Here is a 70,431-nt window from a genome sequence, read left to right on the forward strand (position 1 = left end):
TTAACTGATCACGAAGAGCGCTTTCATTCCCCCACCAAACAGCCATCATTTCAAAGGACCCCCTGGAGGAAACGGCGAGGCAGCCCTGCCGGGAGGACGGAGGTAACGGGGCTGATGAACTGTCCCCGCCACAGGCACCTCCCTCCAGAGCGGCCCGCTGGAAGCCAGAACCGCTGCCCAGCAGAAGCCGAGGGCGAGGCGGCGGCCTGCCAGATGCCCACCGCCGTGGTGGGCTGGTTACACCGCGCAAATGACAAAGCAGCACGTTGGCGGAAAGCGGAGGGGTTCTGTGGACCGTCTGATGGCTCCACATCAGGCAGGAAATGCGTCTTGCGGCTGGCAGTTTTGATGTCTTTATTTTGGATTTCTGGTCTCCTAGATGCAACCTGAAAGATCTCTGTGTTGTGTCAGAAATGCGTCGAGCTCCGTGAGTGCCCTGCTCCATTGTCTCAGAGCCCCCCTGCCTGAAAGCTGCCGAGGAGCCGGGCGGGCGGCTGTGGCTGCGGCTTCGCTGAAGGGGTGAGACCGCCCGGCCCCGCCGCACCCAGCACGGGCAGAGCCAGCCAGGCCTGCACGGCTGTGTCCCCCACACCTCTGCCTGCCCCACACAGCGGGGGGGCCCGCCCAGGCCACACCGTGGTCCTGGCACCATGATTCATGGCCTTTCACTCTCAGTGTCCTGAGATGATCAATTACAGGGTCACCCCCACGTGGATAAACGTGTGAGGTTACAGTCCCTTGTTGACACGCAGTCAGCAGTGTGTGTGGGTGCTCAGATCCAGGGGCGGGTTTGTTCATAACTCTGGGCCCCCTGCACACGCACAGAGACACACGTGCGTACACACAGATGCACGCACACACACGCATACATGCTTACACACACGCATACACACAGACACACATGCACACATGCATGCATACACACAATCACACAGATACATGCAGACACACACACACATGCAGACAGACACACATATACACACATTTGTACATACATACACACAGATACACATGCAGACACACACACACTCACACATATACACACATACACATGTACACACAAACTCATGTACATACATAGACACATGCTCACATATACATGCACACCCACACGCATATGTACATATACACACAGACACACACACACATACTCGTAGGTTCGAGCCACAACTGAACCGCATGCCCAGGATCTGAGTTCTCACTAGGAATTGCACTGCCTGCTCTGGTGTGGATTGGAACTTCCCGCAAGTGGATGGCAGGGTGTGTGTCTGTGGGAGAAGTGAGGGGCCTGGTGGGGTGACACAGACAAACTAGGGGAGCAGAGAGGAAAGAAGGGAGGGACAAAGAAGCAGCGACCGAGCCCGCGCCCTGCAGAGCTGAGAACACAGAGGATGCTTCGTTTGCAGCAAGAGGGAAAGTAGCTCTGCGGAGACTCCTGGACCACTCACACTTCTGACAGCAGCCAGATTCGGCCTGCACATCCAGAAGGTCCCAAAGTCCCGAAGTCAGGCGCGGGGGGAGGCAGGCGGCGCCTGATAAGGAAGAGCAGTGCGTTCCGGGAGCTCAGAGGCACGCGGGGCACCGGGAGCGGCTTACCAAGTCCTGGGGTGAGGGCGAGGGTCGGCCTGAGGGGCACGTGCCAGAGAACCGGTGGTTCGGTCCAGAGGTGTTTTTTTCCCTGCCGTCTGGCTGGGGGAGGGGGACAGCCTCCGTGTCTGGGGCCCGGGCCGCAGGGGATGGCAGGCAGGGGCTGGGGACCAGGGTGGGGCCCTCGGCGGGCAGTCTCTGACTGCTGCCAGGTACCACCCTCAGGCAGCAGCCCGCTGCGTCCCCCTTACCACCCCGCCCCCACAGATGTGGGTGGCCTGGGGGAGGGGGCTGCCCACCAGGATTCCCGGGCCACCCAAGGAGAGGGTTGTGCCTGAAGCCAGCCAGTCTTCTAGGGACCACGTGGAAGGTCGAGAGCCAATCAGGTTCCCAGGCAGGGCAGGTACCGGCCATCACAGCCACAACCAAGCTCCCGCTGCCCCTGGGCCGCCAGCTGGAAGGCAGCTGTGGGCAGCAGTGGGCCTCAGCCAGGGTGCCGTCAGCCCTGGGGTTGCAGTCCTTACAGATAAAGTGCCTTAGAGCTGTCAGCAGCCGCAGCCGGGCCACGGCAAGGCCAAATTGCCAGCAGGCAGGCCTGGCCCCTCCTAGTCCGGAATTCCCTTGCTCCCAATCGGCACTCGATTTTGCCCCTCGAGACCCCAGAGCAGCCCCGGAGGAGCCGGAAGGGAGACTCAGTTCCCGGGCTCCATGTCAGCCGCACCCCCTCCTCCCCAGACACCCGGACACCCAGCCCGTGAGGGCCCGAGACTCACAGGTCGCCCCTGGCCATGGCCCTGGGCCGGCTCGTCAGCCTGAGTCCAGCCTCTGGCTTTGAGTGTGTGTGTGTCACGGGGTCGGGGAATGAGAGTGACTCGGGAAAGCGCCGTAAATGAAGGAGAAAATGAAAGAGCAGCAAGTTTTTATTTATGGGTTAAAATATGTGTTCGCCTCTCGCCCACCAGCGTGGCTAAGATTAAAGCCTGGGAGGATGTGGGCACTGCTCACGGGAGTGTGAAATTCCCCTGTGGAAAGCGGCTCGGGTCTCCAGGGCTGGACACAGTGCCCGCGGGGTGGCCCAGCTGCCCCCCTTCTAGTGCACACGCAGACGAGCCCCACTGCAGCAGCCCGGAGCTCGAACCCGCCACAGTCCTCCCCACCCTGAGCGCCGGAGGGTGTACATCGGAGCATCACACAGCCCTGCGGACCCACAGCGGGAGCCAGCAGACGGGTCCCGCCTTGAGGGGACAGGGGGCGCCGCCCGAGTCCGCCCACACAGAGCTCCACGCCGGCTGAAGGGCCCCAGGATGTGGGGGCCAGGGGAGCGGCTGCCTGTGAAAAAGTGGGGTTCCAGCCGAGGAGGGGCCCTGGGCCACCAGTATCATGTTACTTCTTGACGAGGGCGGGGGTGGCAGAGGCGTGTTCAGTGTTGATCATGCCCTGGGCTCAGGGCTGATGCCTGACCCTTCTCTGCGCGTTTTCCATAATGATTTCAGAAGCTCTATCTAAAAACATATTCACGCATAAATGGCATCAGGAAAGCCATGGGCTGGCTGTGGGGGACCAAGGCCAGGTCCACGTCACACTTGTTGGGGAGCCATGGCAACCTGCCTGCCTCTCTGCAAAATGAGGGCTACGGAAGCTTTGCAAGCGCGAGACGGCTTCGGAGAGTCCGTGGCTCCTCATCCAGCACAAAGGCACCATGTTTCTGCACGCAGATTCTCCGGGCTTCCGACCTCTCTGACGCCCACCCAGGGGCTCCCAGAGGAGCCCACAGACTCCGGGCTCAGGAGCTGGGCACCAGGCGGCTGCCAGGTGGGAGGTGGGGAAGCAGGTTCCGGAGCTGATGGACCCGGGGCAGCATCGGGCTCCTCCGCTTGCTCGCTGGGGGCTCTTGGGTGAGTGACTGATGTTCAGTTCCCAGTTTCCTCACCTACGTAAATGGGGTAAATAAAGCTCACGGAGAGAACAGGAGGCTTTGGGGAGATAAGCCCCCGCCGCCCCGCCCGGAGCACAGAGCCATCCCGCAGGAAGAATATGCCATAAATGTCAGCGGCTGTTACGAGGTGGCCTGGAAGCCTCCTTCAGCCCTGACATTCCAGGATCTATTATCTACCAAGAATTCCACCCCATCCCAGGACAGCGTAACACGAGTCTGCGTGAGTCCTCCCGTCAAGGTCGGATTTCCGCTGCAGAGATGTGGTCTGGGCCCCCTCCATCTCTGGAAACCCACGTCAGCTCGCCAACGAGATGCCACATGTGCCCGGCACAGCGTCACCGGCCTCCTGCGTGCAGAGAAATTTCCAGAAGGACAGCCGCTCCAGCCCAGAAACCGCTGGACAGCCCCACGTGGTCCCGGGCTGCCTGACTCTGGTTTTATAGGCATCAACCTTGGGCCAGAAGACTGTGTGGAGCCGCCCCCGGAGTCTGCGTGCTGCAGTTGGGAAACGCATGCCTGGGATTCCCGGGGAGCCGGGAAGGATGCTCACCCCCGGCTCTTCCCCGCCTGGCTTATCTCCTCTCGTGCCAATAAAAAAGAAATATTTGCAGCAATAATAAAATGGGCCCAAGGATTAACTATGTTTCTCCCTTCGATGTTAGGAAAATGTTTGCCTGCCAGGGGAGCAGCCCGGGGTTTAGGAGACTCCTGGATGGAGACACGGGGCTGAGCAGAGAGAGGACGCCTCTGGGAGAGGCTGGACCCCCAGCAGGCAGGCCTTTGGGGGGAGGGGGGCCAGTGCTGCTGGGCAGACCCAAGTCCGCCTCCATCCTCAAGAGCTACCGTCTGTGTCCCCAGCCCATGGTTTGGGGATGGGCTGGGTGACATCTATTCCAGCTGTCCCAGTGTTGAAAGGGGCCAAAGAAACCTCTGCAGATTTTAATCACAGTTGTCTTCCACCCTAAGAGTAATAGCCGGTCTTAGGCCAGGGCTCCCTCAGTGTTGCTGGAACCTTCTCTGACCTGAGTGAGGAGCCCTTTGTGCCCGTTTTGCAGAAGCCGAGGTGACGGGTCTGGACCACAGCCTGCGTCTGTGAAGGCCGGCGTTGGGATTCGAACCCAGCAGCCGCTGGGCACTCCCTGCTGCTGACATAGCCTTCCCACGGTACAGATGTGGGGCCATTTTCTTCATCCCCACTGGGCAAAAAGCTCATAGCTGACCAGGACGTGCGTCGAAAGCACCGTGGATCCCGACGTAACCACGAGCCAACGCCAGGCAAATCCCAACTGGTCCACAAAATACGCGACCAGTACCCCTTCGAACTGTCACGGTCGTCGGAAACACGGAGAGTTTGAGAAACTGTCCCAGCCCACAGGAGTCTAAGGAGACACGATGACTGTCCCATGGGGTCCTGGATGGGATCCTGGAGCACAAAGAAGACATCGCTGGAGAACGAGGAAAATCGAATTGAAGTATGGACTTTTTTCTTTAACGGCCATACCCGCAGCATATGGAGTTCCGGGCCAGGGACTGAATCGGAGCCGCAGCTTCGACCTGTGGCACAGCGGTGGCAATGCTGGATCCTTTAACCCACTGCGAGGGGCCAGGGGTCGAACCCACACCTCTGCCGTGACCTGAGCCGCTGCAGTTGGATTCTTAACCCACTGCACCACAGCAGGAACTTCCTCGACGTTTAAGTAATAATGCAGTAATAACACCTCATTTGTGGTTCCTTGATTGCAGTAAATGCACTTGTACTAACATGAAATGCTATCAGTAAACGAGTGTGGTGCCTGCAGGAACTCTGTACTGTCGTTGTCATTTTTCCACAAATCTGAAACAGTTCTAAAAACAGTCTATTAAAAAGAGTGAGATGACTGGCTGGCTAGGAGGATGGATGGATGGATAGATGTTTGGATGGATGGACGGAAGGACGGAAGAGAGGAAGGAAGGCAATGTGATAAAGCAAGAATCACAACATGTTGACAATTGGAGACTCTCAGTGATAAATAGCAGGTATCACTATGGGTAAAATTTCTGTATGTTTGAAAAAAAATTTTTTTTTAAATATTTAGGACCACATATGCAGCATATAGAAGTTCCCAGGTTAGGGGTCAAACGGAGCTGTAGCTGCCAGCCTACATACACCCCAACCACAGCAATGCCGGATCCTCGACCCACTGAGTGGGGCCAGGGATCGAACCTGCATCCTCATGGATACGAGTCGGGTTTGTTACCATTGAGACACAATGGGAACTCCCCTAAAAAATTTTTTTTATAATGCAATGATGAGAGAATAACAAGAATCAGAGGCTAAGGGGTGTATGCAAACCTCCCTCTTTGGCTTCTTCATCCCTTTGCTGTCTACACTGCGGATGGTGGGGGTGGGGTGTCCTGGAGCGTGGGCCCCTTTTCCTTCCAAAGTGGATCCAAAATCTAACCGGGCGGCTGTCAAAGTCTGCAAAAGCCAGGGTAAACTGGGGACTGAAGAACGGAGGCGAGGGCCTCTAGTGCATCACTCTTCTCGCCCCGCACAGAGCCGGGCGCTCGGGGGGGGGGGGGGATCCTGGGAGGTCTGTGAGCAGCAGCTTTGGGCCAGGCACCTCCTCGCAGGGAGAATCTCGCAGCCAGGACTAAAGAACGTGCTGGCACTTTGGAAAAGCAGAACAAAGACGGCCGTGCATGTGGTGATAGGCGCAAGGCACCGACAGGAGAGCCTAGGAGCAGGCGTGTTGCTGCTACCGGCGGCCCCGCCTCCTCTTGATTGAGGATGCGTCGCACAAACAACCCAAATGCTTCCAGTCTGTTCCTGGAGGAGAAAGGATATTTGTGGTCACGGAGAAATTTGCCACCCAGTGCTGGCGCTTTGGTGTTCTGTTTCTGCGGTCCCAAGTTATTCATCCGAAATTGGTCTCTGCTAGGAAACAACAAGGAAAAAATTCCATGCTAGAAAATGAGATTTGAAGTGATCTTCTCTCCTGGGGCTGGTCTTTGGGGACATGAGCAGGCAATCAAAGGCGACAAAGAAACTGTACTTGGTGGAAGGAGTGCTTTCGCCTTTACCTTTTCAAGGCCTTTCTGTTCTCCGGACTTGAGGCGCTGGGCTTCCTTCCTATGGAGTGAGGTTGGTCCTCCTGCTGGACCTTGGATGGTGTGCGTTCTGCCCGACCTTGGACACTGGGGCACCTTCCTAAAGGGCTAAGGGCCAGGGGACCCGCAGGGGTGAACCCCAATTCAGGCCGTACTGTGGAACCACCTAGGATCCAGAAACCCCAAGACTCGTCTCCCGGCCTCCCCGCCTTCTCTTTGAGAAAAGATGTTTCCTCCTTCAGCTGGCTGGGCCATCCCTGGATCAGCTCCTTGGTCCCTGCGGTGGCAGCCTGCTGGTGGAGGGCAGGCCACGGGGACCTGGCCAAGCTCCCCTGCTCGCACGCCCCAGGCCCTCCGTCTGCAGAGTGGGTTGTGGAGCTGGTCAGACCCAGCCCCACCCCATCCCCACACGGACCCTCTGGAGGTCCAGTCCTGGCCCTGCCGTGTGATCCGTGAGGTGGCTTGAATCTCGCTCGGCCTCGGCAGCTTCGTGAACACGGAGGCAGCACGGTAGATAACAGCCCACCCCTGGGATCCTGCACGGAGTGGCGAATGGACCCCTGCAAAGTGCTTGCGTGGTGCTGGACCAGAGCCATTGCTCAGCTGTCCTGGAGACGCTGTTCTGGAGGGTCCAGCCTCCCTCCCCAGAGCCTGGGCCTCACCTGCCTGCGGCGATAAGGTGGCAGAGCTGGGAGTTGAGCTCCTCAGCCGCATCAAGGAGGGGCTGAGCCATTGGCTGATGGACAGCCTCGGCCCAGCGTGGATGTGCCCTGGTCAGCACCCCCCTTCTCCATCCTCCCCACGTTTGGGGGGCGGGGGACTCTGGGCGTCCCGCCTTTCCAGGCCTGTCATTTGGCGTGACACACATGAGGTGGCATTTATCATGATCCACTTAAATGAACTCACTTCACCTTTCAACAGGCTCACGAGGCCACTGGCCAGAGGACAGATCAATATGCCCCCCCGCCTGTCCCCAGAATGTCAAGTGCAGCTCTGTGTCTGTCTGTCTGTCTTTTCTTTTTTTTTTTTTTGTCATTTTACGGCCACACTTGTGGCATATGGAGGTTCCCAGGCTAGGGGTCGAATCGGAGCTGTAGCCGCCGGCCTACACCACAGCCACAGCAACATGGGATCCGAGCAGCATCTGCGATCTACACCACAGCTCACAGCAATGCCGGTTCCTTAACCCAGTGAGCAAGGCCAGGGGTTGAACCTACATCCTCACGGTTCCTAGTTGGGTTCTTTAACCCCTGATCCACGACGGGAGCGCTGCCTTCTTAACAAGCCTTCACAAGCAGCCAGCTTTTCTTATTGTTTCTTTGGGCGACGAGCTTCCCAGGAAAAGGAGGGAGAGTCTGAGCTCACTAGATAAGGCTGTGGAGCTTGCCACGAGGGGTGCCCCAGCCCCCCAGAGCCCTGCTCTGCCCCGAGGCCTGGCTTGTGGATTAATAACCAACTCGCCCAGCGGGTGAGGTGACGAGGTCCTGTGTGGATGCGGGAACCTTCTGGGGGAGGGTCTGTGAGGGTCGGAAGAGCATGTTTCTCGGTCCCTGACCGGCACCACGTGCACCTCGGAGAGCCGCCCGCCTGGGAAGGTGTCTCAGCACCCATCGCCCTTCTGTTTGCAGGACACTGGGACCTGGAGACAGAGCCAAAGGCCTGAGACAGCAGAGGCATCAGAGACCACTATTGGTTGGGATGCCTGGAACTAATCAACCCTGATGCCGTTTATTCTTCACGCATCCACACATTCAGTTATTAAGTCACTCGACAAACAGCCGTGGCATCTCCTCTGGGTCAGGCTTTGTTCTGAAGTAATGGTGCTGAAATATCCCTGCACCCCAAAGCCTAGACCAGTCAGTGCTTGGCGTCTGGTAGGGATACAGTTTTGAGGAGTGGATGGATGTGTGGGTGCATGGATGGATGAATGGATGGACAGACGGACAAGTCAGTGGATGGGTGGATGGATGGGTGGATGGATGGACGGACAAGTCAGTGGATGGGTGGGTGGGTGGGTGGATGGATGGACGGACAAGTCAGTGGATGGGTGGGTGGGTGGGTGGATGGATGGACGGACAAGTCAGTGGATGGGTGGGTGGATGGGTGGATGGATGGACGGACAAGTCAGTGGATGGGTGGGTGGGTGGGTGGATGGATGGACGGACAAGTCAGTGGATGGGTGGGTGGGTGGGTGGATGGATGGACGGACAAGTCAGTGGATGGGCGGGTGGGTGGGTGGGTGGACAGACAAGTCAGTGGATGGGTGGGTGGGTGGGTGGGTGGATGGATGGATGGATGGATGGATGGATGGATGGATGGACGGACAAGTCAGTGGATGGGTGGGTGGGTGGATGGATGGGTGGATGGATGGATGGATGGATGGATGGATGGACAGACAAGTCAGTGGATAGATGGATGGATGGATGGATGGATGGACAGACAAGTCAGTGGATGGGTGGGTGGGTGGGTGGATGGATGGACAGACAAGTCAGTGGATGGATGGATGGACAGACAAGTCAGTGGATGGGTGGGTGGGTGGATAGATGGATGCAGACAAGGGGGGAGGGGGGACAGAAGGCAACATGTGGTTGTGTGACAGGCTCTCACCATTTGGGATTTGGAGGGAGAAGGGACATGGGGGCTAGAGGACCCAGGGAAGGCTTTAAGGGGGACCGAGCCGGGCAGGCAGTGGGCAATGGGCCAGAGCTCTCTGGGCTCTGAGGAAGAGAGAGGGTGGGAGGAGGCCAGCCTCAGAGTCAATCAGCCCCTGGGATCAGGGCCACACCCCCCCTCCCCCCACCTGTGACCTCACAATCATTGTAATAGCTACCATGCGAGCACTGGGCTGGGAGTCTCAGTCCCTTTTCTAGTTTGCTTCTCCTGAGGGAGAACTGTGAGGGAGGCACAGGGGTGACAGTCTCCTGTGATGGATGAACCCAAAGTCAGGACAGCTGCACAGTTGGTCCAGCCTCTCTTGGCTGGACTCAGACATTGGGCTCTGGAGTCAGTGGCCTTGACTGGGAGTGAGGGTGTTGCTGTGTCCAGTGGGTGGAGGCCAGGGAGGCTGCTTAACACCCTGCAAGGCCCCACCCTGTACAGCACCCCGCCCCCTGTGTCCACAGGGCCAAGGTGGAGAAACACAGACCCAGCAGGTCTCAAGTTCCCAGAAACTTACTAAACCCCAACACTTGTCAGAACGGGATTCTCCATCAAGATCCCTAAAAAGCAAAAAATTAAAAAAATGAAAAAATCCCTTGTCTTTTTTCCTAATTCCAGCCCCAGTCTCACACACACGAGTCATTGCAAAGCTGGAGTGGATGCTTGGGAGTGATTGTGGTTCAGACAGGAAAGCGACTTAATTCCCCAGGACGGACCCCGATTTTATGACTGTGTCGCATCTGCACACGACTGCAAATCCTTTCTTACTGCTGTTCAGCGCTGGGGCAGCGATTTCCTTGTTTGCTTTTTTCTCGTTCCCTCCCTGCTGCCCTCAGCCTGAAGCCCGGTGAACTCTGGCGTGGGTTGTAAGAAGGTCTTTATAAAGGGTTGCATGAGATTTTCTTACTCTCTCGGAGTTCCTGAGGATGAGGTATCACGTTACTAATTCCCTTAATTGCATGTCTGGGCTAAAAACAGACTTTCTTAGTTTTCCTAAGAAGTTACATTCTTAATGACATTAAAACACTGTGGTAAATGAATCTAAATGTTAACTGGTGTACTTAAATCATGAATCAGTATATAGAGTGTTTACCTAAACTTGTTTATTCTTCTTGGTCACTCTTGTAGGTTTTGCCAAAACCGAGAGAGCAATAGCGCTGTCAGATTCAGTATCTGGAAATGACTCAAGAATTTGTGTTTTCTTTCGATTTTTAGCCCCAGCCCGAGTGAATGCTGCAATCATGTAGTAATCAAAGAATTAGAGCAAAAGGCTGCAGGCTGATTCATTTCCCTGGATTTTTGCAGAGGATGCGGAGGGCAGCGGCGCTGTAGGGAGAGATGACGTTTTTTCCCTAAGGATGAAAAATTTACCCTTGCATTGTTTGATTCTTTCCAATGCGATTTATAAAACACTAAAAGCAGAGCTAGGGACGTGTGTGAGTTAGAGCCGCAGACAGGGTTAAGGAGCAACCACCAGATGCCAAAGGCCCTTCTAAACTCGCTGTGTCTTTGAGCTCCCAGAACCCTCCCCACAAATCCAGGAAGCAGGGAGCAGTGTCCTTCCCAGATGAGGAAACTAAGGCCCACAAAAGCAAAGTAACTCCCCCAAGATGACAGGCAGCCGGCAGAGGGGCTGGGGTTTCCGCCCCAGCAGGCAGATGCCCACACCTCTGACTTTGTCACCCTTCCTGCCCGAGACGCCAGCTAAGAGGTTCCAAAAGGGGACAAGCTTCTGGGACGAGAAACAGTCCATAGCTGGGACCCGTCTGTGCACATCTCCACCGCTTATAAAGCCCCCTGTGCTGGATACCTTAGCACGATAGCTTCACGACGCGTCCTCTCTCTGAACTGAAAAGGCCCTTTTGGTTTGTGTGTCAGTTTCTCGCTCTCTTCTCTCACTCTTTGTCAGCCACATTTCATGAGTAGATAACTGACTTTTCAAAGTGGTGATGCATTATGAAAACCATCCAACAGACGCTTCAGATCTGTGCATCTGACTCTACATGAATTTTATCTAAAGAAAACCCATAAACAAATACTGAACTCCGGCTGAAAGCACATGCCAAAAATTTTAGGGGAAAGTGCACTGATATTTGCAGGTTACTTTGAAATGCATCAAAAAATATTAAGAGGGGTTGATGAAAAGCCAACTGAATGGATGGATGGATGGATGATGGATGGGTGGATGGGTGGATGGGTGGAGGGAATGCAAAGCAAGTAGAGCAACATGCTAATTGCAGATCCGAGTTGCTGGGTACATGGATGACATATCAATTCTTCAACCTTTGTGCACGTTTGCAAATTTTCATTTAAAATATTGAAAAAAAAACCCAGACAATGAAGATACTTGATAGAAATTCAAAAGTCATGAGTTAAGAGTCCTCTTCCACCTCAGCCTGACCTTCAGCCTTCCGGTTTCCCTGGCACCAGCCATCCCTGTCACCTGTGGTCCCGGCGTGTCCTTCCACAGATGACCTCTGCCTGTGTCCGCACACAGGTTCTTTCTTCTCCATGATGATGGTGGCGGCGATGGTGTAATAACAGCCAGGAGGACACAGCGCGTCCTACGTGGCGAACGCTGTCCTAAATGTTCAGTACCCACTCCTTTGTGACTCTCTCACCAGCCCTGCAGCGTAGGTGCTGCTGCTGTCCCATTTTATAGGTGAGGAGGATGAGCCCAGGGAGGTCAAATAACTTAGTCTAGCGCCTCGGGGGCGGGGGGCAGGTGGCACACGTACACCCCGCTACTCAAACGTCCTCAGCCGTGTGTCCCCGTGGTGTGTCCCAGAGTTCCAGCTGAGGGCTTCAGATAGACATAATTTACTTCATTCAGCCCTATGGACCAGCATCTAGTGTGTCTCCAAGCTTTTGCTACTGCCAACAGTGCTGCAGTACATAGGTTAACCTGGGCGTACTTCTGAGACCCATCTGTGCTCTCACTGTGGAAGAACCCGCCCAAAGTGGAATCGCAGAGTGCGGGGAGAAAAAGCATTTTTAGTTTCCATGGTAATCGCGTCACGTCTTCCCAAAGGGGTTGTACCCAATCCCGCCCCAGCCGGCACTGTGTGTGAGTCCTGACCCCATGTCCAACCTCGGCCCACCCCCCCACAGCTCAGTGCTGCCACCATGGGCGTGGCGCCCCCTGGGGTTGTGCTGTGTACGGCACGCGTGGTCACATGTGGCAGCCCCCAGATACCGGCCAGCCAGTGTCCTTGTGGTTGGAATCTGCAGCCCCTTCAGCGTAGGTAGAGCAGCATCTTATAGACTCAAATCCATTTCTGTTGCCTTTTTTCGATGAGGCCATTTTTCTTCCCCCAAATTGTGGACTCGAGGGGCTGACACACAGGCTTATTCCCCCGTCCCTGTGTTCTCATTGACGATTGATCGGAAAGAAACCATCACTGAAAAAAAATGCATTACTGCCCTGAAGGAACGGGAAGGACCATAAAAGGAGGGGGCGAGAGGGTGATGGAGAAAGAATCGGAAGAGGAGAGTGGTGACGGCGCGGGCGTCCCGGGCCAGATCACCCACTTGAACCTCCTTACGGTCAAACCCTGTCATGACATTTTCCGAAAGACGGAGAGAGGGAAAATGCTGGAAGTGGGGGAGGGCCATGCACTGGGCGTATGAGTTTGAGCCTGTGCGTATAATTTAGACTCCGACGTAGAAAATCCAGAGGGAAAAAAGAATAAGGAAGACAGAGCACGGAACGCGAGCACCCTGGGTGGAAGGCAGCCCCCAGGGGACATTGCAAGGGGTCTCCCAGGGGGTGTCGGGGTCTTTGCAGAGCCATCCTCAGCGTCTAGAACATTCAGCTCCTGGGCGCATGGGTGTTTTCAGGGAGGAAATGGCGCAGTTCTCGCGTGCCCGCTGAGTCATCTGCTGGTATTTACGGACAAGCGCGGCCCAGCCGTCTTTTTCTGATCTAACTCGTGTGGAACGTAACTCAGAAGGGCAGCGCCGCGTGTCGCCTTGTGAAATCGGCCCCTCGTCCCTGCTGCGTGGCAGCCTCGGGGTTCTTGGGGGGACCCTCGGGCAGCTCCTGAACGCGCCTCATCAGGGAAGGATGGTTCCCAGGTCTGGGAGAGGAAAGGCCAGCCCCGCTTTTGTTTTTGTTTCCCTAAACTGTGATGAAATTGCAAACTTACATCCTGAGACGAAAATTAAATGGAGGGAAGTCTGCCGTCGTGGGTGGTCTTGCTTGGGCCGCGGGAGGGAGGGGTCGGATGGAGCAGGAGAGCGCATTTAGCAGCATTTCCAATAGGGTAATGACAGCGGTAATGACGGCTGTCCTCTCAAAGGCCCACACGGGACAAAAATAAACAAGCGCGCAGGGCCGGCCGAGGGGGCCTGGGCTGGTTCTGAACTTGAGACGCTTCAAAGGGAAGCCAGTTATCAGGCCGTCCAGGCTCCAGGCTCCGCTGCGTCCTGCCCAGAGCTTTTTATCAGCCTTGGCCGAGCACCGCGGCCGCCAGCCGAGCACAGCTGCGGGAGAACATGCTGGACCACGGCGTCGGAGGAGAAGGATGAGTTGAGGCTGCAGCAGATGAAATTGAACAGGATGCACAGAGCCTCCTGCTTTTAGGTTCCAACAGCACCGGCCACGGAAAGCGGCTCTTTTCCAGCAGAAAGTCCAAGGGAGGCAGGAGGCATCCACACCCCTCTGGGCACACAGTGGGTGTCTCAGCCCCAGCGCCCCCCTCCGCAGGAAGGGGGAGTTGTAAGGACAAAATGCACCCAACATTCGGCCAGTAAATCCATTGTGAGTTTCTGCCGTGTGCCAGGCATGGTTCTGGGCACTGGGGATAAAGTGGTGGTGAAACCAGATTTGAAAAGACTCTTGAGCAAATCCAGTCAATGAGAAGTTGTCAAGAGAGCTGATTAAAACCATTGTGGTTTGGACGTGTCCTGTGCCATGACTAAGGTGATGGATACACAAACCTACATGTGTGATAAAAGTGCCCAGAAACGCACACAGGCACCCATGCGCGCACACGACCCCAGTAAACTGGAGAAATCTGAGTCAGAGGGTGGATTGTCTCAGTATGAAGACTCTGCTTGTAACGCTGTACCAGAGTTTTGCAAAATGTTACCATTATTGGGAAAAAACTGGACAAAGAATGTGGAGGCTCTCTGGGGCGATGTTTCTGTTTCACAGCAATCTCCATACAAAGATTCCTTTTTCTTGCTCTTAAGGGCCATTCCTACAGCACATGGAGGGTCCCAGGCTAGGGGTTGAATCCGAGCTACAGCTGCGGGTCAGCACCACAGCCATTACAACATGGGATCTGAGCTGCCTCTTCGACCTACACCACCGTTCACAGCAATGTGGGATCCTCGAGCTCCTGATGGCAGCCAGGGATCGAGCCCGCATCCTCATGGCTACTAGTCAAGTTCATTTCCGCTGAGCCACAATGTGAACTCCATCAATACACATTTTAATTAAAACAAAACTAAGCCCCGCAGCCTCCTGGAGCTTATGTTCTAGGAGGAACTTCCACCCTGGACTCTGAGACCTGAGAGGGTGTCTGCAGAGCCCCCGCGTGTGTCTGCGTGGGTAACGTGCTATCAGGAACAGCCATGGTGGCAGACGCAGGGGCTGCCCAGATGGAAATAAAGTCACTCAAACTGGGTTTTAAATTGAAGAGGTTTTGGAGTTCTTGTCGTGGTTCAGCAGAAGTGAATCCGACGCGCATCCATGAGGATGAAGGTTCGATCCCCGGCCTTGCTCAGTGGGTTAAGGATCCGGCATTGCAAGTGAGCTGTGGTGTAGGTTGCAGATGCAGCTGTGGTGTAGACCAGTGGGTACAGCTCCAATTTGACCCCTAGCCTGGGAACTTCCATATGTGGCAGAAGTGGCCATAAAAAAACCAAACAAATAAACAAAAAAAAAAAAATTGAAGAGGTTTGAATAAAGGCAGTGTTTGCAGGTGTGGACAAGGTCTAAGGAGTTGCAGGGGCTGGGGGACGCATGGAGAGGCGACGGGAACCGAGGTAAGGTGTCCGGGCGCAGAGCCAGTGGGAGCTTCGGTCCTAGTGAGCTGGGTGGTGCAGCGGGAGGGGGTGTGGGACACCCAGCCTCCTTCCCCACGCCCCCTTATCATCCCCAGCTCCCACTGGAAGCAGAGGGTGGGGGCGGGAGAGTGAGGTCCACGCGGGGCAGCCTCCCCCTCCCCCCGGGCCAGAGGGACAGGGGAGAGGGCAGGTGGGGCCTGGGGCAATCGGAGGACAGCAGGGAAATGTCATCCGGGTGAACTCAGGACAAAGCCGACGGCTGAACCTTCGTCCTCCTTACCCTGCACCCCGTCACCTTCTGGGGCGCCGCTGAGGACCCCTGCGCTTCCCGAGGGAAGGGAGGCTTTGGGAAGGGTGTGGCCAGGTAAGGGTCTCCAGGTGCCACCAGAGGGACGAGACGTTGAGCCGAGGCCCCCTGACGCGGGGGCGGGGGACGGAAGGACACCTGGCGATGACGGGGAGCACCAGGGGAGGGACCGGGGACCCTCTCCCCACCCCCAGAGCGCCGTCAGCCCCAGGGCAGCCTGGGAAATGCCGCAGCACCACAGGCGGTGGAGCTTGGGGCGGGTTCAGTCCTTTTCGAGGGGCCCCGGGCTGTGCACGCGGGGCCGCTCCCAGACCACAGGGAGAATCCAGGTCTCTCCCTGATGCCAGGGCCAGAGTTTTCTGTGTTTGGAGCCCTGGGGACCCCACACACCCCCATCCTCGCCCTCCTCACCGCCAAGGGGCGGCCCGTGGAAAAGCTGTCAGAACGTGAAAGGGAGATGAGGTTGAATGAGGCAGGTGTTTTCTAGAGCTGCCACTGGTGATGGTCGCAAATCAGGGGCATGAAGAGCAGAAAGGCACCCTCCGTTCGGAGACCGAGAGCCCTAAATCAAGGTGTGGGCGCGGCCACCTTCTCTGATGCTCTGGGGAGGGTCCTGCCCGCTTCTCCCGCTCCTGGGGGTTCCGGCAGCCTTGGCGCGAAGACACGTCCCTCCAGTCTGCCTCCGTCTTCACAAGCCTCTCCTGTCTCAGCTCTTTCGTCTCTTACAAGGATGCCTGTCGTTGACTTTAAGCACCACCCCCACCCCGCAGGCCGTTTGGATGCCCTCAGCTGGAGATCCTTTGAACTCAGTTACATCCGCGGAGAGAGGAATCAAGATGGCAGAGGAGCAGGACGCAGGGCCCACCTCCTCCGACGGGCGCTTCCACGAGCCGTCGGCGTGGGGAGCAGACCTCACAGGATGCCTTCCTGAATGTGGCAGGAGACCTCCCACTCCCAGAAGTGCAAGAAAGAGAGGTAGGACAAAAGGAGAACAGGAGGGATTGGGAGGGGACCTGTGGCCCCGGAAAGGAGCCTTGAAAGGGGCCAGGTTAATTCCTCAAGGGCATCAGGACGTCACGTCCACCAGGACTGAGGGGGAGCTTCAGAGGCTCTGAGAGGCAGCGCTGGTCTGCGGCAGGCAGAGCGGAGAGAGGCGGGCACCCACAGTCCTGCCTCCGCCCTGCCCTTCGCACATCTGATGGGAGCTTTGGGGTTTGGGGGCTGAGGCTCAAGCTCCAGGACAGACCGGGGGAGATGCGCCGAGACCGCCAGGAGGGGCTCGAGTGGGGCTTACGTGGGAACCCCACAGACCGGGCCGCAAACCCACCGCCTCTGATTGAAATCACACACCTGCTGTCGGGAGCTAACGAGGCTCAGGTTCTTTGTGTCTCAGCAGAGAAGGAATTCCGGGAGAGGCGAAGTGATGGGGAAGGTAGATGTAACGGGAGAGACGGACGTAGAGGACGCGGTCCGTCTCAAAAGACGAGAGCGGCCCGAAATTGGGGTGGTTAATTTTCCGGCCTGAGTAATTTCATGGCCTCAGGAGTGGGAGGGTTATTCCAAATATTTGGGGGAAGGAAGTGGGGTGGGGTTCCAGGACTTGGGCCACCACCCGCTTTTTGGCCTTTTGATATTGGCCTTGGAACTGTCGTGGCGCCTGTGGCGTGTCATTTAGCCGATGTGTTTGTTACAGTGAGTGTGTAATGAGGCTCAGGGGTCCGAGGCAGTCAAGTCTTCCACCGTCTTGGGCTTCATCGGTTCTAACCAGTTTATGTCATGTCCTCAAGGGTGGGTCATTCTTTTGAAGGGCTGCCCCTTCCCTCCTGTCTCAGTACAGGCTGCCACTGGGGTGTGCGCGGAAGAAGCCATAGGAGGGACATTGCCAAGGGCGCGTGAAGGGAGGCAGCATTTCTTGGGAGCCGGACAGCAGGCGCTCCAGTGGCTGGGGTGGGTCTGGCCTTAGCAGCCGTGGGCTTTGGGGGAGTGTGCACACAAGGCCAGGGCCAGAGTCTGGGCTGTTTCCATAGCTCCCACGGTGGGTCTCCTTGCATCACTACCGCCATCCCGGTACCTGACTTCAGTGGATTGGCGCCCAAGGTTCTGTGCTGGTGGCTTTGTGAACATACTGCCTGGGGGACACCAGGGCCAGTTGCCTGCATTCCCACAGTGGAGGTGCGCTGAGGGCAGTGCCAACAAGTGTGTTTGGTGAGCCCACACAGCACGTGGCGGGTGACACTACAGAGCACAGTCCTGGTGTACAGCTCAGAGGCTCCTCTCCCAGCGGGAGGGCTCCTGTCCCACCTAATTCACACTGCAGCTCAGAAACAGATCTGGGGGCTCCTCTGCCAACAACGAGGGAGCAGACCCTGCCCCTGCCAGGGCAGTGACAACCACAGAGCTAATAGAAGGACCCCCCTCGATATCCAGCACAGGCTGTGGTCACCACGGTGTCACTCCCACGCCTGTCAAGGGAAGAACGTCCAGCACACGCTGAGGGAAGAGACAGCAGGTCTCTCTGCTGAAAACAGCCCTCGCACCCAAAATAGTAAACCCACACGGGTGGCACAGGGGTGCTCCCACATAAAAATAGCCCTCCAGGATCACAGTAGGTAATTGTTTCTCCTAAACTCATAGAGTAAGAGAAATGTAACTAAAACGAAGAAGCAGAGGAAGCCCCCCCAATTAAAAGCGCAAGAGAATTCCCCCCAAAGGACAATGCCACAGACCCCTTCAGTGTGAGAGACACCAAGTTCAGAAAGGAGATCATGAAAATATCGAAGGAATTACAGGAATTACGAGGGGCTGTTGATAAAATGCAGATTACCGTAAAAAGCAACTAGAGAATATAAAGAGACATCAAGAACAATTAGTTCATTCACTGAGATGAAAGCTAAGCTAACAGCAATGAAGAGCAGAATGAATGCCGAAAAGCAAATACACGACCTGGAAGAGAGACTCAGGAAGAGCAGCCAGCCAGCCAAAGGGGGGACATGAACGTGCTCTAAGGACCTAGGGGATACTACAAGTGTGCCAGTCTACGCATAACGGGGATCCCGGGAGGAGGAAAAGAGAAGCAGGTTGCAGGTGCGATTGAAGAAGTTATGGCTGAAAACTCTGTCGGCCTAGAGGAGGAAAGCTATGTGCAGATACAGGAAGCAGAGTCTCCAGTGAGAGGAACCTAAACAGACCCACACCAAGACACCCTGTAAGAAAACTGGCAACAGTTAAAGAGGGGATCCTACAGCAGCAAGAGAAAAACAAAGAATTAATGACAAGGGAAGCCCCATGGGGCTCTCTGCTGATTTCCCCACAGCAGGCTCCCGGCCAGAAGGGAGGTGCATGATGCATTCAGCGTCTTTACAGGGAACCATCTGCAACCTAGGATATTCTCCCCCCAATATTATCATTTAGAAAAGAAGGAGAGAGAAAAGCATTTCTCAGACCAGCCAAAAATAAAAGAATACCGCCCTACCAAACCTATCCCCAAAACACTCTATAGAGAAGAGAAACAAAAATCGGTAGGAAAGAGGAAAATCGCACTTGGCGAGTCAATCACTTAAATAAGCCTGCACAGATTAAAACGTTTTGGTTGCTAAAGTATAGTTGCTTCACAACGTTGTATCCGATTCTGCTGTACCGCAACCTGAGCCAGGCATACGTATACATACGTTCTTTTTCTCATATTATCTTCCATCATGTTCTAGCACAAGAGACTGGATATAGTTCCCCGGGCCGTACAAGAGCTCACTGCATGTCCATTCTAAATGTCAGCGTTTGCATCTATTAACCCCAAACTCCCAGTCCATCCCACTCCCTCCCCCGCCTCCCTGGCCGCCACAGGTCTGTTCTCCATGCCTGTGAGTCTGTGTCTGTTCTATAGATAGGTTCATTTTGCCATAGTTCAGATTCCACATATAAATGATATCAGATGGTACGTGTCTTTCTCTTTCTGACCCACTTCACGAAGTACGAGACTCTCTAGTTAGATCCGTGTTGCTGCAAGTGGCACACTTTTGTTCTTTTTTATGGCTGAGTAGTATTCCCTGGCATATATGTACCACATCATCTTAACCCATTCATCTATCAATGGACATTTAGGTTGTTTCCATGTCTGGGCTATTGTGAATTGTGCTGCTATGAACATAGGGGTGCGTATATCTTTTTGAATTGTAGTTTTGTCTGGATATATGCCCAGGAGTAGGCGTTCTGGATCATATGGTAGTTCTGTATTTAGTGCTATATTTTCTAAGGTACCTCCATACCATTTTCCATAGTGGATGTACCAATTTACACTCCCACCAAGAGTGTGGGAGGGTTCCCTTTTCTCCACACCCTCTCCAGCCTTTGTTATTTGTAGACTTATGAGTGGTGACCATTCTGACTGGTATGAGGTGGGACCTCACAGTAGTTTGGATTTGCATTTCTCTAACAATTAGTGATGCTGGGCATTTTTTTTCATGTGCCTATTGGCTGTCCACACGTCTTCTTTGGAGAAACGTCTGTTTAGGTCTTCTGCCCATTTTTCAGTTGGGTTGTTTTTTGTTGTTGTTGAGTTGTATGAGTTGTTTGTATATTTTGGAGATTAAGCCCTTGTCAGTTGCATCATTTGCCAGTAAATAGACTTTTTAAAACATCAAACACTCAAAAGCTGTGATAACCAGGGGCAGAAAGATGAGCTTGCAGGACACCAAAATCATAAAATGGGGCGAGGAGAGTAAGAAAAGGTAGGCTTTTTTTCCCCCGTATGTGCTGGAGCCTGCGTGCCTCCCAGTCTAAAGCAGGTAGATAGAGGAAGGGGTTAACAGACCCCTCGTCCAAAAAAGGTCCCGTCCCCAGGGTCTGAGGACCAGGGTGTGGACGGATCATTGGGGGCCACCTTTCAATCCCCACAGATGGTCACAGGTAACAGGGAAGCTGCGAGAGCAGAAGTGGGTGTGTGGTGGGGGGCGGGGGGCGCAGGGAGAAGAGTCAGGAGGGCACACAGCCCTCAGCCCTCCCACAGCAGCCGTGACTGTGATGGCAGTCAGGCCTTGGGTGAAGCTCAGGCTGCCAGGTCTAGCCCTGCCCTGGCCTCTCCTGTCCCGCTGCAGCTGGTTCGTCACTTGCCAGGCTTCCCGCTGTGGCTGGTTTTGATTCTCGGCCCTGTGTTTATTCATTTGGATTGATTTGCTCGTGTTATATAATCCGAGTGGCACAAGCAGCAATCTGTATTTTACAAGCATCCAGAAAGCCCGCCACGGCTCGGGGTACTTGAGTCAGCAGCCTGGCCTGTGGGCGGGGCGGGCTGATAACGGGGGCCCTTGTTCAACAGTTATGAATTTCAGGATGTTGACAGGCAGGCCCTCCCGACAGGCCCCTGAGGGACACTGCATGGCAGGTACAGGGACCTCACTTTGAGTGGTGATGGCTTAGGGCCAAGCTTTTCCACCTGCTCAGCAGAATCAACAGGAGCAATTAAAAAAAACCAGCAAACAAACGAAGGCTCTGGTGCCCACCCAGACCCAGCAGAGCAGATCAAAATGTCCAGGGGGGCCAGTCTTCAGCCCCCAGGGCTTCTCCTTAAATCGGGAGGCGTTCCCTCCCTCCGGGGCCTCTGCTCCTTGGCAGGCAGGCAGCCGAGTCGCATGGCAAGGGGTCTGCGTGTGCTTGAGCAGCCCCAGCCTTGGGTGGTCATCTGTGACATGGGGACACCCTGGCAGGTCTGACGGTGTCAGCTGTCCTATCGTTCCTTTTAACTGGGCATCCTGGGCCGCTGCAGGGGGACCCCAGATGCTAATGAGAGAACAAGAAGGAACAAACCAAGGCAGAAGTCTGGGCTCCCGCGTGGGCTTCCCGCGAAGAGCCAGGCTCAGCTTGCGCCTGGGCATCAACGGAACAGCCCCTCTCCTGCGCCCGCCCCTACGCCCACCCTCTCCCGCAGCCGCCACGCAGACAGGTGTTTCTTTTCTGTTCCCACCTCTCCTTTTATGGCTCCTCCGATCCTGATCCAGAGACGGCTCTGATTTCATTCAGAGCCAGAAGCACAGCACTGACGCTGGAGGTCAGTGATGGCATGGAGGGACCGTCCATCCCTGGGCACCCCTGGGGTATTTCCTGGGTGCCCACAGTGCTGGGCACCATGAGGAGGTGCAGAAAAGTCACAGGTCTGGATGGAGTCCACCTGCGAGGAGCCAGAGATGTGATGCAGGGGGAGGAGCGTGGTCTGTGTCGTGAGAAGGTGGGGCTTGTGGCCCAGAGTGGGTTGTCCAGGGACCATCGTCTCCTAGGAGCCTGGGCCCCAGCAGGTACACAGCCCTCACTGTGCTTAGTTCGTCACCTGTAACCTGGGCTTGGGGAGGGTGCCTTGCCTTCTAGAGCAGTCGGAGGGTGAAATGAACAGCGATGCGTTAGTTCCATGCTTATATGAGTACAGCCTGCCTGGGTCACCGTCATCGCTGGTCTCCTGCCGCCTCCACTCGGCGGCTGAGGGCCCCTGGGCAGGTGCCTGCCCCTCCCCGAGCTTCAGGGTCTCCATCTGTGAGGTAAAGACGGAGGCGCAGCTGTGTCCTGAGCAGCGCCAGGCGTCTCAGAGAAGCTCAGTCAATACGTTTTCTCTTCCCTGACTTTGCTCGTGATCCAGCAGGGATAGGGCACCCAGGGGAGCCCTCACAGGTCCAGGTGGGTCGGAAGCAGGTTTCAGACCCCAAGGGCTGTGGCATCTCAGAGCGGCATCCCTCTACCCAAGCTCCTTTCCATCCGGGTGCCCCAAACTGAGGCCCGTTTCTTACCATCCCAAGGTGTTACTTTTGGGAAGTTCTCATTCCTCAACTGACACGTGCTCGTTGTGGGGAAATTAAAGAAGGAAAGCAACACCCACCCCATGGCACCAGCCAGTCATAACCAGCTAACATTCTGGTGAGTAGCTGTCCAGATGTTGTTTTTTGAAATGCAGAATGCGCTCACCTTTCTCCCCCGCCCAGACACCCCAGTCCGGCTTCTCCCGCACCCGGCCTCTGACCCACCCTTGTGCGGGTCACCCATTCCCTTGGTGTGACCCATTTCCGTGATCACTTCACTGATGCCTCGGGTCCCTATCATGGGACATTTGGGCTGTTTCACATCTGTCTGCTCTTCCACATAACATGGCAGGGAACGTGCCTGTCGCTAAAACGTGTCACACATCTTGTTTACACACAGGCGGGTTTTTACATTCACTCCCTCCCCAGATATAAAACATCCTGAGGGTATGGACGTAACAAAGCTTAAGGCCAGCCTGCCTGATGGCCACTGTGGTGCCCTCTCCACCCCAGGAAGCCACCGCTTGGGGCAGCTAAGGAGCCACAGAAGCTTCACCCAGGACTTGGTGGAATCTCCAGCCCCATCAAACTAGTGGGGGAGCCTGCCCGAGGGAGTGGGTCTCTCCTGGGCCTCAGCATTGACTGAGCTACACCTGCAGGGCCCAGGAGGGTGACCCCGCCACACCTGGGGACCGAGCTCTGGAGCCGTGGATGGTAGGCCCTGAGATGTGCTATCCCTTTGAGGCACCTGCCATGTCTTGAATAATTCATATGAAAGAGCAGTAAATGTCCCGATAATTTTATCTTAATTGCAGGATGATGTATTTTAGATCTATTGGGTTAAGCTATTTTAAGGAATCAGTTCAACCTGTTCCCTTTTGTATCTGTTTGAACCTGGTCATTAGAAGAATTTAAATTACATAAGCCGTGGGAATTCCCTTTCTCTTGCACATCCGCCTAAACTCCCTCTTGCACAGACGCACAATAATTTATGCTTCTCCAGAAGCATTTGCCCTCCTTGCTTCGTTTCATCTCATGACCTTGTAAGGCAAAAATTCCTCCTGGTCATCTTACAGATAAAAACATACCCTTTGGGGAGTTTCCTTCGTGGCGCAGTGGTTAACAAATCCGACTAGGAACCATGAGGCTGTGGGTTCGATCCCTGGCCTTGCTCAGTGGGTTAAGGATCTGGCGTTGCCGTGAGCTGTGGTGTGGGTCGCAGACGCACTCAGATCCCGAGTTGCTGTGGCTGTGGTGGAGGCCAGCAGCTTCAGCTCCGATTCGACCCCTAGCCTGGGAACCTCCATGTGCTATGGGTGCAGTCCTAAAATGACAAAAAAGGTACCCCTTGGAGAGGTGGAGACTTGCCTGAGATCACAGCAGGTGGGGAAGGGTGTGGTCAGAGGCAGACTCTGGCCACGGTCAGGGAGTGTCCTGTCCTCTCCGTGGTCCACCTGCCTGGTCTCCCATCCTGGACCTGCAGAGGCCATGTCCCAGCCTTGCAGTCCGTGTGAGGCGGAGTCTGGGCTCCCAAGGGCTGTCTGGCTGATGCCATGGCCTGACTACGGGACAGCTGGGGGAAGAGCGGCCCCACGTCCCCCTGCCCCGCAGCCCTCCCTCCTCTCCCTTGGACCCCTCCCTCCACCTCCGCTCCCTCACCTCCCCCTGCTCTGCAGCCCTCCCCTCCCCATCACTGTCCCAGGAGAGCGGGGCTGCATGCGGGGGAGAGGGGACCTGGCACATTGACCTGCAGAGTCCTGCTCCCATTAGGGCGATAGAGACAGGATGATGTCGCGGCAGATGAGGGATGCTGCTGCTTTTGTCCCATAAGTCCCCAGACCTCAGTGCCAGAGGTGGCCCCCCAAAGGCCTTTTCTCAGTAAATTACTGCCTTTCTTTAGTCCCTGAAAGGTTATACCCAGAGCCCACCTGGCTGTGGAGGTGGCCACGTCCACTCCCTCCTGGACAGCTGTCAGCTCGGGACAGAGGCTGCCCCTGGACACACCAGCGTGTCAATTGGAGGTGACATCAGAACCAGCCTCGTTCAGTGTCCCGCCTTTGGGCATTTCTGTGTGCGTTAAAAGCCTCTTTTCCGTCGTAGTTGGTTGTGGCTCTAAGAGTGCATTTCACATGTTTGTAGCTACATAGAGCGGTGAAAGATCATAGATCTCAAATTATGATGAGTTAAGGCATCAGCTTAGGGGGCCCCAAACCCAGGATGCCTCTTACAGTCACCGCCCCCCCCCCATGCCCTGACTTTCTGCCCACTCGTTATAGAGTGCCATGGGGGCCCTGCCCTGGGCTCTCAACAGCCATGTTCTCTAAATGAGGAAATGCCCAGGAGAGGGGGCGTGATGCCTGGAGATGGGGGAGGGGGCCTCGGTCTGCTGGGGGTCTTACATGGAGAGCTGTGGGTGGAACACCTCTCAGCACCGCCGTTCCCCACTGTCCACACTGCAATCATCGTGCAGATCAAGAAGGCAGGACTGCAGCTCTGGAAAGAGAGATTGAGTGGAATATTACTTAGCCATGAAAAGGAAGGACGTGATGATGTGGGCTACACAACGGATAAACCTGGGAAAGTGTATGCGGAGTGAAAGAAGCCAGACACAAAAGGATTCTGTCGTGTAGGATTCCAGTTACATGAATTGTCCAGAATAGACACATGTACCGGGATGGAGAGTGAATTTGTGGTTGTGCAAGGCTGAGGGGAGGGGATCTGGCCTTTCTTCAGGGTGACAGAGATACTCTGGAGTCAGAGGCAATGCGTCCTCAGCATGGGGAACGTGCAAAATGCCGCTGATTTGTACACTTCCAGTGGTTCGTTTTATGGTATGTTCATTTCACCTCAATATTTTTAAAAAAGTCCAAAATGAGCCCAGACAGCCTGGGGCCGTGGGTTAGGTAATTGGCTCTGGAATTGCAGATGTCCTCTGTGAGGTGGAGCAGGAGGGCTCAGTGCCACCCACCAGCCCCTCTTGTGCTGTGTCCCGGATCTTACAGGACAGGCAGGGCTGTGTCATCCAGGCCAGGGAACAGCCAGTAATGGATGAGGTGTCAGGCATGGGGCTGGGCTGGGCTGTGGTGGGGGCGCCAGCGGCTCCACATGCCTCCACCTGCGGGGGGGCAGGGGGCCCTGCAGCCTCCAGAAGCCCTCCCCCAGGACCATTTGCTCTTTAAAGGGGCAGGCTCCTTATCTCGAGCTTCTTTCAACCCGTTCCCACCTTCGAGTCTCATCAGACATCCGCCTGCCCTTTGCTGCTCCCAGTTCCCGGGCCTCCCAGCAAATCCCTGCAGACAGTGGGACTGATAACCGCCCAGAGAGGTGGTCCTGGCCCCCGGGCCCGAGTCCCCCAGAGGGAATGGGTCCAGAATGGGTCCCTGGGTTCTCCATTTGCGGAATATCCGCTGGCTGCTCCCCCGGGGAACTCCTAGCGAGTTCTCGCTCCCTTCCGAGCCCAGGGTCTGAATGAAGGTGGGACGCTGTGAAATCAGGTGTTTTGGACCCAACTGGTGACTAGAACCCCTTGCTCCTTAAATTGGCAACAGCAACCCAAAAGAAACTTCAAGGTCTCAGTGCTCCGTGGTGTCAAAGTCATGTGAGCCAGACGTTTGCACACGCACATGCCGCTGGGAAACAGTGGATGAACCAGAGGGCGTTCCGTGAGCCCCCATCAGCAGCTTAGACCTGTCCACACCCTTTGATCTGTAACTTCCCTTTGGGTAACTTACCGAAGGAAATACACAGGCAGGTTCACAGGGATTTGCGTCTCAGGATCTACCTCCACACCCTGGTTCATAAAGGTGAATGCATTCGGGAACAACCTAGGTGCCCACCAGCAGGGGATGGGTTAAATAAACGCGCGGTGGCCACGAGGTCTACCCCATACCGCGTCCTCATGGCGTGTCTGTCCTGGCTTTTCTCGTCAATGGCAGAAGCACCTTCCTCTCTGGACTTTGCCTTCTTCTCAACAGGATTTGATTTTTTCAATTTTAAACCATATAAGTTCCCAAAGAATATTTAAAGAGATAAAAATGTTTTATGATAAAATAGTGTGGAGAAAAATAAGATCTCAAATTATAAAATTCAGGAGTTCCCGTTGTGGCTCAGTGGTCGACACACCTAACTAGCATCCATGAGGACACGGGTTCGATCCCCGGGCTTGCTCAGTGAGTTAAGGCTCCGGCGTTGCCGTGAGCTGGGGTGTAGACCTGCAGCTCCAGCTCCAATTAGACCCCTAGCCTGGGAACCTCCATATGCCGTGGGTATGGCCCTAAAAAAGTAAAAAATAAAAATAAATAAAATTACATACTTCAGACTTTAGTATAGAGAAAAGGATATAGGGACAAAGAGGAAAGAGCGAGACAGAGACAGACATAAAATACAGCAAAATACAAAAAGCGGTGACTCCCAGGATGGCAGGACTATCGTTCATAAATTATTCCTTAAACATTCCCATTTTTCATAACTTTTCTATAATGAGTGGTTTGTTTTATAGTAAACATGGTGTAGTGCTTAGTTTTCACAAGAAATCCGCGTATGTTTGTTTTTAAGTCCCTGCCCATTGCGAAAGGTGACGGACCATGGGAGGGCCGTACACGGCTCGGATCTCCGCACAAAAGATCCCACGTTCAGATCCGCCGTCCCAGGAGGCAGGTGTGGGCTGTGGAAACTCTCTGGTTTTGTGGGTCGGGAGTCGGGGTTTTAGACCTGGAACCTAGCGGCTGTACTGTGGGTTGGAATGACTCCGGGGAGCCTCCCCTGCGAGTTGGAGGTGAAACACCCACTCATTAATGACCGCTTGCTCCCGGCCCGGGAGGGCAGGCGAGGGGCTGCTTGGTTTGCTTTAGGCCCCAGAACAAGGGAGGGTGTGAAGCTGTTTATTATTTCAAGTCAGCACAATTAGCAGAGACTTCACACTCAGTCCTTAAGACCCACGCCACCCTCCAGAAACCCAGGCTCCTTCAAGTGACACAAACTGTGCTTAAATCTCTTATTAGCGATGCTCTTAACTGCTGAAAGATCACAGGCCATTAAGGGGCAGACAAACCCCAGAGACCCCGGAGGGCAGGCGGCAGCTTCCCGAAGGGCTGGAGATGCAGGGGTGGGAGGGCTGCCCTGGGCATCTGGGAAGGACGCACAGCTTGGCCAGTTGTGCCATGACCCCACTGGACCCCATGTGGGGACACTCGACCAGCATCGCGTTGCCTGAACCTCGCCATACCCTGTAGTGGGGAGCACTCGGCCCATTCTGCAGACTTTTTTCCTTCAGGGCCACACCAGCAGCACATGGAGGTTCCCAGGCTGGGGGCTAAATGGGAGCTACAGCTGCTGGGCTACACCACAGCCATAGCAATGCAGGATCCTTAACCCACGGAGCGAGACCAGAGGTCGAACCCGCGTCCTCAAGGATACTAATCAGGTTCCTTACTACTGAGCTACAACGGGAACTCCTGCAGATTTTTTAAAGGGAGTTCGGAAAGTTTGCATAGCTCTCTGAAAAATCACCGTGCATTCGTGCATCCATTTAAAAACACTAAAGCCATATACACGAGGCACTGTTCTAGGTGCTGGGGCTCCCTCTGCGAACTCGGTAGACAAAGATCGTTGACCTCATGGAAGTTACTTTTCGGCGGGGGGGCGGCGTATAAACTCCAGATACAGTGTCAGGTAGTGCTGAGCAGAAGGCAGAAAGGGACGAGGGTGAGAGGCGGAGGGCGGAGGGCACAGGTTGGGCAGACACGGTCTGTGTCCCGTGCAGCCCGTCACGTTGCTTTTTGCCGCTTCGCACGAGTCCCATGGGTGGGCTGGATCCGTGGCCTTTTCCGGGGGTGACATTGTTCTGTAGCTGTGCCAGGTGTCCCATTAGGATGAGCTGGAGGAAAGTGCAGGGATCCCTCCGCGGGATTTCCTTAAAATTGCTTGTGACTCTGCAGTGACCTCAAAAGTGTCTTTGAGATAAAACAATTACCTTTGACCAAAACCCTGTAATAACCATCGCTCCCATCTCTTGAGCGCCTGGAGAGACGGCACAAGCTGATGGTTAATGGCCCTTCAGGCTGGCAGCCAGGGTTCAAATCTCAGGCTGTTGAAAGCTCCAGGTGTGCCCTGTGTTAAATTTCATGACCCCTCCATGCCTCGGTCTTTGCCTCTGAACAATGGGTTCACAGTGGTGCCTCCTGCTCTGGTTGGCGTGAGGATGTTTATGGGTGAGAGCCCCACTCGTGCTCTTTGCTTTTCATTGTGATGACTCTGTGGAAGGTTCTGGAAGGCTCTGGGCCGGTCTTTAGACGCAGGGAGCTTTGCCTCCTGTAATCCTCCCAGAGCTGAGATTGGCAGGATGGTAAGGCTCAGAGGAGTTGGGGAGGGGGGCTAGGGCAACGTCTCCTGGACCCTTGGAGAACCGGGACAGGGCCCCTGGACCCCAGGGCTGCTGGGAGCTCGGCCCTGCAGAAACCACTGCCCCTGTCTCCGCAGACGCCATCAGGTCTCTGCTGAAGGGGTCGAGGGGGTGGGGGATGACATGTCTTCCCACCGCCTTGTAGAGAAGCCGGAGCTGAGAGTCCTCCCCGTCCTAGGGGTCCTGCTGCTTTCCCAAGCCTGCCCCGCTTGCCTCTCATGTCAGCTCCAGTGTTTGTCCCAGCAAAGAGCAGCTTGGCATTTCGAGAAAAGGCTCTGCTCTTCCCTGAGAACCAGCAGAGCCCAGCTCCTCCCAGTTCAGAAGCCCGGGGCTGGGCCCTGGAACGGGTGCAGGAGGGAGTGGGCAGCAATACCCACGGACACTCCCGCCTAGGGAGAGGGAAGCAGGACAGGAAGGCCACTTGCAGAGACCGGCAGAGCTGGCGGGGCCGCATCTCAGAAAGGCTCCTCAGCAGCAGAGTCGCATCTTGCCGTTCAGCACCACCAGCCTCGCCTCTCGTGTCCGACTGGCAGAGCCTCTACAGATGGGTTCACATCTGGGCTGCGTGCCTCACTTTCCCCATCTGTAAAATGGGCAGAAAAGTAACACCTGCCCTGTAGGGTCATTGCCACGGTGAAATGAATCAAGCCATGCGAGCTTCCCCAGTCAGAACCTGGGTTTCTAGAAACTTTATTTATGTTAACTCTCGTTAATAAGACTTGCAACGTACAAGGAAGGGAGGGACCAACGGCACATCCGGCTCTCTTAGACAAGGACGTGGGATGTAGGTTTCGAGCCATCCAGAGTTGAGGTTTTTTGGAACACGCTTGCATCGTGGTGTGTTAAGGATCCAGTGTTGTCCCTGTGTCCCTGCTGTGGCTCGGATTTGACCCCTGGCCAGGGGACTTCCACATGCAACAAGCACAGTCAAAAAAAATTTTTTTGAGCTTTTTTTTCCAGAAGATTTTAAATTGCTGCCTTTGTTTGGTCTCAGTACATTTACCAAGAAAGCAAGCTGCGCCCTGACAAGAGGGATCCCGGTGGGCATCAGGGTCTTGGCTGGGAAGCTCTTCTGTGCAGCCGTGTTCTCTGTTTGGACAGAGATGCCCAATGCGGGGGTCGGGGGACAGGTTAAGGGGCGGGGGGCTCCTTCGCTTCCCTTCAGAGCAACCTCCCCAGGGGACCTGGCAGCTTGGGCGTCTAGGAGATACGCCCCACACTCGGTGTGTCCTTGTTTCACCAAGACCCAGCCGGACACCTCACCCAGGGTGTCTGGTGGTGAGACCACTCTTGCTTCTGGATGCTGTGGTCCCTGCACTGCAGTAAGCCTGCCGCCCGGACGAGGCGTCTTCAGAGTGTGCGTGTCAAAACCAACCAAACCCCTGAAGCCTCCAGTCTGTGCACTGAAAACTCACACAAAAAGTTTGCATCTAGAAGTTAAGGGGCCCTGAGTCTTTGACTGCACCCTCCTACCTGGGGGCAGGTAAAAAGCGCCAAAGCTGATTCCACGCCCTGCCTGACATCCTCCTGGTCTCTGGGGCCTCTGCGCTGTCAGAGCCCGAGGGAACCAGGAGGGACACTCAGGGTGGCAACCACTGGCGGGGGGGGATGGGCTTGGGATGGGAACAGTGGGAGACGGGGACTCTCCAGCAGAAGTGAGCCAAATGGTGCAAGACCCCTGCCACCTCCCCCAGCCTCCCCCTCGCCCTTATCTTCCCTCCTCAGCTCCCGCCCTCTCTGCCTCCCCCCTCCCCCGTCCATCTGTCACCCCTCCCCCTGCCTCTCCATCCTCTTCCCGCATCCCAGGCGGGCCACACATCCCGCCCTGCCACACCGCCCCCTTCCTGGCCTTCGGTGCAGGCTTTGATGCTCCAGAGGTGTAAGGTTGCTGCAGCCACGGAGGGAATGAGGGCCAGGCTTCCCAGCCGCTCTCCCTGTGAGGCTTTTCTAAAGCAGCACTGCTCCCACGTTGCCTGGAAGCCCCCGCTGGTGTGCGTGAGCACAGGCGGCCACTGCCCGCATGCCTCCCCCCCCACCCCAGGTTTCAGGCCACACTGAGAGCCTCCCTCCCGAGGCGAGTTCCGCTCTGCTCTCCTTCCTGGCTGGACCGGGACTGGGGGAGTTCAGTGCCGTCCTGCTGGGCCGACATCCCCCTGGGCTGGATGCTGGGTATTTGGGGGTCTGCTAAGAAAGGGGGATGATGAAACCCCTCCAGAAGGAAAGGAGGTGATGGGGTGTCCCGGGGAGCCCCTGGCAGCGCTGCCCCATCTGGTGGGCTCTGACATTTGCTGCCCGTGCCGTTGTGTGTGGTTGGTGCTGCGTCCCTGGAGGGGGTCGAGCTGGTGTCTGAAAGCAGCCCGCTCATCTGTCTGTGCTGGGAAAGGGGCGAGAACGTCCCAGCCGGGCCCCGGGGGAATGAGGTTTCTGGAGGGGTCTGCGGGAGGCTTTCGGGAGATAAATCAGACGGGGCCCTTGGTGGTGGTTCCCTGTGCAGTCTGGGCGCCGAGTCAATTGACAATGAAAACAGTACAGTGAATAAAAACACCAACCTGTGTTTTCGAAGCATCTTTCGATTGCTCCTGCTGTGGGCTGAATCGTCTAAGACCACTTTCTTTTTCTTTTGTGGAGTGGAGTTGGCTTACAATGTGTTAGTTTCAGGTGTACAGCAAAGTGAGTCAGTTGTACACACACACGGAAACACGCGATTCTTTTCCCATGTAGGTGACACACAGTCTCGAGTAGGTTAAGGCTGCGGGAAGAAAGGCATTTCAGGACCGCAGCCCTGAGCTCACGCTGTGGCCCCAAGGCACTGAACCCGCTCTCAGGTCTGCTCAGAGCTGAGTCTCAGCCCCTCCATCCTGTAAGGTTCTCTGCAAGCAACAGGGTGGTCCCCGAGAGGTGCCCAGGGCCTCACTGTGGGGACACGTCTTGGCGTTACCAGCTCCCTCCCTTTTCACAGGAGGAGAAAATGTGGCCCAGAAATAAAGACGTGCCGGCGGCCACGGGGACAGATGGCCCGAGGAGAGCGCAGACCGCAGGTCCGAGGGGGCGGACACGTACATGCCTGGCTTTGGGGCGAAAAATACCTACCACGCATCGGGTGTGGGGAAGGGGTGGGCTTTTCTACTCCAAATGATTTTTTTCTTCTGCATGTAGACATCTGGTGTCCTATAAATAAAATGGAAAATGTAAATATTGTAAAACTCATTAGCGAGTGGTTTTAGGTTTGGGGGGAGCACGGGTCAGCTGCTGCCCCACTGCACTGCGGTGGGAAAACACCGCCGCCCCCGGGGAGCCCTCGGCCCCTCAGTCGTCACCCGTGACACCGGGGTGGCCAAGCTGAGCTTCATCTGCCGAATAAACATTGAAACGTGGGTCAGTCGTCTCCTATTTATTATCGTGCATTAACGGTCTTCGGGAGCCACTAAAAACCTTTCTGCTTTCATTTTATACGTGGAGAAAACCATGCTTGGTGAAGGAAGGACATCCTACTTTGTGTTCTGTGCACACCGCTGCCCATGCACTCGGATTAAATCACGGCTCGCGCACCCAGCCTGATGCCTAATATCAGGTTTACAGCGCTCTTCAAAAGGCATTTTCTGTCCGAGACATATTAAACAAGCTCTATTTAATAATGCTTGATCTGACTTCTCCAATTTAAACATTTGCTCTGATCACCAACCATTTGATCCTGGCTTCGTTTTGGGCGGCAGGATAATTTCTCTGGGTTATTTTTCTTTGGTGCGAGGTTGATCCTGGAGGCAGGATAACTCCTCTCAGGTTCTCTCTGTGGCTCTAATTCGTGCTGCGGGTGGACAGGACCAGAGCCATAAAAAGCCTGTACTGAAGGCTGCTTTTATAATGTTTACATTTGCTCGTCCGTCTGGCTGAAGACAGGGGATATTATTTAAAAGACTCCTCCTGGCCCGATAATTATAAGGAGGATTTTTTTTTTAAGTTAGAGCGTCAGAATGTAAAGAAATTCTCAAGCTGGTGATCTTTAGGGGCTGTGCTCTGCCGTCATCTGCTGCCCCGACCGGGGAGTTTTATAGCCATCGCACCCCAAATGGTCATCCGGTGAAAGTCAGGGATTTGAAGACAGTGGGGGGAGAGTTTAATAGCTTCATCTGCTCTGTTTTCACGGGGGGGGCGCCACCCCGATTTCTCCAGATCGTGGGGGGCGTCTCGTGTCGATCTTTGGGTTGTCACTACTCCTGCTGTGCCGTTCTCGCTCGCGTGATATGAAAGCACAAAGCTTGCGCAGGCTTTGTCCTTGCAAGCCGCCTTTGAGAAGAGTCCCCTTGAAGCCGGTAGCCCGGGTCCCCTCACTGGGTGTCGTAAAGCCATTCATAAGGACATAAACCTGACAGCCTCCCCCGGACCAGAGCGGCCCCAGGTCCGTGGCCGTGGGGAGGGAGCCAGCGCCTCCGCCGAGGATCTGGGCGACCTCTGTACGGGGGTGTGCTCGCAGGCCGGGAGGGGTCTTGCCCGAGGGGCCAGTGCCTGGTTTATGGACCGGCCGGCGGGAGGGTGCGCCCCGCCTGGCCCGCGAGGCCTGAAGTGTTTACCTCCGGGGTGATTTACGCTGCCCAGGTGTTCGTTTGGGAAACATCTCAGCTCAGAGCTGACACGGTGATTACCCTGGACTTGCAGACTTTGGCGGTTTTTCTGTTCCTAACAGTCTGGGGACAAAGATATATATATATATATATATTTTTTTTTTTTTTCTTTAAGTACTGGTCCAAAGTGGTTCATGTCCGGTGGTTCCCATGCAGGGGCGGTGGACGCTCTGAGCCCCGCATCCCCACCCTGCCCGGAATGGGGGGGAAACGGCCGCTGGGCGCACCTCTTGTCCCTCTCAGGTCCCCTGTCGGCCACTCCGGCCTTTTGGTCACTGCGGAGACACTGAGCCGGGCTTCCCGCGGCTGTCTGAGCAGCCGGGGCTCGGGTACCACAGGCACATGTCGGGGAGCGGCCCGGGGGTCAGTGCGGATTCGTCCCGCACGGACCGGCCTCTGCCGGGGGCTCGTGTCAGGAGGGGCCGCTTCGCAGATGCTTCCTTGACGTGAGAAGCACCTTCTGTTAGTTATTTCTGCCCACGTTTCCAGGTGCAGGTGCTGGGGTCACTGTTCCGACCTGGGTTGGCCCCGAGTGTCCCTAACACCCCGGCCAGGTAGACGTGTCTCCTCCAAACGCCGAAGTAAAACATGCCCCCAAAATCAAGGTGGGTTTTTCTTTTTTTTGTCAAAAGCACGTATTTTAAATTTTGTCTTATCACACCCATCCCACCCCGATTTTAAAAGAGTGTGGACATTTATTGCACAGCCCATTTTATGCTTGTACCCATCCTATCTCTAGCCATCTTTGATAACTCTGATAAAAAAGAAAATACATGTATTTTTGCCAAAGGGGGACCACATTTATGTGGGAGAGAGGCGAGGATGACGGCAGGGCAGTTGAGAAGGAGTCTTTGTGTTTTCATTTGTGCAAATACCTCTGGTACTGATCCCGAGAGTGAGTGCCGGGCTGACTCTAAGAGCTCATTTCCAAGCAGCCGTTTCTCTCCCCTTGACGAAATGCCTCGGAAAACCATCCTTTGGCCTCCTTACACGATCTGCAGACACAGAGCATTTGGTCACACGCGGGCGGGCGACGAGTCGAGGCGTCGGATCTGGGTTTAGCAAGTGCCCCAATTCCTTCCGCATCTACGCGTTCGGCTAAGGTATTCTTTTCAGCCCGTGATTTGAAGAACTAACAAATTCACTTAAAAAAAGCATGGAAACCTCCCCTGTGTGTACTCCCTTCTCCCGGATTATAAACATGTAAACGTCCCCACCGTAGAAAGAGCTCACTGATTTTGCCCCACCAAACCGGCAGATGTTTTCACGAGCCACGACTGTTTAAATTACCAGCCCTGGGGTGAGGAAAAAACTTGCAGCAATAAAACAAAACCCTTGATTTCCAAGCCTCAGGTTGGAGTCCTCTCAAATGACCACGAACCCCCTTGGAAAACAGTTGTTCCCTGAGACGGCTCACAGCCTCGCATGGAGGACTGCGGAAAAAATAGCCCCCTGATCCAGAGAAAACGACCCAGTGTTTGAAAGCCTTGCGTGTGCTGTTGCTTCTTCGCGGTGTGTGCTGGGAATCACTATTCTGCGTCCGAGTGAGACGCCTCCCCGCACACCCGCTGTGGAGACAGACCCATGAAAATACGTGCATTCATGGTCCCTTTTAACAAGTTGCTGGAGTGAATTCGCAAACACGCTCCATGGTCCCGTCACTGCGTGGAGCCCAGTTTCACTAAACGTCCAGACTGATTTATTTTCAACGCCACTGGAATTGCACCACCCCCCCCCGCCAAAAGCAGGTGACTATTGAACATTTTTTTTTTTAATTCTAAACAAGAGGGATAAAAGCGAATGTCATTCTATGAGGTCTGAACGTTAAAACGTAGCCAGAGTCTGGTAAATGGCTAAACAGATTAGTAGCCTTACTTTTTAACATATAAACATCTGAAACCCGTTTCCTGTTTAAGAAGAAGAGGGAAAAAAAAAAAGTCTAGGTGGTGGATGACCCGGGCACTTTTTTTTTTGATTAACAAATGTGAATTGTACATCATGGTGGAAAAAAAAAAATGGCCCACGCTTGGTGGTCTTTCTACAGTCTGTATACGGGAGAGAGAGAAAAAAATACAAAAATAAACGTTACCTTCTCACTTTCCGGGTGGGCAATGCCATTTCTGCAGCAGCGTCCAGGGCTCTGGCAAATGTTAGGGCTGTCACCGCAGACAGGATCCCCATGGCCCGTGCGCCTCGGTAGAATCCGAAGAAAAACATTCCTTGCATACTTGCTGGCGGGTCCTATCTCCAGGCCTCGGGCTCGGCCCCGCAGGCTCGTGTCACCCAGACCAGCCTCGGGGACGAAGCGCCTCTAACCCCGCGGCTTCCCGGGCCAGCCCAGAGGCAGGGGGAAAACGACCAATTTACTGCCTCAGCCCCCGAGGACACACAGAGTTGATGCTCAGCCTTAAGGACGAAGCACCAGCTGCAGCCTGTTCAGCTGCAAAGAGCTTAGCGGTTCTGACACATTCTGACAAGATACATTTTATAGGGTTTGTGCTAAAATTTGATATTGGAAGTTGGGATTCCAATTTTATGTCTCAGATGATAACAATAGCAGCTGGGACCTTTAAGAAATGTGTGTATTTCTTCCATTTAGAGTTACATAATAAAAACTATTTATGTCAGACCCCTTATAAGGGAAAGATTTCACCCGAATGTCAATACGACATGTAATCGTTTTTATATTCGGATGGAGGGGACCTGTTATCAATGATACAGGTTCGGTTTGGTTTGGACTGTTATCTGGGGGCTTTAACATTTTTAAGTAGGCATTTTCTTGCTTGAATTTTCAAATTTGTGGACGTGCTGCTTTTTGGTATTCTTTCTCTACATTAAAAAAAAACCCTAAGTGCTCAGACATCCTCATTTGTTTTTGGTTTTGTTTTTTCAAGTCTTTCTGATGAAAAGACACGAAGAAGGACACAATGTATGTGGCTTGATTGGATGTTGATAATTTCCAAGCCTGCACTAAAACGAGTCCCTGGCCCTGGATCACGGATGCATCTTTTGTGCTGCGAGGGCTGCTGGGGCTTCGGAGGTGACCGGCCGGCCGGCGCTTTCCTCGTTCTGATGAGCACACAGGGCAGCCGCTGGAAGGAGACACTCTTTCCCAGCAAAGGAGCTGAGGCAGCCCCACTCTCGGCGGCCTCCTCAGCCAGATTTCAGGGGGCTGCAAGCACCCCCAGCCTTCCTCGGGACCTCATGCCGGGGCAGGGGTGGGGGGTGGGGGGGTGGATTCTCCTGCCAAACAGACAAGGATTCCTGCAGAGGCTGGTCCCTTCGAAGTGACCGTGTGGCCGTGCCAGGCAGCTTGTTAGGAAACCCCAGCATCCCTCTTATCTCGTCCGCTCAGACAAAGCGCAGAAGCTGACCGGGATGAGAAGAGCCGTCCAATTAGCAGGGCCAGGAGGTGTCTGTCTGTCCTGCACCCGCTCGCCTCTGTCCCTTCATCCCCTCCCGTTGCTTTGACTTACGGACGGGTGTGACTGCGAGCCAGTGCGAAAAGCCCTTGGGGTGGGAGCAGGAACTGTCATCCAGACACTCTGAGCTCCCAGCCTGTCCCCCCCGCCCCCCCGGGGGTGGGACGAAGGGGCCACAACAACCAAAGGTTGTTGTGCAGAGAACCGCAAAACCCTGCTCCTCAGGCCCTGCGGGGCCCCGACACCCACTGAAACGCCGCCAGCTGCGGCTCCATTTCTTTCGTTATTAAGTCACACCTTGAATGTTACAGCCCCGAAGCAAACCGTTTTTAAAAATAGCTTTCTATTGAGCGTCTTGCTCCTCTCTGTCAGGAAGTTTCTTCAGCCCAAGTGGAAGCCATCTTCCTTTCCTCTGTATGTTTGTCTTTTTCTTTTTCTTTTAGGGCCGCACCCACGGCATATGGAGGTTGCCAGGCTAGGGGTCGAAGCAGAGCTGTAGCCACCAGGCTACACCACAGCCACAGCCACGCCAGATCGGAGCCGTGTCTGCAGCCTCCACCACCGCTCACGGCAACACCGGATCCTTAACCCACGGAGTGAGGCCAGGGATCGAACCCGCATCCTCATGGATGCTGGTGGGGTTTGTTAACTGCTGAGCCACGACCGGAACCCTTCCTCTCCTTTTTAAAAGGAGAGGGTCCCCGAGCATCACCTGATGTCCTGCGCCAGTGTCACCCTCTGATATCAGCTCGCGAAGGCCTCCCCGGCCCAGGTCCATGGCCGTAGTTCATACACTGCTTTTGTGCTGGTTACACGGTGATTGCCAGAGAGAATTCCTGCGCCAGGCAAGGACGTGGAAGAGCCTCTGGAGACAGTGGGAATGTTTGAAGTGGAGTGTGTGGGGCCAGAGGCTTCTGCAGACACCTGCTGCCTGGAAGGACAGCTTTACCGTGTATCGTCTCCCATCTTCTCAGGGACCTTCACAGTGACATGAGGAAGAGAAAGAAGATGGTGACACGTGGCAGGACCAGGAGCCACCGCCAGGCCATCGGCCAGCAGAGCCCAGGTTGCAGGCTCCGTGCTGCCACATCGGGGTCCACCCTCAGCAGTGAAAGCCCAGGTCAGACCCGAGCCTGCCACCTGGGTGTGTGACGTCACCAGCCTGAGCCTCCGTTTGCTCAGCTGTAAAGTGGGCATATGAAGGGTCCCCACCTCGTGGAGCTGTTTCAGGACCGCGCCAGACAGGACAGGGAAAGCACCACGCCATCGCTGGTGCTGTGCCAGGGGCCTCGGCCCCCAGCCCGGTGTCTGGCTGGGTGGCTTCAGGGCTGCAGGACTGGGCTCGGGGGCCCGTCTGAGAACGTGGGCCTCGTTCTCAAATACCAGGATAGCAGAGCTGTCGGCGGGCAGCCACTGTGGTCCCCCCAGCAGCCAAACCTCAGCCAGGTGACCAGGGTCTGTCCCACGGCAGTGCTGGCCGGCAGCGGGTGCCCTGGGGCACAGGCAGGGTGGACACAGCCCCCAGAGGGACCCTGCGGAGGCCCCAGGCCTCGCTGTGGGAGTCACGTGACATGTCATCACGGGACAGAGCGGAGACCCCACAGCTTCCCGCCCGCCCAGCAGGCTCTCCCGGCCCCCGCTGCTCTCTGGTTTCTGTCGCAAATGCTGGGATAACAAACCCTGGGGAGACCCCTCCTTTCCACTCTCTTCAGACTGCAGCGGGCCCTGCCCCTCAAGCCCTCAGCTGTGTTGATGGGCACGCAGAGAGCCACGGGGGCACAGACACCTAACATCCCGAAGCTGGCTCTGCTGGAGGCCGGGGGCTTCCTGACCGCCCCCGAGGCAACACGGGGGTCAGGGGCTTGGGCGTCCAGGAAAGCCGGTTCTAACCCCATTTCTGTCTCCAGCGAACTGTGCTTGGTCAGGCACATGGCTTGCCCTCTCTGCGTCCCAAACTCCCTTTTCATTCGAGGGCAGCAGAGCCGGGCAAAGTGCTGATTTTTAACTCAGACGGAACAACCTGAGTGTATGGAGAGTGGTAATTCTCTGTTTAAAAATGGGCTGCTGTCCCCGCGTGAGCAGGGCCGGGAGAAAGCGCCAGAGGCAGAGCTTGGCGCGGCCGCACGCGGGGGAGGGTCTGCTGCTGGGGACCCTGCACTTGGCTTGCGGGGTGTCCTGCCCCTTTTCTGCGCTGTGGCCCCGGGCAGATGGTCTAGGAATTCTGGACCCATTTCCCCGTCTGTAAACGATGACGCCTGAGTTTTCTTCCTACCTTCTGCCTTTCAATACCGTCGAAAATCTCCCGCCTCGGAGAAAGCGCTTTAACAGAACCACGCTGTCCTCCAAAGCGCTGGGAGATTCTTAAAGGACCCGCACGCGCGGTTAAAACGAGGGCACCGCTGGGCAAGTACAAAAAACTTGGAAAGAAAAATAGAGTGGGTAGAGCGGTAGGATGGTGGATGGTTGCTTCTTCCTTGCTGTGACAGACGCCTCTCATGGGTGTCGTGGATCCGGCTTGCTCCTTCTGTGGAGTTCTCTCTGTGTTGTCGTCGCTTCTATCGTAGAAGCCACCGTCGGCGCCCCTCGGCTCCGCGCCTCTGCGTGGCTCTGACGCCTGGGGACAGTATTCTCGAGGGGCCCACGGTCCCGCTGTTGGTGGGCATGTGCCCTGTTTCACGTTCGTGTTACGCCCGTGTCTCTGTCATAGAAACGTGTTGTCCAAAAGCTTTTGACCGATTTCATTTTTACAATTTCTTTCGGAGAGAGCCACCGTAGTCATGAAACAGAGTCCCAAGCCATCAGCCATGGGTGACTTTTGATAGCTTTTCACGGCACTTAAGAGGCCCCCGAGGGGGTGTGAAGCAGGTGCACCCCCGCAGCCGCCTCCCCCACCCCCCCACCCCATCCTGTGGCAACGCCCCCGGGCCCTCCTCGCCTCAAAGGACCTGCTGAACCTCAGATGTGTCCTTGGAAGTGGACTTTGTGGGAAAGGACTTTTTTTTAATTGTCACGGGTTCTCTGGAGGACAATAGCTTTAGCGTTGAGGGGTTTATTTACAGAGACTCTGGGGAAAACATTTCTGCCAATGAAGGACATGTGTAAAAAAGAGAGAGAGTGAAAAGAGAAACACAGGTTGTCACATCAAATATGAGACGGTCCCGGAAGGGCCTCATCTCCGAAACCCACATGCTGAGCAGTGGAGGGAGGTGGGTGGAGCCGAGCCACAGATGTCACGGCTGCAAGGACCTGGGGACCCAGTTGTTCAGGCCCCTTCTGTGTGACACCTGAGCACATGAGCCCGGGGAGGTGGGGGGGAGGGAGGGAAGGGGGCTCTGGCTGAAGCGCAGGTTCAGGCAAGCAGGTTTGGGTGGGGGTTGAGTTTGCCTGTCATGAACCAGCGCTCAGGGATGCCCAGGTTGCTGGTCCGTGAACCGCTCAGAGCGGCCAGGTTTAGAGCAGAATGACCTGCTTGGTGGAGGCAGCTCCTTGGTTTGGAGCAGCAGTTCTCAACTTGGACCGCACTTGGAATCACAGGGGAGAGTTTAAAAGACCCCAGTGCCTCGAATGCACCCTAGGCTAATGAAGTCAGGATGGGGGGCGGCGGCAGGGGAGCGGGGTAGGTGGGCATCAGGATGTTTGCAAAGCTCCCAAGCGCTGCGATATGCGGCCGGCGCCGAGGACGGCTGGTCCAGACGCAGTCTCCCTGGGGCTGGATAGGAGAGCGAGGAGGGTGGATTAGTGACGTCTGCCAGGAGGGAGCTGGGGTGCCCATCGCGGAGCTGCCACCTGCCATCACGGACCTTTCCTGACGTGGTGCAGCAGCAGAGCTGGGCTTGGGACCCAGAGCTTCTCGCTTGCAGAGTCTGTCATTTATTCAAGGATGACACACAGGCAGAGGTCTCGAGGTACATTCCTCAGGCACCTTGTCCAGGCTCCTGTTACACTGCAGGGTCACGAATGGTCTGATGTTGACCTTCTGGCTCAGCCACAGCAGGGGTCGGGGTGGAGAGTAGGCTGAGCTGAGTGAGCAGGAGATGGGGAGAGGTCAGAGGCTGCCCTGACCCAAAGATGGTGCCTATCTAGACAGGCTGGGAAATGGGGTGCATTCAAGTGAGCCCCACTCTTGGGGGTCCTAGAAGTTCACAAGGCAGGGTTCGGACCCTGATTAATTGCCCACCGGGCAGCCCTAACAGATCCCCGTCAACTGCGGTGTCCAGATCAAGAACAGGATCGAGGGGTTGGATGTTTTTCCAAATGCACTGAGGATAGAAGTCAGAATAGAGCCATCTCTGGGCAGAGTTTAAGCGGAGAAGAGGCAGGGCTTGGGACGGGGTGGGAGGGCAGATGGGTGCTGGAAATATTTCAGCACCACGTGCAAACCCATCAAGCCGAAAATTCAAGATCTGTGGGAGTTCCCTGGTGGCCTAGCAGTTAAGGATTCCACATGGTCACTGCTGTGGGTCAGGTTCAATCCCTGGCCCAGGAACTTCCTCTTGCTGCAGGCACAACCAAGAAAAAAATTTTTTAAGATTTGTTCACTCTCTGTACTTTCCTAGATGTAAGTTAAACATCAAGGGGGAAAAAAAGGAAATTAAAAGCAAGAAAGATAACCCTATGCAACAAACAAAATGGTTTAAAAAATGTAGAAACACAGAACTACAGATTAATAAGAAAATGACCAACAAGCCAATAGAGGGGAAAACAGGGAAATATGACAAAACATCAGAAAAAAAATCAGAGGCGCGTTAACAGAAGATGCCCCAGGGAAGCCAATCACATTGACTATGCTTCTCGTAAAGTATAATCATAGCCTTTAGTTAGTTCTGGGCTGGATTTCCTTGCATCCTTTTTGTGACTTTGCACTGCACTGACGTCAGCTTTCATGCAGGCACGGGGTCGGCCCTGTGCTCTTCTCAGGACCTGTCCCCATCTGTTCGGGGCTGGACTGGGTGTTGAAATTGATCGGGTGATGCCTGAGGACTTTGAGAGACTATTTCTTCTAAGCATTTGAGATCGCAGAAGTTTTAAGCGAGGCGGACCCATGAAGGAGCCAGGATGGATCACGCCAGAGCCTGGACAGGGCTTGCAGACATGGGACAGAAGATAAAATCAATTCTGAACGTAAAGTGGAAGTTGTACTGCACCGTCCCCGTCTTTTCTTCCATGTATCGGATATCAAATCCATCTTCATAAATGAAAAACAAAAACAAAAAAAACAACCCATTTACTGATTTTGGGGAGGAGGGGGCCAGAGAAGGGCCTGTTTTTCCAGGTGAGCCGGGCATAGCTCGCCTCAGGAAGTAGCTTGCAGCGGATGGTAGGGATGCTGAGAAGAAAGGACACTGGTTTCAAAGAAAAGCGAAGGGGTTCGGACACAGCTTATCATAACCCGCCAGATGCTCCAGGGCGGCGTCTATCATCGGAAGGAGAGTAAAGGGACCCATTAGATGTGGGGAGGCATCTGGGAAACGCTCCCTCGAGAAGCAGCTACGGTGACAGGGGCTGGGTGGCCCAGAGAGCCGAAGGCAGACGCCTCAGGGCTCCTCAGAGAAGGGTGGCCAGGTGGTCCCCAAGTTATCACAGGCCCCTGGACGGCCTCGCCTGCCTCTGCCTCTTCTCCCCAAAATGTCTCCCTCAGCAGTAAGATGTGATGTGTAAAACACCCTCCGCAGAGGAAAGGAAGGGCAGAGGAAGACATCCATGCAAATGAGCACCTGCCAGCCCCTTCCCCAAACCCGGCTGGACGAGGAGCTTCAGGAAAGGGAAAGGCGGCTGGGGAGGACCGTCCACGGCGGAAAGAGTGGCCCAGGCCAGATCCGCACCCACTCTGAAGGGGCAGCCATGCCCCAGCGCAGGGGGACCCTGGGGCGCCGCTCACTCTCACAATTGGCATGGAGGAGGCAGATGGACGTTTGCGTCTTACAGGTTTGGGGCCACTTTTAGCTGCGCGCTGAGTCTGTGTCAGGAGGCCCTGTGGCCCCAAGTCCATTGCGGCCAAAACGGAGAAACAGCCTGTGAACACAGGTCCTGGGGGCGGGGGGCGGACTGCGAGCCCAGACCCCCGGGGAGGATCCCGAGAGGGGGAGGCAGCCCCTCCCCCAGGCGGCGCTTACTTGGGGTCACCTGGACGGGAGTAAGTGAAATGAGCAGCACAGCGGCCACCAGGATGGCTGGCACAAGCTGGGCACCGCAGCCCCGCCTCATCCTCTCTGACCGGCTCCTTCCCCCGCTCCCCCCCCCCACCCCGGCTAGTGGGGGGTGCTGCCCAGGACTGAGGATGTCTGCTCCGATTACGCATCCAGAACGGAGGGAGTAACCGCAGGACAGGCTCGGGGACCCGCTCTGGCACAGGACTGAGCTAAAACGCCACGGACCGCAAACCCCCCGGGGGACCCGTAGACCTTAGTGCCACACGGAGTCTCCTGCATTCGGTGTGTGTGTCCAGGCGTCCCCACGTGTCCGATGGCCCCTTCCCCCGGGGCGGTCACCTGGTGGGCGGCTGCCCGTTGCCCTGCGAGCCGGAGTGACCTTCCGCATCTTGTGTCGCCCTCTTCCTTCACGCCCCCACCCCCCCAGAGTGGGGGCCTCACTGATTGTTCAGGCCTGGACTTTTTTTGAGAGCAAGGGGGCATTAATAGTTATGATTCAGTAACAGCCAGGAATCGTCCGTCTAGGGCTCTGGTTGTGGGGTGTTGGCCGTGTGCCCACCGGCCGTCTCTCTCCCTCACAGCCAGCCTAGCAGGTGGCCCTGACTGTGCCTTGTCCCTGAGCCGCTGCACACACAGGTGCCTCTTCACGTCCTTCCCGCTCATCCTGCTACTTGCTGCCACCTTGTGCCCTCCTGGCCTCTTCCCAGCTGAGAGCAGGCCCGGGGGTTGTCCAGGGCACAGCCCTGTCACCTGCTCTGGAAGAGGCATGCGTGGGAGGGAACAGGGTGCAGGGGCAGGGGTCCTGTGGACCAAAGGCCCTGGTGACAAGCGGCACAGAGCATCTGGGAGAACAGACAGGGCTTCCAGAGCTGGTCTGCCCAGCGCTTTGTAAGATCTCTCCAGACGGTGCCCCCCCTGGGCAGACCCAGCCCCGCACCAGCATGAGCAGCTGGGTGGCCACCCGTGGGTGTGGGCGGGAGGGCCAGGTCCGCTGGGCAGCGAGCATACCACACACGGCTCACAGCAGCTTGGAACGTGGGCACAGAAGGCACCAGGACCAGCAGCGCCCTTGCTCTGGGTGAGGGTTCTGCACAGAGCCCCCCTCTCTGCCCCGACCCCCAGTGTGGGCCCTGCTGGTGCCCCACGCGATGGCTGCAGTAGCCAAGCCCCGCCTTTACGGCGGGAGTGGCGGCTCCTCGTGGCCTTATGTCATAGCAGTGCTATTTCCTTTTATTATAAATAGGAATTTCACTCAAAGGGGTGCAGCCTATACCCCTGGCTGCTTTGTACTTTAATCAGAGCTTTCCTGCCGAACATGTTTATCTTCTAGCAAAGAGGTGCTAATTTTATCTTTTGCAAAAGTGGGTATCTGCTTACGTCCCTTCTACCTTCGCGAAAGATAACCCAAAGCGCATTGTGTCATCTAAATACAGCATCCTTGGAGATCAAAGCGTAATGTACACATCTGCCAAGGTTGATGGAGCGGCCATTGGCGGGCTCTTCCGCCCGGCTGTGTGTGCTTCATTGATAGACGCTCTTGGCCGTTTCTATGAAAGAAACTCCCAAGCGCTCTGTCGTGCCAGCTGATTTCGGTGATATTGGGAGGTTTTGAAATCAGACTCCAAAATAGATATGCCCTTCTCACCCCTCTGTGTAAGCCTGCGCCACAGGAAATGGCACACGTTCAAATTTGCGTAATGGAAGCAACGCGGGACTAGATAAGAAGTATGTCCCTTGCAGGGACATTTTCATGTTTAAAATAGAGTCAGAATGATCCATAGCCCAAATCCACCTGAGTGCGTTTGTTTTTTGACTCAAGTCCTTCTGTTCATTCCAGTTGGGTCTTCTTCACTTTCTTGGATGCCAGGCCGTCGTGCATCCCAACACACTCACCCACACGCACCCGAAATAAATGTTCGCAAAACGAGACGTCATCTTACGAGAGGCCCTGCGCTGCTGGGTTTTGTCTGTTGCCATCCAGCTCGACATTTCAGCCTTTGCTTCTCGGGGTGTGTTTCCTGGACCAGCAGCATCGGCATCCCCTGAGTTGGAAACACAGAATGTAGGGCCCCGCCCCAGGGCTGCGCAGTCATCATTTGTGAGAAGCCCACGGTCCAGTCTGTTTCATATTTTGACGCTTTGAGAAAATTAATACCGTGGTTGCAGCTCTCTAAACGGACCCCCCACTCGTCCGTGCTTCATGACCCAGGGTTTAGCCGACCCCTTTTGAGACTCTGGACGCAGGATTCTGAGGGCTTCAGGCAGCTCTGTTGTGGGAAGAAAACCACGTTTGCCTACGACTCTGCTCTTGGGAGGCCTTTCCCCAGGCGCCCTCCGAGGCTCCGGGCCAGGAAGGGCTTGTCCCTTGTCCCCCCACCAATTCTCCCCTGACTGCTGCCTCCTCCACCTTCCCCTGGCAGATCCCCCCCCCCGTCATCTTCCCACACCCCTCAGAGGTCCCCAAAATGCTAGGAGATGAAGGTTTCCCATTCCGTGCGGTTTGCAAGCTCTGTCACAACTCGGAATGCAAGCACCCACCCTCTGGGGTTTGCAAAGGAGGAGCAGCAGCATAGGGGGCAGCCTGACACAGGCAAGGAGCCTGGCCATTTGGTTCCTTTACCTTGTGACCTCCCTGACCTCATTGCTAAGGGCCACCTCGGTGCCCGTTGCACGTGTGGCTCTTTCTTCCCCGCACTGATTTCTCAAAGTGCCACGTCTGGCTTGTCAGGTTTATGGGTCCTTCGCTTTGCGGACATTGTGTCAGTTTGTGGACCAACAAGCTGACTCCTCGTCCTCTTCCCAGTGCTGGCCACGGCCAGTCCTTGCTTTGGGCCTGGTGCGTGGACAAAGAGCAATATCCTGGTATTTTAGTGGCTTTGTTCTGTCCCACGATGCACTTGGCACCTTTTCACGTCTAGCATTTCTGCTCTGCTTTCAGGCGCTGCCTCCGCTTGGAACGTTTCTGCTTCCACGTCCTGTAGGTGAGTGCGTTATCTTTTCCAATCTGATTTTTAAGAGTGAGTTGAATGTTTTGGATATTGGTCGCTTCTGTGTCTTATATTTTGCAAGTGTTGCTTTTTCCCAGTTGGTTTCTTGGGCGTTCGCTTTGTTTATGGTGCTGATTGTTTCACGGACTTTTGACGTGGTTTGCTTTTGCATTTACATTTTTAAGCGAATGCTCTCGATTTTCAAAGTCTTCTAAGTTTATTCCTAATAGTTCTGTGGTTTAAGTTTTTGGCTTTTGCACTTTTGCCAGTTGCCTCGACGCCGTTTGTGGAGGGGTTGGTCCTTTTCACAACGTATTGAAATCCCTTCGTCGCCACGTGATGTGTGTCCCCGCTGCTGGGTCCTCTGTTCTGTGCCACTGATGTCTTTGTTTTATTTCCAGATATTTCGGATTTTTTCATATCCTTTCGTGTTAATAATTGCTAGTTTAGTTTCACTGTGGCCAAAGAATATGCTTTGTATGATTTCAGCCTTTGGAGATGTATTGAGACTGCGGCCATACCATCCTGAACACACCCGATCTCGTGTGAAATGCACTGAACCTTGTTTTATGACCGAGAACAGCCAGGAGAGAAGGACTTTGTGTGAAGGGCCAGAGAGCAAACATTTTAGGGGGTGCAAACCAAGGCATGTCTCAGTTGCATATTCTTTATTGTTTTGTTTAGTTTGGGTTTTGGCAGCCTTCTAAAAATATAAAAACCATGCACAGATCACAGCCTGTGCAGACGCAGGCTGTGAGCCACAGTGGTCTAGGCGGTGGCTGGCTCACCTTGGCTGATGCTCCATGAGCCCAGGAGAGCAGGTGTTTGTGCTGTGTCCTTGGGTAGCGTGTCCTGTCAACATTGCTCAGGTCGGGCTGGTTTACGGCGTCCAGGTCTCCTACACCTGCTGCGATCCGTGGTGTTGGCTTGTTTTACCCACTATTGGAAGAGGAGTGTTGAAACCTCCTGCTGCCTTTGTGCTCTGGAGTCTTTCTCCTGTTCGTGCCATCCGCTTTTGTTTTCTGTATTTTGAGGCTTAAATACTTCATCCCTCAGCCCCCTAAATAATGATTGCATCAAGTCGGTTTGTTGAATGAGTAACTAATGGATGTCTTTGTTCTGGGCAATTCTAACAATAACTTGCTCACATTCTAAGCGGTGAGTTAGCACTCTTTAGTTTGCAGTTCTTCTGGAAGCCAAGAGTGAGGACATTCCGACGGGTCCTCCGTTTTCTCATGTGTACAATGGGAATACTAGGGCTGCTTGGTTGGTTGGGAGGATTAAATGGGATGATTTATGTAGGGCTAAGTAAGAATAGATGCCTGATGCACCTTAGCTGCTGGGGTGAGAGTCAGCATTCCTGTCGGGGCTCTTTCCTATGGTGCTAGAGGCCAATGAGAGGCTTTTGCCGGGCATGTGGCTCTGGTGGACCAAGAAGGATGAGGAGCAAATTGGGGGCAGTAACTGGCCAGACTCCAACCCCATGACCCTGACTCCCACCAGCTCTCCAAATCCTATCCCTCCCACTCCCTCTGAAACCACAAAAGATAAAGCCCACTTGCCCAGTATCCCTTCCTCTGTTCTCCAAAATGTTAAATCCTAGGCTTTGTCGGGAATGTGATTCGTTACGGGATCCACAGTGAAAACAGTGTCCGGGTGGGAGGGACAGGGATGGTGGCATCTTACAGACTTGAGCATGAATGTTGACTTCAGCACTTACTGATTGTATCAGTCATCTCTTGACATAGAGACTGGGTTCTCACACTGCCAACCACAAAACCCCGGGATGATAAAAATAAGTGTTATGTGTTGCTTATGTATCTGCAGTGACCTGGGGGTCAGCCAGGCAGCTCTGCTGATCTTGGGTGGGTTTGCTCACATGTCTGGGCACCTGGGGCTGATCTAGGCTGACCACACCAGGAACAAAGGGGGCATCCATTCAGCTGCACTTGTTTCTCACGTCTAGCAGGCCAGCTCAGGGATGTCCTCGTGGCCTTGGCAAAGATGCAGGGCAGCACGTCCCAGCATGGGAGCCTGTATCAAACCCCTGCCCCCCTCATGGTGGCCAAAGCAAGTCACGTGGTTGAGGCCAACATCCAGGGGTGGAGCCATCACCCTGTCCATAGAGGGAGAGCTCTTCACAGTTACGGGGAAGGTGAACAGATATAGGAAAGGGGGAAGAAGGGGCACCACTGATGCCATCTACCCGCAGGTGTGTGATTTCACAGACCCAGTTTGATCATCTGTGACCAGGGAACTGTTCTCTATCCTACGGCCCTGGCCAGAGGTTTAGGTTAGAGACTGTATCCAAAGCAGGTGGTCTTGTACCCACCACAGAGAAGATGCTCAGTTCAAGGCGTCCCCTCCTTCACTGATGCTCAGTTCAGGGCATCCCCTCCTTCACTGATGCTCAGTTCAGGGCGTCCCCTCCTTTATTGATGATAATGATGGATGGTGGTAACAGGTCTCACATTCCACACCCAAGGGCTGAACTGTCCATAGTCTTCATTTCTAAAGAGAACAGGTGAGTCTAGATTCTGTATTGCTTGCAGTCTGATGCTTCGTCTTTCATCTTTAATAGTACTTTTTTAAAGAGCAAGTGTTTTTAAGTTTTAATGTTACCAGTTTTTTAATGTCTACATTTTCTATCATGTCTAAGAAACCTTTGCCTGCCCCAAGTTTGCGAAGATATCTTTCTTAAGTATTCTTTTAGAAGTTTTATAGTTTTAGCTCCTGCATTTAGATTTTTGGTAAATTTAAAATTGATCTTTGTATATGGCATGAGGTAGGGATTGGAGGGATTGGAGTTCTTTTTTTCTTCTTCTTCTTCTTCTTTTTTTTTTTTCCTAACATGACCATGTTTTTTCTTTACTGGATTGAGGAAATTCCTTTCTAGTTCTTATTGGCTGAGTATTGAATTCTTTTAAATGTGTTTTCTGTACCATATCATGTGTTGAAAAACTAACAAATATGAACTACAGAAACATCTTGGTAATGTGAATTGTGAGTGGAAAGAGGACTCCTTCCTTTTGGTGGGTTTACTAACCTGTAGCTAGAGGTTATGTGACACACAGCCACATTCAAATCCCTCTTCCTCTCCTCCCCAGATAATCACTTTCCCCGCCCCTTACAGCTAGCAGTGAGTGTATGACCCAGTTTGGGCCAATGAGCCACAAGAGAAAGTAGGCTATAAGACTCCCGGATAAGAAGTTTCCTCCTTAGTAAGAGGAGAGAGGTCCTTTGTTCCTCTACTGCCTTTAGGGAAAGTCCTATGAGGATCTGATGCTTAAGAAAACCCCTGCCACCCTGATACTCTGTTAGAAAGGTCAGAAGAATGCCAGAGATGCTGTGTATCACTGGGAAACTCATTCCATCATGAACGGCTGAACCCAGACTTCTTATTTTGTGAGATGATTCATTTCTTTGTTATGTATGCAACATTAGTTGGCATTTTATCACTTATAAACCTCACCCAACCCCTAAAACCCAGTCTAGTCTAGAGTGAACCTTTTTTTAGAGTAAATCCACTATGTAATTTCACCACCCAGTTCTCTCCAAACATGAGAGTTGAAGGAGAGCCTGACCCATAAGGTGCAAGTCATGGGATGGGATGTGCAGAGCCCAGGAGACATGGGCAAGCCTGGAGCTGCAAGTCTGGGTCCTCACACTGCCAGCCTCCCCAGCACCTCTAGGCTTCCTTCAATCTCTTGGCATTCCATGCTCCTCCCCTTGTCGGAGCTGTTCTTCTGCTAGAAATGCTCCCCTCTACCTGCACCCTTCCTTTGGCTGGCTGGCCCTACTCATCCTTGAGGTTACAGTTTAAAGATTACCTCTTCAGGTAGGGACTCTCTCTTAGCACTCTGAATTTTTCTGCATGCTTGTGATCCCGGCTGAAATTAAGTATGTGATTTGCTGTAATCTGTCTCCTCAGCTGACCTATAAGCTCCCTGAGGATGGGGAGCATATCTGCTTGTTGGGGCTCCATTCTCAGCACCTAGTACAGTGCCTGGCATGTCAGAAGTGTTCAGTTCATATCTCTGATTGATTTATTGATGGGTGGATGATGGATGGATGGATGGATGGATGGATGGATGGATGGATGGGTGAATGGGTGGATTATGGATGGACGGGTGGGTGGATTGGTAGATTGATTGAATGGTGCTCCGGCCAACTTGCTGCATGACCTTAATGTTTCTAGGCTGTAGTTTCCTCATCTGTCCTACGAGGAATCCGAACTAGGTGGAATCTGAGTCCTTCCACTGCCAGCTCTTCATCAAATTGAATCCAGATGCTCGGATGTGGCTTTCTTTTTAAAATTGGCCCCCTCCTTATCTACCCATTTACTTTACCACTGCTGGTGACCCTGCAATTGTCCCAGAAGCTCACTCCATACAAGCATCCCATGGCAGCCACCAGAGCCAGTAACCCTGACGACCCCTAAATGCCGGTGCAGTGGTTTCCTGACACAGGAAGGCTGCAGCGTCTGGTGGTTTCTCCAAGATGCCAGGCCTCTAGCTCCCTTGTCCTGTGATGAGGAAGGCAGGGATGTTGGTGGGTTGGCGGTCACTGTCAGAGGAGACGTACCTATATCGGCCTTCATTCTAGCACATCTGTTCATCATCACACACATGTCAGATCAGAAGAGTCTTCTTTTCAGATTAAAGATCTGAACCTGCGCAGTTGCCTGTAGTGCCCATAATGGGCTTTTGTGTCTGCATAGTGGGTGCCACGGGGGCTCAAGCCTGGGCACCTCGTGGTTCAGAGAAAGCTGTGCTGAAAATTGCGAGCATCTCCACTAAGGAAATTTCCAAGATGCCACGTCCGAGCATCGACGAAGCTCAGCTGCTTGACCTGCCAGGAAAGCCACCTCCCAGGGTTACCTTCTGTTAGTCTCGAATGAGTTCCTGGCAGCTGATGGCTTTCCGAACGGATCGACAGTCTCTGCCGCTCCCAACCCCTGCGAAGAGGTCCACGGGGACGATCCAGCTCCTTAGCTTACATTCAGAGCTGCCATTATCCATCCTCTGAACTTGCCCCGTTCATCTCAGGCAAGCTACCCTGGACATGCTGCCTCTCTCTCCCTTGCAAAACCCCACAGCCAGTTCCAGCTCAGCCATCGTCAAGGGATCCTTAGCCCCTGGGAATGTGAGCCACTGTCTGTTCTCTAGCCGCATTCCCAAATTAAAAACAAAGAGAAAATCAGAGAGAGTTCACCTCCCCACATTTCCAGCTCAACAAATACAATCCAGTGATGGGAGACAAAAATCAAACCGCCCAGCATTCCATCTGAATCGGGAATCTGCAGCCCAGATCCTCCTGGGTAACACATGCCTCCCTCACCACATCATTACTCAACCCTGCCATTAGGGAAGGCAAACCGGTACTTACAATCAAAATGAACATAATATGTAACCAGGAGGCAGCTCGCTTCCAGGAACAGCAGCGGAGCCGCCCGCCCCCGCCCCGCCCGCCCGCTCCCTCCATCACCAGCTCTTGTTCTGCGCTCACCCCGACGTTCGGTGACGTCAGGGACCGAACATCGCTTTTCCCTCCTGCGTTGTTCTCCTGCCGCCTGCCGAGAGAGAGAGGCGGTCTCTCCCTCCAGGCTTTTTCCTCTTCTCTGACGCTGCGCTTTGCCTTTCAGATTAGACGCACCCTGCTCTTGGGGGACTGCAGTGGCCGTAAGGGCCCCAGGGCCAAAGAGGTTCTATTTTGCAGGGAAAGCCCACATCTGGGGCTCGGTGCAGGGGAAAAAGGAAACGGGCATCTTCCATTGGGCTTCAGGTCCATCTTCTAGTGGACTGAGGGTAAACAGTCACCAGCCTTGAGGGTAAGGGGCCGTGCGTAGCCTGTCATGATGTGGGCATCCTTTAGCCCAGCCAGCCCACCTCCAGGGATGCCATCAAAGGAAAAGCCAGAGACTACACACGGGATCTGTGTACGGACACAAACATGAGGCATTATTTTGTAGCAAAACACTGGGAACAACCAAGATGGTAAATAATGTGGAATTGTTAAATTGTTTCTTTTTTTGTTTTTTGTTTTTTTTGGCTTTTTTTAGGGCCACACCCATGGCATACGGAGGTTCCCAGGCTAGGGGTCTGTCAGAGCTGTAGCCACCGGCCTACACCACAGCCACAGCAATGTGGGATCCAAGCCGCATCTGCGACCTACACAATAGCTCATGGCCGCACTGGATCCTTAACCCGCTGAGCGAGGCCCAGGATCGAACCCGCATCCTCATGTTTACCAGTCATACTCATTTCCACTGAGCCACAGCGGGAGCTCCATGGAATTGTTAAATCGTTCAGTGATAAAGACAAGAAAGAGATGTAACCATCAAGAAGGATCTTTGTGGAAAATAGTGAAAACCAGGAAAAATTTATACTAGTTCATGTAGAGGAATGAAATGTGCTAAGTGAAGCGAGTCATAGAATGAGATACGCAGCCAGATACAACTTACGTCGTCTGAGAATCCACATGCAAGGAGCACAGCACACCTTGAGAGACGGCGCTGGGGGGACGGATTCTTCTGTGCCACCTCCTCTGTGCAGGGTGAGCACCTGCTGTCTAAGGAGCTCATTCTAAGAGCATGCGCCCTCCCTTCATTGATCACAGCAGCCTCGAAGGGGTGTGTGCGTATATGTAGTACTGTCTTAGTACAACTACCGTTTAGCATACTCTTATGTAAACTGAGGCTCCAAGTCCCGTAGCTAATTAATCACTATCAGACAGAGCCATCACCACCAGGAAGACAGGCTTTTTAGCTCCATGCAACAAACGATACTGTTCACCTTGAAGAGAGTACAGCGGTCGTTGGTACAGTACACGAGGAGGGGGGACGGAGGACAAGAGGGAATAACAAACCTACAGGAAAGGGCCTTGCCCAGCAAGATGACGTGGTTCAAGGAGGGGAGGGAGGAAGGAAGCTGTACACGGATGCAGGTGTGGGCACAGGTGTGGGTACAGATGGAGACCCAGGTTGAACTGGCTTCCTCGGGACCCGTTGCACCTCGGGATCCCATACCCTCTGCCCACCCACCTCCTCACCCTGTCATAGTTGACTCGATCAGGGGTTAGCACAACCCATCGGAAAAAAGACTTCGCAAACTGGCCAGCAATCTCTAACCTCAAAAATTCCCCCAAAGGTTATTTGATGCACTCAGGGCCCAGAGAATTGAACTTAAAAACACGAAAGGAATTTTCCAGTGATGGTGGAGCTGGAACAGAGAGGAGCGATGCGGAGGGAGTGGAGGGGCCGCCGTGGAGCCATCCAGGGTGTGGGTATGTGCCGCCCACAGACGGGGCTGGCTGGGTACAAGGAGCAGGACCGGGGTGTGGGTATGTGCCGTCACAGATGGGGCTGGCTGGGTACAAGGAGCAGGACCCATGGGTCTGGCAGGATAAATCCTCAGAGATGCAAGGGAAAAGGGGTGAGAGAAAGAGGGAAGGAGAGACAGAGCAGAAGCTAACCCCACTGAGCCCTCCCAGGTCCAGGCCTTCTGAATTTAAGCCCATTAAATCCTAACAGCAACCCTCTAAACAAACAAACCAACCAACCACACAAACATGGCGAATACCAAATGTTACCTATTTTAGTAATTGTGCCAGGCAGCATTATTGTGTGAACCACAGACACCCCTTGGAAAATAATTTGCAAGGTGCCATCAGTTGGACAAGGCACCCTGATTTCAGAGATGTTCCAAAGTGGGGATGTGTGCGTCTTAGAACAGATATTTCAGGTGCGCGACTACTCTCCCCGCATCCTCTCCGTGGCAGACCTGACTCGTCCATCACGGCACTGTTTCCCGCCAGGTGTACCCGGGGTCTCAGCACATGGTGCCAGGAACTACCACCTGGTGGGCACATGAAATGGGACCCGTTTGTGAGCCCCCGTGTGGGCTCGGGGTTTCTTGGATGAGGTCGTGAGGAAGCCACTCCCGCAGTGGGGTGGGGGACCCTGGGACAAATCTCTCCTTCCTGTGCTAGAGAAATAAGTCCGTGATTTAGAGAGAAAATAATGCCTAGAAAATACTGTGTTGGCTCTGCCCATTTAAACAGCCCTCCAGTCAATCTGTCTCTGCTCTCCCCGGGGAGACCGCGCACATGGGCTCTCGTGGGTGGCTGGGCCAGTATCTTGGGGTTGCTTCTCACATACCACACAAAGCACAGATAATTTTAGCCCGAGCTAATCCTCTACTAGCTGTTAGCAAGAGAAAACTAAGAGCACGCATGCACGCACACAGGCACGCTCAGAAAGCCTTCAGGCAGGCTCGGTCTTCTCTGAGGTTTGTTTCCATTACAGCTCATTTTGTCCTCTGCCGGCAAACACACGCTGGCAGTTGCCTGAGGGCTCAGAAAAGCCTGTACCCAAAAGACCTCAGAGACAGGAGTGCTCGCCAGACCCTCCGTCTGCCCCTCACACCCCAGCCCTCTACATTTGGGCAGAGCCGGGGATGGTGTGGAAAGGTGGCCCACGAGCCCCCAGCTGTCCCTTCCCCCACCTCAGTGATCACGGAGCCTTCGTGATGAGGTGGCCAAGTCAAAAACTCATGGAGGCGCCCCACTCGCAGGACAGGCCCCTCCACAGACCCCATGTGAATGAGAAACAAGTCTCCGTCATGCAGGGCTACTTGTCACATGGCACAGCTGGCCTGTCCTGACTGACACACGCAGGAGATTCCTTTCTCTTGCTGAGCTTTTTAGTAACGTGGGGAAATAGCGTGGTTTTCCTTCTGGAAAGTGGCTTGGCCTCTTACCACTCTGAGCAGCCCCCAGCAGGGAGCACGCCAGCTGTGAAGGCAGAAGCTTTCGACAGCTGAAGACCCAGCCTCAGAAATTACAGGGGCACTTGCACCACATTCTTTGGCTCAGAAGAAGTCACAAAATCCCTGTTTGTTTGCCTGTGGGACCCCCAAGCATTTTTAACTCTGAACGTCTGTGTCTGGAGTTCCCATAGTGGCTCAGTGGTTAACGAACCCGACTAGCATCCATGAGGTTGCAGGTTCGATCCCTGGCCTCACTCAGTGGGTTAAGGATCCGGCGTGGCCGTGAGCTGTGGTGTAGGTCACAGACGTGGCTCGGATCTGGCATTGCTGTGGCTGTGGTATAGGCCAGTGGCTACAGCTCCGATTAGACCCTTAGCCTGGGAACCTCCATAGACCACAGCTGTGGCCCTAAAAAAGACAAAAATAATTAAATAAATAAATAGAGAAATTAAAGTCTGTAGGTGGTGCTCCCCTCCCCTGTGCCACTGTCCTGCACCTCCCATGCCAACACCCTCCCCGGCATTACCTGGACTGGTCACTTCCCACGGGAAGAAGAGATGCGATCTTCCCAAGGCTCTCTCGGTGTCGCCTTCATTCTCCCCCGCCCACCACCACTCCTGACGGGCCACTTAACACTGTTAATTATATCGACTTTGTATCCTGATCGTCCGATTTGGTAACAGATTTCATAGGCTTATTTCTCTTCTCTCTCACTCTCTTATTCTTGGGGTGGGGCGGGGAGAGCTTGACCTTGAAAACACGAAACACTTCACAACTGACAGTTTGTCTCCATCCACCAGTTAGCACTGGGACGGCGTTCCCAAGGGAATGCAGAATCGAGTGTACAAAAAGAGGTTAAACTAAACCGTGAGCCTGGGAGCCAGCCCTCGGGGCCCCTCCTCAGCTCCGGCGATCTGTGTGGTCCTGGGGGGCACTCCTCTGAGGCACCCCCTGCCTCTGTTTCCCAGCGGAAGTATAAATGTCAACGACCTTTCCTGCTGGAGGCTTTTCTGTCCCTGAAACTCAACTGCTGGACTAAAAATATTTGTTCAAATGTGAAAATGAAACCATAGAAAGTCCCATCTGTGTAGGCTAACTGGATCCCCTCTGCCTCCGTGCGTGCCTTGTGGACTTGCAGGCACAGTGACTCATAGCTGGAAGACCAGGGTTCTGATCCAGCTTGGAGCCGCGCTCGCATGGGGGGGCGGTCTGCACAAGTCACGTGAGCTCCCCGGGCCCCAGTCTTGCGTGAGCAGAAAGAGTGCTGATTAGCGGTTCTCCACCCTGGTGGCACATTAGCAGTGTCTTGGAAGATTTTTTTTTTTTAAATGCTGACACCCATAACCCACCATCGGGCCTGGGCCTTGGAATGTAAAAAAATTCCTTCAGTGGTTCCCAGTGTGCAGCCAGGATTAAGAACCTTTCACTTGGGTTCATGGTTTCAAAACTATTTTTCATCAGCGATTCATGTCTTTAAACAAAACTTGGGCCAGAGGCCCTGCGTGTGGAGCCCGCTCCCAGGCAGTTGTTCGGGTGGCACAGGAGGGAGCCCCAGCGTCCTGCCCTCTTGGCCTCTCCTCCCTTCACCTTCCAACCCTGGAACCAGCCCTGGGGGCCCCCCGGAACCCCAGGAAGCCCTTCAGGCCCTGGGGCCGAGAGGGCTGCTGAACGCAGTTTGAAAACTGCTGGAGGGATACAGACGCGCCGACTGTTTAAAGAACGAAACTTCGGAAGCCCTGTGAGACCCATCGACATCTGGAGTGCTTTCTGGATCCTAAATAGCCTCCCAAATCCGTGTGCTTGACGAAACCTAGTTTCCGCCCTGCTTTTTGTCTGCGTGTGGGCCCGGGGACCGAACTGGCCGACAGTGAGGAGATGTGCCGGCTGCTGCATCCCCAGGCTGCCCTGGGCCTGCGGGGAGAGAGCCCACGGTGCCGTGGTCTGCACGGGGGTGGCCAAGGATGCCGTCCTCCAAAAGGCCCCCGGGAACGGTGCTGCGGAGGGACGTTTGTTCACGTTGCACAGGAAGTGCGGGGAATCCGCTCTTCAGGCGCGGTCGCGAGCCCAGCGGTCGACATCAGACCCCACCTGGAAGCCTCCGGGCCAGCCCTGGACTATTTAAAACCAGGTTCCCTTTGCTGTGCAAGATCACGAAATACAGAGGTGCAAAATACAGGCCCGAATGACCAGGACCAGAGTCCCCGCCCCACCAACCCGGGATGGGTGTCAAGTGGCACATGGAGGAATGGAGACAGGAGGAATCAGACCCGGGGAGGCTCCTGCGGCATTTGCTCCGCCTGCAACATTTCAGGCACCAAGAAGCTCGGGATTCAAAGTTGGAAATAATCTAATGCAATATATTTAAGAAAAAATTATAAACGAATGCAAACAGTTCCATGATAAACAAAATAGGAAAAAAAAAATTTTTTTTTTGTCTTTTCTAGGGCTGCACCCACGGCATATGGAGGTTCCCAGGCTAGGGGTCTCATCGGAGCTGCAGCAGCCAGCCTGCACCACAGTCACAGCAACACCAGATCTGAGCCAGTCTGTGACCTACACCGCAGCTCACGGCCACACCAGATCCTTAACCCACTGAGCGAGGCCAGGGATCAAACCCACAACCTCGTGGTTCTTAGTCAGATTTGTCAACCACTGCACCGTGACGGGAACTCCAACAATAATGAAAATTTTAAATAAAAGATCAATATTCCTCATTTTTCTTATTGCCACTGCCTGTAATATCGCTGAGCCTGGTACTGAAAGTCTTGGAAGGAAGCAGCGGAAGTCTCGTACAGCCGTGACTGATGACGGGTCCACGGCAGGCCCCCGCATCGCCCTCCGCCTCGGATGATGAGGACTTATCATGGTCCAGACATCTCACCAGCATCCTCCGCGTTTAATCTTCAGAACCATCCTGAGAAGAAGACACTTCCTGCCATTGGACAGAGTGAAAAACTGAGGCCTCAAGAGGGCATTGATTTATCCACGTGTGCAAGAACGAAAGGTAGAAAGCCCTCTGGAGCCCGCAGCCAGGGAGGACACCCCTGGGCCAGACTGGAAAAGCGTCATCCCCGCCCCCGTCTTCGCCCCGTCCCTCAGCCAGGAGTGACCGGACCTCGGCACCGCCGAGGTCCGCTGCAGGGCGTCGGTAATGGCCATTTTGAACGGTCCTAACTTAGCAGAGCTTTGCAGCAACAAGGATGCAGCATCGATACTCGAGAATGTGCTGCGGCCCATCGCTTCAGCGTTACCACTCCGTTTGCTCTGCTGTAAACGGGAGGCGGCCCTGACCCATCTCCCGGCATCTCGGGACATTAAAGAGTCTGTTCCCCAGCTGTCCACCTCTTCTTCGGCTGCTCCTGTGAGTGTGTGGCAGAGGAGAGCCTGGGCCTTCTCCCAGGAAGGGGAGCGCTGGCCCCAGGGCTGGGGAGGCGCCTGCCAGTTTCATCTTTAGTCTCTCCTTCCTTCCAGGCTCTCGCGCTAAAGCTCGGAGGTGGAGGAGCCCTCCGCTCTTGCAGTCGCAGCCTGGATGCTGGTGGGCGACCAGGCAGGCAGCCCCCTTGCTGAATGTTGATTCAAGAGGCTGAGGTTCCGACTCAAGCTCCTGCAGGACACATTTGTTTTAAGCACAGCTGTTGACCAGCTCTGCACACCCTCTCCCGCTGACCCTCCAGCAGAGACCCACTGTCACGGTGGGGGCAGGGATGACGGGGGAAAGAGACGAAGGGCCGAGCGCAGCCATGGCAAAGAGGAAGGGGCAGAGATGCAGAGAGCAGCTTCCTCCTCCTTTGCGTCCTCCCCAAACCCACTTTGCTTTCTTGTTTGGGGAATTTCCAGGAATCTGGTTAACAGGCCTGATACCTTCCAGCTTGGATATACACAAAAGCAGTGAGTGGTCTTAACATGAACAGAAACAGTGGGTGTTACTTAACTCGGAGGCTGAGTCCTGCCCAGCGGAGTTCTGGGTTTGTTGAGAATGTTTTAGTTGCAAGTATCAGAAGCAGCCTGGATAGTTTAGGGTTGGGGGGGGGATAGGGCCGTGTGGGTGGCATTGCCCGTTCTTGCCAGTATCTGCATTGTCCCTTCCTCCTGGGCAGCACTGCATTTCCTAGAAGCATCACAGTTAGACACCAGCCATGGCTTCTGTGCTCCCACCCTTGTCAGCCCCTCCTCCACAGTACCCCTCCCCTCAGGGACCCCGGGGGCCAGAGCCCCAGAGCACGTGCTGTTCTTTCTGCCCGCAATCCGTCTTTCCTCTCAGTCTGCCCAGCACATTCTTTGGCATTCTCACAGCTCAGTTCGACTGTCACCTCCTCCTTGAAGCCCTCCCTGATCCTCCCGGGAAGAGAGGTCTGTCCTGCAGGTGCTCATGTACCTGGACTCATGCGCCTGTGGTCACCTTAACCGATTGTGACACGCTGGGCATTTAAAGACAAGGGGAAGGTGTTCTCTCCTGGTTCCAGAGGCCAGAAGTCTGAAATCAAGGGGTCCCCGCCGGGCCAGGCTCGCCCTGGGGGGGAGAGTGTCCCCGCACCTCTCCCTTAGCTTCCTGTGTCGCTGGCTGTCCTCCGCATTCCTTGGCTCATGGGCCCATCCTCCCGGTCTCTGCCACCATAGCCCCATGCCCTTCTGCGTATGTCCGTCTGCCTGTCCCTTTCTGTCACTTAGAAAGACGCTCAAGAACCTCAGAGCTCATCCTGGTCCAGACAATTGCATCTGGCTTCCTCCCGTCTTGCAAAGACACCTGCAAAGACACTGTTTCCAAACAAATCCCACCCTCACTTCTCTGTTTGTGATCTGGAAGCGCACGGCCGGTGAGGGAGGCCCTCCTGAACGCACTGCACACCCCTTCATTGCACTTGTCACTTGTGATTGTTGTGTGTCTCAAGGGACAGCCACCTGCATCCTCAGCCTCTGCCTGGAATTCTGGGCCAGCGTCTTCTAAGTGACGGATGAGCAATCCGACCACACGTCCCTCCGCAGGCACCGTCCTGTCAGCCTTCTCATCGTGGCCTCTTCCGTCTCAGTGGCCTGGCCGTTTCGTCAAACACTCTGCCGAGTTCTCCCCTCCTCAGGAGTCCAGGAGGAACAAGAAAAAAGAGAGAAAATTAAGTCGTTGAAGGACCACGCCGTGTCCTGGACATTTGTTGGGTTCCAGAAACACCCGAAGCCAGCAGGCAGAATGATTTAGGAAGACCTGGGAACTCCAGGGCGGTGCCTTGGGGGAGCCTGATGGGAAAGATGGGGCCTGTCCTCCCCGGCGTGGGTGGAGGGGGCCTGCTGTGAACGTTTGCCAGGAAGCAGATGGAGGGCAGAAGCTGGGTGACTTTTTATGAGTGTCTGTTCCAGCTGTTGGTTGGTGATTTGGTTTCTGGAGCAGCTGGAACCAGGCAGCGGGACCTCCGAATTCCAACCTGCTTTGCAACCTGCTTTGCAATTACCAAGAAATGACGTGGCCTGCGGGTTGGGTAATCCCTCCCAACCCCAGGGTCCCTGGAAACATGAGGACCAGGCTGTGGGCTCTGGCAAGTTCCAAGGACCCCCGCCCGCCCACACCCGGGGTCTGCGGGCTCTTTCCGGGACTCTGCAGGGATGACAGCCAGGCTTCCCTATTCCCCGCTGGTGCCTCGCTGATGCTCACGTGCTGCCCAGGCCTGTCACCTGGGTTCCGGAAGCTGAGCTCCCTCGAGAGGACTGAGCTCCCTCCGCTGTCTGCTGTGCACAGGGACCCAGGTCCCACCGGTCTCACTGGGTCCCCAGTGTTTGGTCCCTGTGTCCTGGGTGCTGGGGCGGGAGAGACAGGGGCAAGGAGAAAATGCCCTTAGGAGAAAAGCTGCAGCAGCCGCACAGTAGGTCCACTCCCCTCCTAAAGGGGCGAACTTGGTCCCAGGGCCCCAGCTGCTCCAAGGGCTGCTGCAGCGGGGTGGCCTCGGGCCTGGTGAAAGCTCAGGGGCCTTTAGAAACACAGGCCCACCTCATTTCATTGCGCTTTCTTTACTGTGCCTTAGAGATACCGGGCAGCTTCGCAGCCGCCCCTCCTGGAGCAAGTCTGTTGGCACCATTTTCCCAGCAGCATTTGCTCACTTTGTGTCTCTGTGTCACCTTCTGGTGATTCTCCCGGTGTTTCAAACTTTTCATCCTTGCCATGTTTGTTATGGGGACCTGTTACTGTTAGAACATCTGTCGCTTAGATGTTACTGTTGCTCTTGTTCGGGGGTCGCGAGCCAGGCCCTCCAGAGAAGGCGAACGGAATCCACAGGCCGGGTGCGCTCTGACCGCCCCCGTGACCGGCAACCCGCCCCCCGTCTCCCGTCCTCGGGCCTCCCTCTTCCCTGAGACGCGATGTGGAAATGAGGCCAATCCACAAGCCTGCAGTGGCCTCGCCGGGCTCCCAGGGAAGGGAGAGTCGCGTGTCTCTCACTTTCCATCAAAAACCAGACGAGACCGAGCTTCGTGAAGAAGCGGAGACAGAAGTCCGTCGTGCCAAACGGGCATCTGAGTCGTGAGAGGAAGGCGGCCTTCTCGAAGGGAGTGGAAGCACGGATCCAGGGAGCACCCAAGGGAGGAGAGCGCCAAACAGCCTCCCTGCTGCCGTGGAGAAGGCTGCGCTGCTCCGGACAGAAGATGAGAGCAGCCACACGCCCCTAAGCCGAGGCCTCGACCGGAGCAGGGCCCGCACTCTCTCCGATTCTGCAGAGGCTGCCGCAGGCGAGGGAGCTGCAGGAGGCAATGAGCAGACACCCACCCGCAGAGGCCGGGTCACGAGGCCGAAGCACAGAGGCCGCCTCCACAGCTCCGAAGCACGCGGCGAGGGGCACGAGCCGAGGGAGAAGCTGCAGCTCGGATCACCCAGGAAGGTGGCCACGCGGACAGATGTCCAGGGGCCACCAGACAGCCTCCTGGTGTCAGGAGATACCAGCTAGGACTTCGAGGGCTGGAGGGGGACGTCCGCGCCGGGCGTCAAAGCTTCGGAGGTCAGGCCGACTCTGCTGGGGGCTCATGCGGCTGGTGACTTTCAGGTGAAGCCAGGGCTCGTTGGCGATTTCACATGTCCCAGTGTCCTTCAGGAGGACACTAAAGCCACTCGGCCTGTGCTCTGGACGTGGAACAAAGCCTGGATGACGGCACGTCTGCTGACAACACGGTTTACTGAGTGTTTTTAATCCCAGTGTTGAGACCTGATGCTCAGAAAGAAAGATTCTTTTCAAAATAGTACTGTTCACGGACAAGGCACCCGGTCCCCAAGAGCTCTGATGGAGACGCGCGCTGGGGTTGGAATTATTGTCACGTCTGCTAACACAGCAGCCACTCTGCAGCCCGTGGTTCAAGGAGTCATTTTCATGTTGCACGTCTTATTTGGCAAATATACTTCTTAAGGCTTTACCTGCACGGGCAGTGATTCCTCTGATGGATATGAACCAAGTTCATTGAAAACCTTCTAGAAGGGATTCGCTGTTCTAGATGCTCGTAAGAACATCGTGGCTCATGGGGAGGGGTCACATTATCAACATCCAGAGGAGTTTGGAAGAACTTGGCTCCAGCCCTCTGATGACTCTGAGGGGCTTCGAGACTTCCGTGGAAGAATGGCTGCAGATGGGAACCCAGCGAGAGAGCTGGACTTAGAAGTGGAGCCTGAAGATGGGACCGAGTTGCTGTGATCTCATGATAAAACAGGAACGGATGAGGCGTTGCTTCTTACAGATGCACGCGGTGAGTGCTTTCTTAGGCTGGAAACTACTCCTGGTGAAGACGCTGTGAAAACGGTTGAAATGACAAGAAAGGATTTAGAGTCTTACACACACTTCGGTGATGAAGCAGTGGCAGCATTTGAGAGGATGGACTCCAATTTGGGAAGATCCTTCTGTGGGTCAGATGCTATCAGACAGCGTTGCACGACGCAGAGAAGTCACTTGCGAAAGGAAGGGTCACGGGATGCAGCAGGCTTTATCACCGTCTTATTTTAAGCCGTGGCCACAGGCACCCCTTCCTTCAACCACCACCACCCTGACCGGTCAGCAGCCATCAGCATGTAGGCAAGACTGTGTTATGACTTTGCCGAAGGCTCAGATGATGGGTAGCGTTTTTTCGCCATAAAGTGTTTTTGAAATGGAAGTATGTACGTTTTTTTAGGATGTTACCGCACCCTTAATAGGCTACAGTATAGGGTAGATGTAACTCTTATGTGCACCAGGAAACCAAAAAATTCACAGGACTCCCTTCATTAGCAGTGGTCTGGGGTCAAACCCGCAAATATCTCAGACGTACACCCATCAAGGAGGAGAGGAGGAGGAATTCAGAGGGCAGTGGGTGATGTCTACAGCAGATGCTACCGCAGACCCACCTGCCCAGCAGGGGGCTGATGCAGAGCCTGGACACAGGGCAGCTGCGTGGCAGCGGGCAGCGGGAAATGGCATCGCAACCCACACTCCCCTCTGTCTGATTCTGGAAGAGGAGGAAGACGTGTGTATCCAGTTCCCTTTCAGGCATCACGGAAGAAATGCCCCAAATTAGGTCAGAACAGGCGACCTTGGGCACTCTTAGAAGGTCAGAGTTTGCAACAAACTATCCAATTTGGAAAGAGCTATCAAAAGGTTAAATGTACAAATTATCTGACCCAGCAGTTAAATTTCTAAGAGTTTATTCTACCGCTCTATTCACAATAAGAGGCCAGGACCTATGTAAACATGTGCTCATTGCAGCACTATTTGTAATAGGCAAATGCCAGCAATAACCCACGTGTCCAGCAGTAGGGCACTGGCTTAATAAATTATAGTATATCCGTAAACTAAAATAGTACAGCCATCAAAGAGACTAAATGACATGTATGTATTCTGATACTGAACAGTCTTCAAGATTACAAATAATACAGTTTGTGACTAGTATTACAAATATAGTTAAAGGGCCAAACAGCCTAGGTCCATGTGTGTGGTTGGCGTGGGGGCAGAGGCCAGTGTGTAAGACGCGTGCCTGCGTATGTGCGACCATCACGCAAGGAACTGGCAGTCGTGCTGGTGGGCTCCCGAGAGAGCTGCAGGGTCTGGAAGAGGAGGAAGAATTTCTTCCACCTTCGCTTCTCTTTGTACACATTGATTTTCGTGGCCATGAGAATAAGTCACTCTTTTCATTGGAAAAAAAAGACAAATAAGTGAACGGGTAACTGGGGTTTGAAGACCTGCAGGGGTGAAACCTTCTGTTTCAACCATTCCCCTCCTTTCGAGGCTTGATTCACCCATCACCGCTGGTCCCTCCAGGGCTTGTCTGCAGCCTGGCCCGAGGCCCCGTCGCCAGGCCCGACGCTCAGCTCTGCAAACCATCCTAGCGATGCTCCTGTTTACAGAACCTGCGTTCAGCCGCCCCACGGAAAGTTCCCAGATCCCTGGGCAAGCTTCTTTCCTAGTCTTGATCTTACTGCTCCGCGGTTGTAATTGCAGTGTTTACTGGGTCTCCACAGTCAGATCAGCTCTGTTTTGTGCAGAAAATGGGTATTTCAAAGACTTGCCAGGGCACAGAACGCCCTCTCCGTTGTGATCCCACGTGTGTTGAAAACACCGCCGCCACCACCACAAACAAACGGAAACCCATGAAACAACAAAAATAAAACACAGACACTGGCCCATCTGGAATTCCATGTGCCATGGTGCCCCTGTGCCTTCTTTTCAAGTTGGGGGGATGCTGTTAGCTTCCTGTTGGTTCGCTATTGTTTTTAATTTTTCCAGTGTGAACAAAGGCCAATAAAAGGAGTCTGAAAAGCCAGGAAATTAATTTTTGAATCAGCTTTATTGAGCGATAATTCACATGCCAAAAATGCAGCCATTTATCATGTGCAGTTCGGCGGGTTTTAGTATATTCCTAGATTTGTACACCGTCACCACGGTGGGTTTGGGGGCATTTTCATCACCCCAGGAAGAAACCCCGTCCCCTCAGCCCTCACTCCCGCTTTCCCTAGATAGCCGCTCATCTATGTTCCGTGTCTAAGAATCGGCCTGTCCTGAACCTTTCATATGATGCAGTCAGGTACTCTGAGGCCTTGGGCGACTGGCTCCACTTATCAAAATGTTTTCAGCTTTCATCTATGCCATGGCATGAAGGAGAACTTCGTTCTTTTTTTATTGCCATGTAATAATGGTCTATGAAATTAGATACAGCACTCATTTTTTTTTTAAGTTTTCCATTGTAACCATGAAAATAGCTGTTCATTGCAAATCTATTTTCCAAGCACCTCTCAGCTTCCATAGAGATCGGATAACATCATGGGTTCCCTTAAATTCTCTCCTTGCGGGGGTCTGTCTCCACCTATTGGGACCCCTGCCCTTGTCTTCTCATCCCTCTGAGGGTTGTGGATAGGGCTGCAGCCTTGGCTGTGGCTTCTGGTCCAGGCAAGTGGAGGGACCAGGTGGGAGAGGAATTCAGCCTGGGGAGAAAATATCTTTAGTGACAATCAGACACTTGGGGGTCTCGCTCTCCACCGAACCCAGCCCTGGGCTGTAGCTGTCGGCCTCTGAGAGGGAGGACAGGAGAGAAATGGGACGAGGACCATATGCTCAAGATCACAGAAACAGCCGCGGCCAAGGAGGCAGGGCGGGCAGGGAAGAGCAGACCCGGGCAGATGGGTGCCGCCTCCTATGAAATGCCCTCCCTGACTGGCTGTCCTTGCCCACAGTGGTCTGGAAAACCAGAGAGAGGAACCTGGACCCCGACAGAGGCTTAGATACTGGCCGAGTCACTTGAGCTGTGTGGCCTTGGGCACCTGTATGGCGCTGTGCCCCAGTCTCCCCTGGTGACATTCAGATTACAGTTCCCACGGAGGACCGCAAAAATACCTCCATCCCACCTGCGTGTCGGCCGCGTGGCCCTCTTCCCAGGGGAAGGAGGGTCCACGTCCCTCCCTCTGGGCCTGGGTGGGTGTGACTCCAGTGTAGCCACTTGGTGCAGCCAGATGACCCTGCTAATTTTCCCAACCATCAGCAAAGGCTCTGGCGCCTCCACCTTGTTCTGTGGAGTCATCACGCCTGGGGCTGGGCCAGCAGGTAAAAAGCTCGACGGCACTCAGGCTGCCACTCAGCGAGGAGGCCCCAGGCCCGAGAGGAGGACCCAGGGTCCCCCCAGCCGCCGAGGGTCCCCAGCTGAAGCCCGGCTATTACAGAGTGGAGACACGCCATCTCCATGTGCTGCATCCAGAGTCCCAGAGCCAAGAACGCCCATCATGGCTCTGTCCCTCAGAGTCTGGGTGGTTTGTTCCACGTAAGAGCGGCTGCATCAGGCAGGGTCGAGAGGATGGACCCACAGGCTCAGGTGGAAGAGCCCGGTGTGCTGAGGCCTCACCGAGTCTTAGCTCCCTGCTCGTCCTCCTCCTGTGCTGTCTGAGCTCCCAGGGACTCCTGGCCCTCGAGACGATAAACATTCATGAAAAGTCGGGGCCAAGCTTATCCTGGCTCAGCTGGATGGGCTCTGGGCACCTGAAAGGCTGGCTTCTCTAGAGCAGGCGTGGCGACACTGGGTTCTCAGCGGTATTTGGCCAACGAATGGAGGAGGTTTGGGAGGAATGATGACCTGCTCACTGGAAACACCCAGTAGGCAGACACTGGACCTTGGTCATCTCTGTGACCCCAGGGGCCCTGCGCGTAGTAGGGGTTCAAGTGGCTCCAGTCTATGACTTGGTCATAAATCACAGTCATTCCTCTTAAAGAGTTTTGAACTTTTCCCCTTTTCTTGGATTTTTTTTTTTTTTTCCGTAAAGGATAACGTGGTAAGAATACAAGCCAACCCTGGACTATCTGTTTAATCTTCGTTCCCCTAAATATTAGCTCAGTGGGAAAAGGAGTCTAACCTCTCTGTGTATTTTTCTCTGTATATATTTTTGGCCCGAAGGCTGGAAAAAGCAGGACTAAAGCAAGATGCTTAGGGATTCTGAAAAAGATGGGGAGAAACCGCCTGCCAGAGGGAGGAAGAGGGGTGTCGGGAGGGTGAGAACAGATGTGACACATCTCTTCTCGAGAGGCTCTGTCCAAGGGTTTGCCTGTCTTACGTGTGAGCAGTTCTCAATGACAAGCCACTTGCACCTCAGTGACCCCCGAGGGGAGGACAGTTTCCATCTGGGCGGCTGCTTGGACCGTCCCTAACCCGGCTGGGGGCGCCCTCCCAGAGCCCAGAACATGCCTACAGGCCCTGTGTTCTGGATCCCGCTCCACCGAACGCACGGGGCTGGACTGCGCTGGTGGTTGTACGGCTCGTCTGTGTATTAAAGGCCACTGCCTTAGACATGTCCACTGGGTGGATCTTATGGCATGAGAGTTACACGTCACTAAAGCTTTTAAAGACATAAAATATGCTCACTGGAAAAATCGCATGGACACCTGCCTCTGTGCGAGTGTGGATAACACATACGCACGCATGGGTATATGTTGCATTTCTACGCATCTGTGCACGCCTGTATATACAGATACACACAACCGTGTATGTTACATGTATGTATCTCCGTAGATACATGTCTCTAGATGCACTTACATACACGCATACATGTATGTACACAGCTGTACCCGCACGTACAGTTTAACATATAAAGAAGAGTGGCCCTTGCTGACGAGCCCCACCCTGAGGAGCAGGAGCCCCCACCACGGGCCTGGCTCTGCTCCTGATGTGCAGAGGGCTCCTGACAGGCAGTCACGTTCTCTGGACCACGTCCGTCAGTTTCCCCGTTTTCTCTCTCAAATCATCTCTCAGCAGCCAGAGTGACCCTTTCAAAACATCAGTCCTCCCGGCAAAACCCTCCACTGGTTTCCCACGTCTGTCAGAGCAGGAGCCACGGTTTTCACGATGGTCTTTACAAGCCCTGGCAAGGCCCCGGAGGGCACCGCCCGATGGAATTTTCTGCAGTGATGGAAGGTTCTAGGGCAGCCCCTGGGCACACGTAGCTATTGGGCACTTGAAATGCATCAATTTACAGTCCGGTTTTCCTTGGACCCCACTGCCCTTCTGTGTGAGCGAGTTCCTGGGATGGAGAACCTTCCAGCCCACCCCGTGCCCCACCCGCCTGGGAAGCCTCCGTGAGTGGGAAGCTGCGGGTTTGGATTCCCACAAACGCACAGTAAAGTCCCCAGGGAACCATCCCCGGGGGCGCGTTTCCTGGGCTGGAGCTCAGTCATCTTCCCCTCTTGACAAAAACTGACCCTGTGAAACTCTCCGTGAACCTGAATGCTCCCAAAATATAGATGCGTCCTGGACTCCGTCCCTTCTAGAAATTCTCTTTTGCTTTTCCTTTGCTCTGGAGCCCTGTGCCCACGTAACACTACCCAGATCTCCCGAAATCTGGGGCCGGCTGTTTGTTTCCCGGCTGATGGAGTCCTCGATCCCAAGCTCTCACGGCAGCTCCACCAACAGTTTGTCAGTGCGGGGCCACTCTCCTCGCCGGAGCCCGAGCCACGCTTCAGTCTTGGGGCCAAACTCAATCTGTAAATGGTAAGAGGCATTTAGAGTTCTCTCCTGCCCAGCTGACAGTGGGTTTACAGTTTATAATCTGGCCTTTGTAAAAGCATTTGTCAGCCTGGATGTTTCATCCTAAGCCCGACCACCCATGCGGAGGGACAGGCAGGAAGTGACCCTTTATTTGCACCAACAGTCATCTTGGAGGTTGGCTGCAGAATCACAGAATTCAGTCGCAAAGGGGGACTTTTTTGGCATTATCTACTCCGCATCTCAGCGGCGCGAGCAGCCCTTGTTTATACGAAGCGATTCCTGAATGCTAAATTTGGAAATTCTACGTATTTCTCTAATCCGCCAGGCCCCAGGCAGGACGGCGGGGCCTCCTCTGAAAAGCTTCTCCACTTCCCCGGCCTTCCTGGGTCTTCAGCTGAACCTCCCAGCGCGACCGGGACGGCCTCGGGCCCCGAGGACCAGGCCGCCGGGGGCCACGCCAGCGCCACCCCGAGCACTTCTCCATCAGCCCGGGAGGCGCTCCGAGGCCAGCAGCGGTTTTATTTTTAAGTGTCTGTGTGCACAAGTATACAAAACGGCTCCCTCCGGGCCGGCCCAGCCTCATCCTTGGCAGAACCTCAGGGCTCCGGTCCACAGGAGTGGACGGGACGAGGCGGGGAGTCTGGGCAAAGAGAGCCTGGATTGATAAGGAATCGCAGTAGCCGAGCTGGCATGATAGCGGCGAAGGAATGCAATATACTAAGGAACACTCAGGTTTTATCTCTGTTGCTTGAAGACGTTTGCAAGGGAGGAAATAACACCATTTCGGGCAACAGATAAAGGAGATGGGACCGCGATGGTTCCTTTGCTGAGCAGGCTTTCCTCCCCCGCCGCACGCGCCCCAGCCCCCAGCCCCCAGCCCCCAGCCCCCAGCCCTACCTGGGTGGAAAGTTGGAATTTGGCCTTGGGCCTGCCTCCTGCCGCTGCAGCATCTTATCACAGGCCAGCCACCCCCCACCTCCCTGGGCGCCAGCCTCTCTTTCAGCCCCTCCCCCCCACCACCTCCCCTCCTGCTGCGGGGCCCCCCCACACACCATAGTTACGCCTCTAGTGGTTTGAACTCCACACCTTATCACCATCAGACTCCCAAGGGCAAGCTGGCCGATGGGCACACAGATGCATAAAACTATGTTCACGTCTCTCCCGGCGCTGGGGCTCCTTTCTTGCCACCTCCAGCTGGGCACATCCCAGGCCCCGGGACCTACCCAGGGACAGAAGGAGGAACCCACGCGTGTGGACTGTGTACCAGCGGCTGGCTCATGTGGGGTCACTTATCCTGTCGGGGGGTGGGTGGGTAAGTGGCTGAGCTGGGGGGCAACCCCCTCAAACACCAGTAGGGGAGGGAGGGAGGGAGACGGAAGGGAAGGCGCTTGCAGGACGTCGTGTCCAGCCAGCTACTCAGTGTCAGGCCACCAGAGCATGGCCCCTCCAGGGAGCTGCAGGGAAGCATGTGGACATGCACCCCAGTTACCCACCCAGAGGGGACAGTGAGCTGGGGAGTCACATGCTAACTCCCTCTCTCCCATCATCGTGGGACGAGGACAGCCCCCACGCGCCCACTTTCCTTCCCCGATGCTGCTGGCCTTTGTGTGCCTGGGCAGAGCTCGCTATTAGAGCTGGACAGAGACCTCAGGCACAGGGGCATGGGGGCAGGCAGTTAAGAGCCCTACTGGCAAAAAATGGCAAGAGTGTGGGATATGGATGGGCACTCACCCAGAGGGGGCAGCCATGGAGCCCACCCCCAGGCCGTCTTACATGCTTCACCATCACCCCGCACCTAGGAGAGCTGAAGCCGGCTTGTGTGGCACGGAGCCTTCTCCCAAGCCAGGCTTGGTTCTGCTGGTACCTTATCAGATCCAATAATTGCCCACAACAGCTTTGTGGTTACTTGTCAGGAACCATATTATATTTGCATAGATTTTTCATTTGTCGCATTGTAGCTACTCCAGAGCTTCATGTTACCCTTTAAGTGGCCGTAACCAAATTCTGTTACAACTGTCTAAACTATAACCAGATTCCACAACGGCTGATGCCAAAACGTATTTTCTCCTCTATCAATAAAATGAAGTCTCTAAAATCCAGAGTTCCAGTAGTGGCACAGCAGAAACGAATCCACCTTGTATCCATGAGGATGCGGTTTCCATCCCTGGCTTCGCTCTGTGGGTCAGGGGTCTGGGGTTGCCGTGAGCTGTGGGGTAGCTTGCAGATGCAGCTCGGATCTGGCGTTGGTGTGACTGTGGTGTAGGC

At 54.6% G+C, this 70,431-nt stretch overlaps 3 long non-coding RNA genes across 3 annotated transcripts; all 3 read right to left on the reverse strand.

Annotated features, from left to right (window-relative positions):
* Positions 1-9,811: 9,811 nt before the first annotated feature.
* LOC146402155 (uncharacterized) lies at positions 9,812-15,168 on the reverse strand. The gene is made up of 2 exons (XR_014805307.1): positions 15,095-15,168; positions 9,812-14,475 (listed from the first exon to the last, which is right to left on the reverse strand). It is a non-coding gene; the product is annotated as an uncharacterized LOC146402155 (long non-coding RNA).
* Positions 15,169-26,676: 11,508 nt separating this feature from the next.
* Positions 26,677-35,575, reverse strand: LOC106510455 (uncharacterized). The gene is made up of 4 exons (XR_014805278.1): positions 35,478-35,575; positions 31,860-31,937; positions 31,319-31,518; positions 26,677-29,352 (listed from the first exon to the last, which is right to left on the reverse strand). It is a non-coding gene; the product is annotated as an uncharacterized LOC106510455 (long non-coding RNA).
* Positions 35,576-48,653: 13,078 nt separating this feature from the next.
* On the reverse strand, positions 48,654-55,859 carry LOC146402156 (uncharacterized). Its single transcript, XR_014805298.1, has 2 exons — positions 55,241-55,859; positions 48,654-51,880 (listed from the first exon to the last, which is right to left on the reverse strand). It is a non-coding gene; the product is annotated as an uncharacterized LOC146402156 (long non-coding RNA).
* Between the last annotated feature and the right edge of the window lie 14,572 nt (positions 55,860-70,431).

This window comes from Sus scrofa, chromosome 6 (genome assembly GCF_054392235.1).
Source record: "Sus scrofa isolate SSC_HxYL_T2T_F1_AM1 chromosome 6, Sscrofa_HxYL_maternal_Yorkshire_Landrace_v2.0, whole genome shotgun sequence".
NCBI lineage: Eukaryota > Metazoa > Chordata > Mammalia > Artiodactyla > Suidae > Sus > Sus scrofa.